Here is a 72,089-nt window from a genome sequence, read left to right as displayed (position 1 = left end):
CAATACAATAATTGTTTGTTCCCAAATATTTTGAAGTTGCACAGTCTACAGATTACATTTTGGGCACATATGTGACTTAAATGGTTGTAAATTCAAGCCCTGGAAATATTACTTAATTACTTGAATTAAAGTAATATCTGGATCGGGATCATTTAGATTGTATATAATATATTTATATATATATATTATGGCAAGCCGTTAAGGAAATTAAATATATATGGAAGTCTGAATAGAAATGAGAAACATTTATAAATACTGTAAATAAGAAAGACTTAGTCTGCTGATCTGAAAAAGAGCCAAAGCTGTCAAAGAGCTGAGGGACCATCTTCAAAATGCAGTGCTGAAACAAATAATGCAAACAATAAAATGTAACTTCCAGGGTTTGAGATTAATGTAGTCCCGTCGTCCCGGGGACGGTAAAAAAAAATGCACGGGACGAAATGAAATGCTCCCCGGGACGATGGCTTTTAACCATTTTTTTTCTTTTTCTTTTTATGTATTTATTCATTTTACATTTTATATTAAATGTCTTGGTTTTTCCACCCTCTGAAAATCCTATGAAATGTTTAACAAGCCATCCTATAATAATGCAACAGCTATTAATGTAACACTACAATAAAACAAATATATTTAATGATGTTGTTTTCATTATTTTAACAATAGGCTAATGTATATTACTTTATATAGATTCTACAAGAAACACAAAACTTAAAAACTAAATTATTTACAATTGCAGACACAAGGTTCTTGTTCTGCAGTGCTGTGTGCTAATGTGCTTCGTACACCTGCAGGACCGCAAGCAAGGTCGCAGAGAAAATGCGGACTGGATTTTGAGTGATGTGGGCATTTTCTGTATGAACAAGTGGATTTTGATTGTTTGATTGAGACTTTTATTAGTAGGTTGCACAGTGAAGTACATATTCCGTACAATTGACCACTAAATGGTAACACCCGAATAAGTTTTTCAACTTGTTAAAGTCGGGGTCCACTTAAATTGATTCATGATACAGATATATACTATCATATATACTATCATCATAATACAGTCATCACACAAGATAATCACATTGAATTATTTACATTATTTACAATCAGGGGTGTGTGTGTGGGGGGGGGGATATGGACATCAAGTAGTGGACATAGAGAGAGAGAGAGAGAGAGAGAGAGAGAGAGAGAGAGAGAGAGAGAGAGAGAGAGAGAGAGAGAGAGAGAGAGAGAGAGAGAGATCAGAAGGCATAAGAAAAAGAAAAAGTATCTGCATTTGATTGTTTACATTTGATTATTAGCAATCCGGGGAGGGTGTTAGTTTAGGGTTGTAGCTGCCTGGAGGTGAACTTTTATTGCGGTTTTGAAGGAGGATAGAGATGCCCTTTCTTTTATACCTGTTGGGAGCGCATTCCACATTGATGTGGCATAGAAAGAGAATGAGTTAAGACCTTTGTTAGTTCGGAATCTGGGTTTAACGTGGTTAGTGGAGCACCCCCTGGTGTTGTGGTTATGGCGGTCATTTACGTTAAGGAAGTAGTTTGACATGTACTTCGGTATCAGGGAGGTGTAGCGGATTTTATAGACTAGGCTCAGTGCAAGTTGTTTAACTCTGTCCTCCACCTTGAGCCAGCCCACTTTAGAGAAGTGGGTAGGAGTGAGGTGGGATCTGGGGTGGAGGTCTAGAAGTAACCTGACTAGCTTGTTCTGAGATGTTTGGAGTTTAGATTTGAGGGTTTTGGAGGTGCTAGGGTACCAGGAGGTGCATGCGTAATCGAAAAAGGGTTGAACGAGAGTTCCCGCCAGAATCCTCAAGGTGCTTTTGTTGACCAGAGAGGAAATTCTGTAGAGAAATCTCGTTCGTTGGTTAACCTTTTTGATTACCTTGGTTGCCATTTTATCACAGGAAAGGTTAGCCTCTAGAATGGAACCTAGGTAGGTGGAATGGATTGGATACCGACGCACTAAAGGGGCTCTCTACCTTACACTATGAAGTGAGGGGAAACTGAGTGAATAATGACAGGTTATATGATTATTTATTTAAACTCATATTCGGGCCACTTTATAATGAATATGTCGGCATATATTTGTAAAAAAAAAAAAAAAGTTTTTTTTTTTTAACACCAAATTATTTAGGGGGGCTTAAGAACATTTTAGGGGGGCTTGAGCCCCCCTAAAATAGGCCTAACAACGCCAATCTCTGACAACTTGTCTTTTGTTAGTAAGTAAGCAAACTGTCACGACGGGGTTTTCGCTTACTACGGGGTCGTTCTCCCAGGAAGGCAAACAGACGACTCCGGACAGGACTTGCAGGTAGGAACATGATTTAATATTAACAAACACTCAACGGGATACAAAACAGAAAACAACCCGAAGGCAAGCGTGCCTATCGCACGCGGAAGCTAAGGCAAAAACTTAGGACATTTCATTTTTATTTATCTCCTTCATTGATGTGCATCTTTGATAGACAATTATACCACAATTATTCAGTTATCCAGTTACACATCAATGCCTGAGAAGAAGCAGGATGAAGAAAAATCTTATATTTTCCTGCCCCCTTCAACCTAATACGTAGTCCAGACCACAGATCATGACACTCGGTAGCTTAAAGCGTTCAAATAAATATTCGCCACTTCGTACATGGTCTTGAAATATGCCTTCCCTCCCCGTCTATATGTCTATATATTGCTCATTTTGCTAAATGTCTGTCTGTCTTATCTATCTATCTATCTATTGTGGATAATGCATATGTTTAAGAGTTATTTCTTTATTCATAATCATGTTTGAATCAGCTCATATTTTTCCATGTATACTCTGTATACCAGTTTGTCTTTGTCTTCAGATTGCCTGTTTAGACAGGGTCGTAAACCATCAGGAATGTGAACACAACCCCCAAGTCTCTCTTCTTATCAGTGTTGAGAGGAGGGGGGGGGGGCTTTCTTTGTGTGAAAAGAGTTGCTTTTTCCTTTGGAATGCCAGATCAACTTGGGCTACGCATTTGTATGTGTTGTTCGAGGCTGGTCTCTATTCTCAAATATTTGACAATAAATTACAAAATACCTATACTGTGCTTGGTGGTACCTTTGAGTTCAGTTTATATGTCATCTAAGGAACTTGGGACTGACCAGCGTTTTACATCCCACTTGGAGGAACATCTGGTCAAACGCAACACTATCTATCTATCTATCTATCTATCTATCTATCTATCTATCTATCTATCTATCTATCTATCTATCTATCTATCTATCTATCTATCTATCTATCTATCTATCTATCTATCTATCTATCTATCTATCTATCTATCTATCTATCTATCTATCTATCTATCTATCTATGATATTAATTTAACATTAAACAATAGAAGTAAGGGAACTTGTCCCACTTAAGAACAAATGCCACAATAAGATTGCTCTGGAGCACTCGTAGATTTTGTTCTTACCTACGAACAAATCCTAGCTAAGAAAACATTGGTGAATACAAAAATCTCCTTAAAAACTTCGTAAGTGGGCCTAAGAGCAACATTTGTTCTTAAGAACGGTTGCTGAATGGGGCCCAATGTTTGGCTACTCTCCGCCTACAGTCCCTTGCCCAGTGCCACTTGGTTACCAATTATTATTGTTAACCAATTCTTTTTTTCCCTGTTTAACTGGTATAAGAAAGGTGAGCAACTTCCCGTATCGCTGAGCGGCTTTAATGTGATTTTTCAGCTCTAATTACATTTAAGTCACTTAGTGCATCGTAATGACGTTTGGCTCGCGGAGCAACAGACGCCGTCCATCAGCCCGATGAAATATTAAACTGACCTACCGCTGGATTGTGTGAGTGTGTGCAGAGCCCCCCCAAGCGCGGCGTGCATCCACACAGCCAAGAGGTACACACACATACAGTAGCTGACCTACATTAGTGTACACAAACAGTGTCAGGAGGGGAAACAATCGTGCATGTGTTTGTGTGTTGGGGGTGAAAAAAATCCGCAGGTGCACTGGGCCGTGAATCTAATGCAAAATTTCTGTTATCTCCCCGGCAAATAATTCATGATGGCGCATCCCAGGATGATCGCGCAACTCCACTTGTCATCCCCGCGGTTGTTGTCACCCTCCCCGATGAATGATATTTTATTTAAAACAGCACATGCAGCAGAAAACTAGTAAATAAAGTGCAACTACAAGTGGCAGCTCGCAGGCGTGATCTCAGTCCCAGCTGACTTCGAGGTCTAATCGGAGCCACTATTTGCCATGCAGGAAAATCTGCAATGATGCTAGCCATGCAACTAACTACTATTTTTATAGTCAATGGATCATTGAGATTCTCTATAATTAGTCAACTGATTGGATTATTAAGCGTGCACACATTTAGTGGCTCTGTTTCAGACATTTATGAAGTGTGCTGCTCATTATGCTGCTACAAAAAAAACTACAGTAGTATCAATCAATCAATGTTTATTTATATAGCCCAAAATCACAAGTGTCTCAAAGGGCTGCACAAGCCACAACGACATACTCGGTTCAGATCCCACATAAGGGCAAGGAAAAACTCACAACCCAGTGGGATGTCAATGTGAATGACTATGAGAAACCTTGGAGAGGACTGCAGCTGTGGGTGAACCCCCCCCCCCCCCTTTAGGGGAGACCAGATGCAATGGACGTCGAGTGGGTCTAGCACAGGGGTCACCAACGCGGTGCCCGCGGGCACCAGGTAGCCCGTAAGGACCAGATGAGTAGCCCGCTGGCCTGTTCTAAAAATAGCTCAAATAGCAGCACTTATCAGTGAGCTGCCTCTATTTTTTAAATTTTATTTATTTACTAGCAAGCTGGTCTCGCTTTGCTCGACATTTTTAATTCTAAGAGAGACAAAACTCAAATAGAATTTGAAAATCCAAGAAAATATTTTAAAGACTTGGTCTTTAAATAAATTAATTAATTTTTTTACTTTGCTTCTTATAACTTTCAGAAAGACAATTTTAGAGAAAAAATACAACCTTAAAAATGATTTTAGGATTTTTAAACACATATACCTTTTTACCTTTTAAATTCCTTCCTCTTCCTTCCTGACAATTTAAATCAATGTTCAAGTACTTTTTTTTTTTTATTGTAAAGAATAATAAATAAATTTTAATTTAATTCTTCATTTTAGCTTCTGTTTTTTCGACGAAGAATATTTGTGAAATATTTCTTCAAACTTATTATAATTAAAATTCAAAAAAATTATTCTGGCAGATCTAGAAAATCTGTAGAATCAAATGTAAATCTTATTTCAAAGTCTTTTGAATTTCTTTTAAAACTTTTGTTCTGGAAAATCTAGAAGAAATAATGATTTGTCTTTGTTAGAAATATAGCTTGGTCCAATTTGTTATATATTCTAACAAAGTGCAGATTGGATTTTAACCTATTTAAAACATGTCATCAAAATTCTAAAATTAATCTAAATCAGGAAAAATTACTAATGATGTTCCATAAATTATTTTTTTAATTTTTTCGAAAAGATTCAAATTAGCTAGTTTTTCTCTTCTTTTTTTCGGTTGAATTTTGAATTTTAAAGAGTCAAAATTGAAGATAAACTATGTTTCAAAATTTAATTGTCATTTTTTTGTGTGTTTTCTCCTCTTTTAAACCGTTCAATTAAGTGTGTATCAAACTGGTAGCCCTTCGCATTAATCAGTACCCAAGAAGTAGCTCTTGGTTTCAAAAAGGTTGGTGACCCCTGGTCTAGCATAATATTGTGAAAGTCCAGTCCATAGTGGATCTAACATAATTGTGAGAGTCCAGTCCATAGTGGGGCCAGCAGGAGACCATCCCGAGCGGAGACGGGTCAGCAGCGCAGAGATGTCCCCAACCGATGCACAGGCGAGAGGTCCACCCCGGGTCCCGACTCTGGGAACCGGGGTGGACCATCATCCATGGTCACCAGACCTGTGCCCCCCCCCTCCACAAGGGAGAGGGGGGCGGAGGAGAAAAGAAAAGAAACGGCAGATCAACTGGTCTAAAAAGGGGGTCTATTTAAAGCAGGGGTGTCCAAACTCTTTCCACTGAGGGCCGCACACGGAAAAATTAAAGCATGTGGGGGCCATTTTGATATTTTTCATTTTCAAACCATAACAAAATATATGGAATTTTTCATTTATTTTACCTTTAGGGGCCCCGGGGACCATAAAGGGTCTCAGTTATTAAAATGTTAAAAATTGGTCAAATTGTTATTATTATTTTTTATTTAACGCTTAGGGTAAATCTCTATATCAACTTTTTAAAAAAAAAGGTTTTCTGGCTTTTTTGTCAAAAACAACTTTGTTTTTTTTTATAGCAAAACTGAAATATGCAGTATTTAGTAATAAGAGCCCTAAAAGATCAATAATGCAGGGCACCATTGATTTTAATTCTTTAATATTTTTGAATAATCACAGTGAAAAGATAAATAAAATACCACTAAAATATATTTGGGATCCAAAAGGTGCTCCACTCATAAAGTGATACATTTTTATTAGTTGTTTTTTGTAATACTTTCAACACTTAAGTTACGAGATCAACTTCAGATATATCTGTCGATTTTACGTTTAAACTATTATTTTGTTTGTGTTGCTCTTTTGTCAAAGAAAACGTTGATGTTTTTATATGGCAACTACACAATATATGCAATATTTACCACATAAAACATTTTAAAGTGAAATATTTGAACTAATTGGAGCTTTGAAAATAATTCATTACAACATGGATTTTTTTGGCTTTTTTTTTTTTTTTGAGCAATGGCAAAAAAAGAAAAAGGAAAAGAGACAAAAGAAAGAAAAAAACAGCCTGCATGGCAGCTTTTGTGTCAACATTGCAACTTTTTCTCGTTATATTTCACCTCATTCCACTTTTTTTAATGTTCTTTTTTATTTTTTGCCAGAATGTTGGACACCCCTGATTTAAAAGCTAGAGTATACAAATGAGTTTTAAGATATGGACTTAAATGCTTCTACTGAGGTAGCATCTCTAACTGTTACCGGGAGGGCATTCCATTATACTGGAGCCCGAATAGAAAACGCTCTATAGCCCGCAGACTTTTTTTGGACTCTTTTTTTGTACCTCAACTTACGAGCTTAATTGGTTCTGTGACAGAGTTTTTTGCGTCAACTAATGCCGAAGATGTTTGTAACTCAAATTTGTACCTGTTACTTAAAGCCGTATATCGTAACAGTAAGCATTTTTGAAAAAAATCATACATCTGCGTGCTTCCTGTGCCTTATATTTGTATTTTTCGGAGTATAAGGCGCTCCGAAGTATAAGTTGCACCGGCCGAAAATGCATAATAAAGAAGGAAAAAAACATATATAAGTCGCACTGTAGTATAAGTCGCATTTTTGGGGGAAATTTGTTTGATAAAACCCAACACCAAGAATAGACATTTGAAAGGCAATTTAAAATAAATAAAGAATAGTGAACAACAGGCTGAATAAGTGTACGTTATATGAGGCATAAATAACCAACTGAGAAGGTGCCTGGTATGTTAACGTAACATATTATGGTAAGAGTCATTCAAATAACTATAACATATAGAACATGCTATACGTTTACCAAACAATCTGTCACTCCTAATCGCTAAATCCCATGAAATCTTATACGTCTAGTCTCTTACGTGAATGAGCTAAATAATATTATTTGATATTTTACGGTAATGTGTTAATAATTTCACACATAAGTCGCTCCTGAGTATAAGTCGCACCCCCGGCCAAACTATGAAAAAAACTGCGACTTATAGTCCGAAAAATACGGTAAATATTTTAGTAAATAAAACCCCGGAAGACAAAGTCATTTGTCTTCGTGGCATATACTGCTAAAAGAAACACAACCTAAAAAGGAAATCAGAGGAAGAAAAGAAAGACGCCGTATGTCTAAATAAACAAAGAAGAGCCAAAACTTGAATAAATATTAGAGATGTCCGATAATATCGGACTGCCGATATTATCGGCCGATAAATGCTTTAAAATGTAATATCGGAAATTATCGGTATCGGTTTCAAAATGATCGGTATCGGTTTCAAAATGTATTACTTTTCAAAACGCAGCTGTGTACACGGACGTAGGGAGAAGTACAGAGCGCCAATAAACCTTAAAGGCACTGCCTTTGCGTGCCGGCCCAGTCACAAAATATCTACGGCTATTCACACACACAAGTGAATGCATGCATAATTGGTCAACTGCCATACAGGTCACACTGAGGGTGTCCGTATAAACTGGTTTAATGCATCCAGCGGGGCATCACAACAAAATTAGGCATAATAATGTGTTAATTCCACGACTGTATATATGGGTATCGGTTGATATCAGAATGGGTAATTAAGAGTTGGACAATATCGGAATATCGGATATCGGCAAAAAAGCCATTATCGGACATCTCTACATAATATGTATCGCACTCAAACGTGGAGTTGGCCACATCGGCCTGTGAAGCCCTGGAGTTCAAACCCTAAGAGGAGCATCCGAGTGCAGTCAACATGCATGCATTCCCAGACCTGACCCTTCTAGTGATTCAGCTGAGAAGCCCTCCACCCCTCCACCCCCCCCACTTTTGCAAACGCACCGCCTGTGAGAAAAACAGACGAAGAGAGGGACACGGGCGAGAGAATAGTGGAGTGAAAACCACAGTGGAACTCGGTCACGGTCAGCCAGGCCCACCACGCCTCAGCCATGTGTTTGTCCAAACCTGTTATTTCTGGCACTGCACCGTCTCAAAGAGATCGGCGTATTCTCACAAAGGAATGCAGCCGCTTTAAATAGCACGCAGACGATGGACGGGGAATCAGAGAATTTGTCTGCAAATTACAGAGCCCGAGTGGAACCCTTCTGTCCGGGTTCATTTTTCATCAACCTCTGTCTCCACCACTGTCTGACCAAGGTAAAAGGTTCAATTTCTCTGTGAGAAACGCACGGCTGGCTGAAAATGTGTCCCGTATTTCTCTCGTGTCTGTATTTTTTCAGACTTTAAAGCAGTCCGTCTCAAATAGTGGGGCTGGCCCCCCTGGGGGGGGGGGGTGCGTATGACCTCTGGAGACCTGCTTTATCAGTATCATGCTTTAATAAAACAAAAAGCTGTGCACTGCAAAACATGCTCATTTTGATTGATTGATTGAAACTTTTATTAGTAGATTGCACAGTACAGTATATATTCCGTACAATTGACCACTAAATGGTAACACCCGAATAAGTTTTTCAACTTGTTTAAGTCGGGGTCCACGTTAATCAATTCATTGTAGCCGTTAATCCTGACTTCCTCATTTGTGTTTATATAAAATTGTTTTATTCATTGTTGTTTTGTAGTTTTAAGTTGGTTCTTAAAGTACCAGTAAAATCAAGGGTTGGAATTGGGGGTTAAATCACCAAAATGATTCCCGAGCGCGGCCATCGCTGCTGCTCACTGCTCCCCTCACCTCCCAGGGGGTGGAACAAGGGGATGGGTCAAATGCAGAGGGTAATTTCATCACACCTAGTGTGTGTGTGTGTGACTATCAGTGGTACTTTACCTTTAACTTCAAAATGGAAAAACAAGTTGCCTCTATATTGAAGTTTTTATCATATACAGCAGGGGTGTCCAAAGTGCGGCCCGGGGGCCATTTGCGGCCCGCAGCTAATTGTTTAGCGGCCCGCTACATGTTCTGGAAATGCTATTGCAAAAATTAAAAATTAACATTAAAAAAAGTGGAATGAGGTGAAATCTAACGAGGAACAGTTGCAATGTTGACACAAAGCTGCCATGCAGGCTTTGTTTTTCTTTTGTCTTTCTTTATTTTGCTTTTTTTGCCATTGCTCAAAAAAAAAAATGTAAAAAAAAAATGTCAATGTTATAATCAATTATTGATCTATTCAAAGCTCCAATTACTTCAAATATTTCACTTTAAAATGTTTTATGTGGAATATATTGCATATATTGTGTGGTTGCCATATAAAAACAATGTTTTCTTTGACATAAGAGCATAAAACAAACAAAATAATAGTCCATCCATCCATCTTCTTCCGCTTATCCGAGGTCGGGTCGCAGGGGCAGCAGCCCAAAATAATAGTTCAAACGTAAAATGGACAGATATATCTGAAGTTGATCTCGTAATTTAAATGTTGAAAGTAAAAAAAAAAAAGATAAAAATGTATCACTTTATGAGTGGGGCACCTTTTGGATCCCAAATAAATTTAATGGGATTTTACTGATCTGTGATTAATAAATTAAATAAATTAAATAAATTAAATAAATTAAATAAATTAAATACATTTAATTAATTAATTAATTAAATTAATTAATTAAATTAATTAATTAAATTAGTAATTAAATTAAATTAATTAATCTGTGATCACTGTGATTAATAAAAAATAATAATAAATTAAAATCAACGGTGTCCTGCATTATTGATCTTTTTAGGGCTCCAATTACTTCACATCAAACATTGCTTTCTGAATGTTTTGGGCGGTGGGGAAAATACTGCATATTTCAGTTTTACTATAAAAAACAAAGTTGTCTTTGACAGAAAAGGCATAAAACCTTTTTTTTTAACGTTATATCAACCTAAAGTTGATATAGAGATTTACTGTAAGCGTTAAATAAAACATAATAATAATAATGTGACTTATTTTTAACATTTTAATGACTGAGACCCTTTATATTTATATATTTTGTTATGATTTGAAAATGAAAAATATCAAAATGGCCCCCGCATGCTTTAATTTATCCATGTGCGGCCCTCAGTGGAAAAAGTTTGGACACCCCTGATATACAGTATATCTGATTTATGACACCAAAAGACTTCCAAAGTTTATGATCAAGATAGCAGCAATATCACGGAGATTCCTGAGCCAATTGATTGATTGATTGAATTTGAGAAGATAATGAGCAAGTCAGCCATGTGATCCGTGACGTAGTGCTAGGAACCACAGATCCCTTCCCCATCAACAACAATGCTAATCAGGCAGGCTTTGTGAGAGCCAACAACGATTACTTTGGGAAACATTATGATCAGAACCTTGTATTTTTGAGCCCGAACACAAGGAGGATGAGCAATAAGTTTTAGACTTAGACTTAGACAAACTTTATTGATCCACAAGGGAAATTGTTCTTTTTAGAACCGTTTAGAACAGGGGTGTCCAAACTTTTTCCACAGAGGGCCGCACACTGAAAAATCAAAGCAAGCGGGGGGTCCATTTTGATATTTTTTTATTTTAAAAACCAATACAACAAATGTATAAAAATATACATTTAGGCATCCACTCAGGCTTGATCCCGGTGACCAAATGGTTTTGGTCAAAAAAAGTATATAGTATAGTATTATTATTATTATTATTATTATTCAAAGTTTAAATCTCTAGATCAACATTACGTCTATCTGTCAATATAAAGTTTTTAAACATTTAAGTTGTGTGCTCTTTTTGTCAAAGAAACCCCTGGTTTTTTTATGGAAAAAACACCAAATATGCAATATTTTCCCCCAATTAAATTTTAAAGTGGAATATTTGAGATTATACAATAATTGGAGCCTTAAAAAGGTCAATAACTCATAACAACATTGATTTTAATTCATTATTATTTTTTGAGCAATGACACACACAAAAAATCCCACTAAAACTAAAAAAATATATTATACATTTTTTATACTGTTTACTTTTAACACAATAATCTCAAGATCAGCTTCAGATCTATCCGTCAATTTTAAGTTGTATTGTTGTTCGTGTTTTTTTGTTTGTTTGTTTTATGCCCTTCTTTAAAAAAAAAAAAAAAACAGCTCAGTTTTTTATATGGCAAACACAAAATATGCAACATTTTCCCCAAAAAAATATCTCAAAGTGGAATATTTAATGTGACGTAATTGGAGCCTTGAATAGGTCAATAATTCATAATGACGTTGATTTTGATTCATTATTATGTTTTAAAGAATGGCAGCTTTGTGTTATTAGAGTAAACATTGCAACATTTTCTTGTTACATTTCACCTGTTTGCTCTTTTGTACCACTTTTTATGTTTTACATTTTTTTAAATCATATTTTTAGAATGTGCCGTAGGGCCGTTAAAAAATGTCTTGCGGGCCGCAAATGGCCCCCGGGCCGCACTTTGGACACCCCTGGTTTAGAAGCATTGCTAGGTGCTAAACATACAAACCAACCATAATAAACGAACACTTACTGTAATGTTTCCACTCTCGCTGGGATGCTGACCGACGGGACACTCACATAATCATAAATGAATGATCAATAACAATCCTCACGAGGGGTTTAAAAAATAGTTTCCGCTACTAGCATCTTTTTGTGTCTTTTTTTGCCGTCTCGGGGGATGTAAAAGGCGACTAGCCTCTGGGTCCATGGCCACAGTTGTCTACTACCAGGTGAGAGATGCATGAATTATAATCTAGAATTAACTTTCAGCACGTTTGAGACAAAGCAGGAGCAGCCGTCGGCTCAGTGTGTCAACAATAGTAGCGTAAGCTGGCATTAGCTCAATGCTAACAATGCGACGCTAAAATAGGCCATCAGCGTTGGCGCTTATAAAAACAATATCACTAATATTAAAGTTTAAGAGGTCACGACATGTATATGGACCCTCAATTGTCGGCTATTTAATTACAATTTCAAATACATGAAAAAGTGTTCTTATCTTACATAAGTATTGTGATTGATAAACAGCAAATTTATTTCCAATGTTTGTATTTTCCAGTATGACTAATCTCATAATATGGTCAGAGTGCAGAAGTAGAAACTCCAGTGACGTCATCTGACCTCGGAAATACGGGAATTGCCAAAAAATTCAAAATGACCGTCTGAAATTGTGGGTTTTTGTGATGTTTAGACCTTATTTTCAAATACTTTGCAGATTATATATGGCGGGGGTCGGTAGCATGGGGCTTTTTAGCGCCGCCCTAGTGGTTCTATGGAGCTTTCTCAAAAATGTATGAAAATGAAAAAAGATGAGGTAAAAAAATATATATTTTTGTTGTAATATGGTTTCTGTAGGTAGACAAACATGAACCAAACCTTCCTAATTATTAGAAATGTATCATGCTTCACTGATGACAGTATTTGGCGAGCGCCGTTTTGTTTTACTAATTATGGGTGGTCTTTGAACTCACCGTAGTTTGTTTACATGTACAACTTTCTCCGACGCTGCCACAGAAACACTTGTTTTATGCCACTCCTTCTTTGTCTCATTTTGTCCACCAAACGTTTTATGCTGTGCGTGAATGCGCAAACGTGAGCTTTGTTGATGTTATTGACTTGTTGGAGTGCTAATCAGGCATATTTGGTCAGTGCATGACTGCAAGCTAATCAATGCTAACATGCTATTTAGGCTAGCTGTACATACATATTGCATCATTATGCCTCGTTTGTAGGTATATTTGAGCTCATTTAGTTTCCTTTACTTATGTCCTCTGTGTATATAATGTATATTTGCATGCGTCATGAGTCATGACACATTATCTGTATGAAATATTGGCTGCATTTCTGATAGTTGTTTGTGTGCCATGTTGTTCCAGATCACAGCAAACATTACCCAGCTTGCAAAGACTGTAATAAATCCATTAGAAGAAGACAGCTTGCCGTTTCCTTTAACTTGGACACACACATATATACCTTTGGCCATTCTAAGACAGTAATTTCCAGGAATTATATCACCCTTTGAGAAGCCTCTGTTTTACTAAAGTTTTCCAATGTTGTAAAAATGTGTAGAATAAATATAACATTTCAACATTTCTGTCAGCGTAGATTTGTGTCAGCCTGTGACACATAGTAATTTTGATAGTAGGCTAATATAGACACTTACATTAAGTGTTGCCTTCATTATAAGACTTATATAAGGCTTTTAATTTTTTGCGGCTCCAGACAGTTTTTTATTATTATTTTTTTTATATTTATGGTTTGATGGATACAGTAAAACACAATAAAGCATATAAAGTAAACTTGTTTTTCCATTCTACTGGTACTTTAACCTTTTTGACCTCGGGGCCCAATTTTTCCACTACAGAGCCTAATCAAATATTAACTTTGAATTAGTAATCTTAATTATATCTAACCTACTTACAGTTTAACAGGGTAAACCTTGTCAAATGATATGAAAGCATTGTTAATCACAAACAATTTGATCAAGGCTTAGGTCAGGCTGATTACAAAAAGCTGTAAATCAAATATACTGTATAAGAAGGGGCAAACTGATGAAAAGTAAATTTACATACAAGTTTGCAGTGCTAAAAAAAATACATTCTATGAAAATTAACAATAATAATATATATGTTTCTTCAATAAACGGTCAATAAAATCAAAGTAATAATAAAAATACAGCTTCACCAATTTAGTCATAATTTTGGCGCTTAAGAAACTTCTCTATGACTTTAGCTCCAGACTTCTTCTGTTTGTTTGACATTGTCAATACTACCACACGTGGTGAGAAAGTGTATAACAACTCATTATGGCTGGAGTCCATACGGACCACAGCTGAAAAAACGGCCATCTAGAGGGCGCTGGCGGCCCAACTATGGGGGCCAGCCCTACAGTTAAAAACACTGGGTTAGTGGTTTATACATTGTCTTCCTAAACTAGGTTGCCAATCAATTTTAATTTATCATCATTTATTTTTATTTTTCAGTAACAAATGGTTCAAGTTTGTCAAAAATATTTACAGGTTTTTTTTTTCAGGAAAATCAAGGCACTTTAAATATTTTCTGTTACACACTTTAAACAATTCAATAAATGGATTATTTGTTATACATTGATCTATATTACCTGCGATGAGGGGGCGACTTGTCCAGGGTGTACCCCGCCTTCCGCCCGAATGCAGCTGAGATAGGCTCCAGCGACCCCCCGCCACCCCAAAAGGGACAAGCGGTAGAAAATGGATGGATGGATGGATGATCTATATTACTTTTGTCTTTTTTGTTTTCTTCAATTTTAATAAGGATACAAATGTTATGCAGAGGTGTACTTATACCAATTTTATAGACAAATGTTTATGATATATAGTATATTTATAGAGTGGGGGGTGTGCAAACTTTTTTTTTTCCTGGGGGGGTGTAACAAAGTAATTGAGAAGCACTGCTTTAAATGAACACATCTGTTAGTGTTTGAGTAGTGTGTGAACAGGTGCAACTTAATCTACAGGGTTAGTGCTTCGAGGGTGCAAGTAGGATTGAAGATTATTATTAATTTTCTGTCATGTGTACAGCCTTTAATTAAAATTTGCAAATAAACTATTATTTTGCCAGTTTACCTTCACATGACACAATAGATTAGGCTGACCATATTCTGAAATCCCAAAAAGAGGACACATACAGTATATGCGTGCCAAGGCGGGCGGCACGCCAAGGCCGGGACTAGGTGAAAATTCGCCAATGATACTTGAACTTGCTTTATAAATAATATATTTATTTGAATAAAGCATGTTTTCTCCTCTGTTTACAGCAGTGTTGGCGATAGGAATTTTCAAAATGGGGTCCCATGGACCCCATCAAGTCATAAAAATGGGGTCCCACAGTAAATTTTTGGAGTCCCACTTTTTTGTAAGCGTTTTGAAAACAAATCATAAACGTATGCATTATCCTGTTATATCTCACATTCTATATTGTGTTTTGAAAAAAGGTTGTCATAAATGTTACTTAATTCATTAAAAAAAATAATACAAAAATAAAACAAATTTGTATACATATGTAAATGTATTCAGTTATAAACATTCATTCATTTTTTTCTTTCCTTCATGGATCTAAACTTTACCGCTGCTGGTAGTTTTTTCTATGTTTTTATTTAATACGTTGTAGGTGTATTTATTTCAGTATAAAAGTGTAAAAAGTGTTTTGCTTCGGTCATGAAATGATGATAATGGTGTGCCAGGGCATACATATATTTTATATTTAGCGCTTAAATCTCTGGAGTCTACATCAACTTCAGATCTATCAATCATTTCAAAATGTTTTAGTTTTTTTTAATGTTGTTTTTTTGTTTGTTTGTTTGTTTGTTTTCCGCCCTTTTTTGTCAAACAAAACTATGTTTTTAATGGCAAACACACAAAATATGCAAAATGTTCCACCAAAAATATTTTTCAAAGTGGAATATTTGATGTGAAGTAATCGGAACCTTGGATAGGTCAATAATTCATAATAACATTGATTTTGATTCAATATTATGTTTTGAGCAATGACCGTTTGAAAGAAAAAAAAAACAGCTTTGTTTTATTAGTCAACATTGCAACTTTTTCTAAATTACATTTCACCTTTAAGCTTTTTTATTTCACTTTTGTTATGTTTTTGTTTATTTTAATAGCATTTTTAGAATGTGCCGTGGGACTTTTGCTATAGATAATAAAAAATTAAATCTGATAAATCTATGGATAAAAAGCAGAGCCTGGTGACGCATGCGCGTTTATCATAACTCTCTCGCTCTCTCTGTCTCTGCCCCTCCCTCACGAATGCTGCTGCTTGCACACACCTTCACAATTTGTTTTGTTTTTAACCCCTTCTTAACCCTGAACGTACAATGGAAATACACGCAACCCTAACTCAAAATTCCGGACATTTGAGGCATTTAAGAAACTCCGCCCTGACAGCTCTGCAAAAGAGGACATGTCTGGGGGAAAGAGGACGTATGGTCAGTCTATAATAGATAAACACACAATAAAGTTGTTTTAATGAATCTTTCTCTCTGGGTTGTATTGTTTTTTTATGTTAGCCCAAATATACATTCATCCATGTTTTATTTACATATTTTTTGTCAAATAATGCAAAAAGTGGCACACTATGTCACAATTCAGGACAGGAAGTATGTGAGGAAGCTTGCGCTCTTATTTTGACATGAATTGGCCACACCATAGTGTTCACACCATTGATATAACGCACAGGCACATGTAATGTGATGTAAAGTAAAATGACGCCCCCGTGTGGCAATTTTGTGTAAATGTCACGTTCCCAAGCAACGCGCGCACACAGGACAGGAGGGAACTATACCTGCCTTTGAATGTTGTTTTGCGTGTTCCTCCGCTTTGTTGTCCGCCTTCACGGTAATTTGATACATGTATGGCGAGTCAATTTAATCACTGGCGACTAATATTGGATGAAACATCTAAAAAATAAATATAAAGGTTAACACACACACATACAAACGCGCACGCACACACATTAGGATTGAAGTGCTGCGGTCGGAAATAGGACGCGAGATTCATGCGCCAACTTCCGTAATGGTTGCAGACTAGGAAAAAAAACTTTGCAAAAGTCGCGAATTAATGTACAGTAATTGATCCAGATTTATTTGTCATATTCATAAACCATACATCAAAACACCAGCTTTGAGGGATTGCAGCCATGGCGGACTACTGCCAAAACGTGAGTTTAAGCGCCACTTCTGTTTTTGTCTTAAGCCACTTGTTAGCATGTATGCTAACTGGTAACACGCTAATTAAAAAAATAATCGTAAAAATATTCTTTTTTTTAAGTTTCCCTTCTAATATGCTGCCTTTTGACTAAAATTTGATTGTGCATTGTTTGTAAAAAAAAAATAAGCAAGCTGCTATCTTTTAACTAAATGTATTAACTGACCTATAAATATCTGGGGGAAAAAATGTATGCAAACCCCGAAAGGGACAAGCGGTAGAAAATGGATGGATGGATGGATGTTGAACATTGGTTGTAAATGTATTAACTAAGTAAATGCTGTTGGATAAGCAACTTAACGGCCTGTTTACGAGGAATGTGTTTAAAGTTAAACCTCAGACTGTCACAAACTCGCATGGCTGCAGTTGTTGTGACCCCAAGATGCAGGAACCAGGAGGACGAAGATCAGGTAAGAGGATTTTAATAGGATAAACAGAGAGGAAGCAGTCTTGCATGTAACAGTTCAAACATAAATCCATCCTTGAGCACTGAGGAGCGGCCGAGACCGGCATAAATAGAAACATGCTGATTGGCAGCCAGTTTGGACCGGCTACCAATCAACAGCAGGTGAGGGGAAAAACACAGCGCTCAGCGGGACAAGCAGGAAATGGAAACAACATAAGAGCACTGATAAGAAGTAAATACAAAACAGAAGCACAAACAGAAATGAAGTGACAGATCGTCACAGGAACCCTTCTTCAGGGACAGATTCCAGATGGCCCCAGGAAACAAAACGGAAAGAGTTCAAAAGTCATGGGAGGGCGAAGGGAGGATTTGGCGGAGGGTCGCCAGGCCAAGTGTCCCTGCAGCCAGCGAGGGAGAGTCACGTGGCGGTAGGGATGATACTCGAAACCGATTTTCCCGGTTGTTCGATAAGAAAAGAACCAAGTCCTCGGACTCGAATCCCTTTTTGAGAACCGGTACCCGTTATCGAGACCACTATAGTAAAGAAAAAGAGTTGGTTCTTTATTCGAATCCCTGGGAACGAATCCCGTCCCGACCAGAAATGCCCTGTGGGACATCACAAGAAATGATGTCACGTAGCTCAGTCATTAGACGCAGATAGGGAAAGCAGGAAAAACAATGGACCAGAAAAAGCGCTCCAAGGTGTAATAAAGTTCAAAACAAAAGGTATAATCCAATGAATAACTTTATTGAGAGATTTGAGCAGGGTACAAACAGATGACGAACACTTTTACGACCAACCGGAAACATAGCAACCAGGCTAGCAACGCACCTCCTTTACGGCAGCTGTCGCAACGTTCTTAAAGCAACCGCAGCACTTACATATATATAAAACACATCTCCCTTTTTTAACTTTTGTTTTTCTTTCCTTGTAAACAAAACAAAATCACACTGTATATGTGTTGTCTGTCTAATTATAAATAATGCAGACGAGGCGTGTTGGCTGAGTTCTTGACGTTTACTTTCACAGCGTGCTCATAACCTCATTCTTAGCTGCCGGGTGGCGACATGCAATAACACTTTTCGGGGCTACCGCGCATGCTCGTCACTCTCGTTGCATGCTGGGTAGTGTAGTTGTTATATTCCCTAGCTCATAACATCACATCTTTCCCCCTATAAAGAAATAATGTTAACTCAATAAAGTGTATTTCTTTTTTTAGCTTTAACTTTTCATTTTTTAGCATTGTAACCACATTTGCAAACAACAATTCTCTTCATAGAATTTTCTTTCAATAAAGAAATAAAGTGCAAAAATGTCAAAGCATCATAACAAACAGTTATGTCAAATAGCAGCAGAAGTGCACTTTTTGGAGAGCTGTATTATTTTCAGTTTTGTGCCCAAGGGACTGATTTTATTTAACACTATATTATTATTTTTACACCTATAGTGATCACAGAGACAGGTTGTTTTTGTGTTACTGTATATATTTGTTTTTCTGAAAAATCCCACTTAATATACTTTGGGTAACAACAGTCAATATTTTATTTGTATTTTTATTTTTTTTAGGGGGGTAACAGTCAATATTTATTTATTTATTAGATTTTATTTTTTTCTTATATAATAAAAGTGAGCTTTTGTTAAACCAAATATTGTGTGTTTTTTTCCATATACAACAACCTATCTGGACTCGATAAGAGAATCGATAAGTAATCGGTTCGATAAGAGGATTCGATAATAGGCTCGAACTCGATAATTTCTTATCAAACATCATCCCTACGTGGCGGCGACGCGTTGAACGCCGCACCTGGCGAGGCGGGCGACCACGGAACGGCCACATTAGTGGCCGAAGAGGAGGAGAAGGTCCGTGTCAAAGCGGGAGGTCGAGAGCCAAGAGGCGGTCAGGGAAGCAGAGGGAACAAGGAAAAGACGAGACACACAGCTCGTTACGCGGGGGGCGGAGGTCTGTGTACAGGACAGGTAGCTACGTTCTGGCACGGAATAGCGGGTTGTGCAGGCTTATGAAGGCGGTCCCCTGATCAGCTTCAGGTGTGCTGATTGCCGGTGATTGATTGCAGCTGCCGGCTGCAGCAGGACTGGAAGTGCGCTCTTGGAGGTGCGCTCATAAGAGAGCACAGATGAGTGCGCATTGACATGCGCCCGGGCCATGACACAGACCCCTTAATTGAACTTAATATTTCTAAAGCCTTGTCATCACATTATTCACAATGATCAGTTGTTATATTAATATTATATCATTTCCTCTGCTTCAGTTGTCAGGTTCAGCTCCAGGTATCAGTGAGACCCAGGTACCCAGCCAGGACAACTTACCGGAGGGTATTGTCATCCCAAACCGGATTTTTATCGCAGGATTTGACAACAATGTGAGAATACAGAAACTCACACATTCAAGTCGCAGGAAACATTTGCAACACAAACACAGTTTTACATGTAATACTATAGAGCCAATACACACCATTCATTCATTTCCCCCTTGTGAATGTTTACAGGTGCACGTTTTAAAATGCATCTCACATTTGTAATTGAACACATTTCAGCAAACTTTTTATCATATGCTATAAATATGACACTTGGATATACTTTAGAGTATTCAGTGTACAGCTTGGAAAGTAGTGTAACTCAACATTCAGCCATTATTGCCTCGATTACTTTATATCTGCTTTTTATCTAACACTGCCTGAACCCACTGGGACATGGCATTCAGCAGAGTTGCACATGTTGTTACTGGAATCCTCCTCCATGATAATAATAATAATAATTAGCTTTATTGTTTCCGAGGAGAAATTTGTCTTGGACATCAAGACACAGCGTTTTGCATACATACATACAGTTCCCCTCAATTCCCCCCAAAAACGGATTAACTTGATGGAATATAAAGACAATATAACATACTTTGCATATGCAAAAGAGCAATATATTATCTGTACTGTAATCTATTTATCTATATCTGCACCTTATTGCTCTTTTCTACAACGAGTTAATGCAACAACATGTTGTTCTTATCTGTACTGTAAAGTTCAAATTTGAATGACAAAAAAAGGAAGTCTAAGTCTAAAAAACAGTTAATCCGACAATACAATGACGACAGTGAACAGTGCGCAGGTATATCAGTTAGTTATGATATCACACATTACACTCCCCCCGTATTGCACACGTCCCGTATTGCACTATCCCAATATTGCACTCCTTATTATTGCATGCGGTTATTACAGTAGTTTTCTGTTGTTAAGTGCTTTGATTGCCAGTGGGACAAAGGAAAATGTATACCTGTTGAGTTTGTATTTTAAGACCCTGCTTCCATACGGTCTTGTCGAATATTTCTTGAAGGGAACAGTGATGACATCACTGGTGGACGTTACAAGACCTGGACATCTCTAACTTCCGCTTGAGGATGCCCTTTAATTGGGTTCCGGTCTGGAACCAAACTTAATCACTCGATCACCCGCGCCTTCCTCAGCAAGGCACATTTGGAGGCGTGTTTGGGGTTGTTACTTCTGAAGCGAGGGGATGATGCTGTGCTTCACACACTACATATGGAATCGTAGCTCCTCAGTGCATGCATCCCCAGAACCTGATTCTACAGCACTCGTGCTTTACACTCGGCAAGACACAATCATCTTGATACCCGTGTGTTGCCAACTATTTAGTCAGTAATGGCTGTGTTGAGTCACTTAGAAACTGTACCCTGACTACGCTAATGGAGTCTGTTTTCTCTCGCCCTGAGTTTTGTCATTTTGACGTGAAATTGCACTTAGCAAACTAGTCCATTTGCCCTCATACCACTCAATCAAGTGCCAAAGCACAGAATCCCACGTTTTGGTGACTCGACTATGTGCTTTTTTAAATGAATACGACTGCAATATAAGCCATCATGGGGCCTAAGGAAGATGTGATAAAAAAAGGTGAGATACACTTTTTAATTCAAGACAGAACTTGCAACAAAGTATGAACAAGAAAAAAGGGATTCAGTCAAGATCTCATTCATCATTTAAATGTATCTCACATTGTTTTCTGCATATATAACTATAATCGGTTTCATAATACACCTCACGGTGCAACCTGGACACATCATCAGTGATTCTCCCGGGGTCATAGGGTGTTTCGGGTCTTAATCAAACACCCTCTCCCGGGCGACCCAGCCGAGGGTGACTTGTGTCCAGGTAGCGCTCCACGCCACGCGTCCCCCCTCCGACGGTCTGCCCTGGGGTTGCGCCGGTGGTGCTTGGAGGTTCCAGGCACTGTGGGGAGTGTCCGGGCCTGGGTCCTCCTCCGTCTCATCAGGTGCCGTACGAGTTACTGGCCCTGTGCGTTGCACCACGGGTTTCCTCAGGCAGCCTATCTTGGTCTTATGTGTCTTCAGGGTTTTTCGCAGCGTTATATGGGTGCTCCCTTGCGAGAGCTGCAGCTTGGGATGCTACACCTCCCTGCCCCGGTTGCCGTCTTTCCGAGCTTATTCTCTATCGAATGTGTTTTGTGTTATTGTGTTGGCCTTGCGATGAGGGCGAGACTTGTCCAGGGTGTACCCCGCCTTCCACCCGAATGCAGCTGGGCTAGGCTCCAGCCACCCCGAGAGGGACAAGTTTTAGAAAATGGAAAGATGGATGTTTTGTTTTTTAAATTAGATTTCTATTATTTCTTATGAGCCAAATTGCTTTGGTTTTTGTACCTTTCGGTCTTCATCTGGTCTTTTGGAACAGATTACTAACAAAAACCGTGAAACTGAATCTTTGGGCACCACATGATTCGATGAAATTCTTGGGGGTAACGATCGATTCAGAATCTATTCTCAATTCAAAATCTATACCTTTTTAATAACATTAGATGCCAGTTCTATGATTAACTATGTTTCTCCTTAAAAATAGATTAACAGTTTTAAACAATATCTATATTACTTAAAAGAAAAGTGGTTTTGTTTAACAAAATGCTTCCCAAACATTTAATAAAGTCAAATACAAATAAGGCAACAGGAGAAGTATTCAACACTTCACGGGCATCTACATTAATATGATTTGCCTGAGTGGCTAGACAGGACAGATTGAAAAAAAAACAGATTTTTTATATTTTTGAATCGGTAAAGAATCGTTACAAATAAGAATCCTTTTTTTTTTTTTGACACCCCTAAAAACCGAGGCAGAGTACAACTGTTTATCATTGACATTGTCTTGTCGCTTGAGAGTATATGGTGTAACACAAGGAGTTGTACTTACTTAAATGAGACACAATATGTTTGGTATTTAAACAGTAACAATACATTACCTGAAGCAAATCAATTTAAAGCCAATCCTGTGTGTGTGAAGGTGAGTGCGGAGGACCTCCAACGCGTCTTCTCCCAGCATGGCACTGTAACAGAGGTGAAATTCAAAGTAGATTTTACAGGACTGTCAAGGGGGTGAGTTTCTTTGCAATGAACGGATTGTTCCCCTTAGTATGTCCGTTCTTCAATCTTTTGAGCTCTTTGCACAGGTATGGCTTTGTTACATTTGAGCACAAAGAAGAAGCTGTGAAGGCCCTTCATGATGTAAGTGTGCGTCTCTTTTTTAACACGTTGCTGGCCAGCTGTTGGATGAGTCTTCTCTTTAGGAGAACGGAATCAACGTGAACGACAAAAAGCTCACCATTGCGCCAGCTGTTCTCAAATACGGTAAGTGACACTCTCTTTATGTTGGGGGCTGTAAAATGTTTACAGTTTTGTTCTTCTGTCAGCGTGTTCTACTAAACTCAAGCGACAAAGCGTGATCTGCCCAAGAAACCTCCACAAGAACTACAACAGTGTGGCCTACCTCCAACCTCACCCATGTCAGGTCCGTTCTTATAGCAGGTTCACTTCAGCCATTTCTACACCAGAGGTGATCATAGGGACTACATTTTATATATATTTTAGGGGTGTCCTGATCTGATATTTATATTGGATATAGGCTCCGTATCAGCAAAATAAATAAGTATCAAATGGTATCGTTTGCATTGTTATCCCATTGGGTTGAGTTTTTTCTTGCCCTAATGTGGGATCTGAGCCGAGGATGTCGTTGTGGCTTGTGGAGCCCTTTGAGACACTCGTGATTTAGGGCTATATAAGTAAACATTGATTGATTGATCATTTAAAGTACCAGTAGAGTGGAAAAACAATTTGACTTTATATGCTTAACTGTGTTTCATCGTATCCATTAAACCATGTTCGATTGTATTTACAATCCGCAAAGTTTGTGAAAATAGCCTCTTAACATCCCAAAATGTCACAATATAAGTCTGCCATTTTTGAATATTGTGCTTCGAGAATCTTCAACAATTTCCGTAGATTCTACTACACCGTAGTAACGCTTCTGCACTCTGACAATGTTATCAGATCAGTCATTCTGGAAATAGGCAAACATTCTATCATTCACAATCCTTATTTAAGACAATAAGACATACGCTTGGCTTTTTTTAATGCATTCGAAGTCGTAAACAAATAGCTAACAATTGAGTCACCAGATCAAGGGTCCTCCAATGCCATACTTGCCAACCTTGAGACCTCCGAATTTGGGAGGTAGGGGGGGTTGTTGAGGTGGGCGGGGTTAAGGGGGAGGAGTATATTTATAGCTAGAATTCACTGAAATTCAAGTATTTCTTTTATATATATATATATTTATATATAAATAAAAGAAATACTTGACTTTCAGTGAATTCTAGCTATATAATGTATATATATATATATATATATATATATATATATATATATATATATATATTTTATTATATATATATATACAGTATATATATATATATATATATATATATATATATATATATATATATATATATATATATATATATATATATATATATATATATATATATATATATATATAAAGAAATACTTGACTTTCAGTGAATTGTTGCTATATATATATATATATATATATATATATATATATATATATATATATATATATATATATATATATATATATATATATATATATATATATATATATATATATATATATGTATGTGTGGGAAAAAAATCACAAGACTATTTCATCTCTACAGGCCTGTTTCATGAGGGATTTCCTCAATCCTCAGGAGAAAAATCTCCTGAGGATTGAGGAAATCCCTCATGAAACAGGCCTGTAGAGATGAAATAGTCTTGTGATTTTTTTCCCACACATACATATTACGCTCTACCACGGTATCGAGCACTATTTTTTGGATAATCTAATTAAGACATATATATATATATATATATATATATATATATATATATATATATATATATATATATATATATATATATATATATATATATATATATATATATATTACAAACCCTGTTTCCATATGAGTTGGGAAATTGTGTTAGATGTAAATATAAATGGAATACAATGATTTGCAAATCATTTTCAACCCATATTCAGTTAAATATGCTACAAAGACAACATATTTGATGTTCCAAACTGATAAAACATTTTTTTTTTTGCAAATAATCATTAACTTTAGAATTTGATGCCAGCAACACGTGACAAAGAAGTTGGGAAAGGTGGCAATAAATACTGATAAAGTTGAGGAATGCTCATCAAACACTTATTTGGAACATCCCACAGGTGAACAGGCAAATTGGGAACAGGTGGGTGCCATGATTGGGTATAAAAGTAGATTCCATGAAATGCTCAGTCATTCACAAACAAGGATGGGGCGAGGGTCACCACTTTGTCAACAAATGCGTGAGCAAATTGTTGAACAGTTTAAGAAAAACCTTTCTCAACCAGCTATTGCAAGGAATTTAGGGATTTCACCATCTACGGTCCGTAATATCATCAAAGGGTTCAGAGAATCTGAAGAAATCACTGCACGTAAGCAGCTAAGCCCGTGACCTTTGATCCCTGAGGCTGTACTGCATCAACAAGCGACATCAGTGTGTAAAGAATATCACCACATGGGCTGAGGAACACTTCAGAAACCCACTGTCAGTAACTACAGTTGGTCGCTACATCTGTAAGTGCAAGTTAAAACTCTCCTATGCAAGGCGAAAACCGTTTATCAACAACACCCAGAAACGCCGTCAACTTCGCTGGGCCTGAGCTCATCTAAGATGGACTGATACAAAGTAGAAAAGTGTTCTGTGGTCTGACAAGTCCACATTTCAAATTGTTTTTGGAAACTGTGGACCTCGTGTCCTCCGGACCAAAGAGGAAAAGAACCATCCGGATTGTTATAGGCGCAAAGTTGAAAAGCCAGCATCTGTGATGGTATGGGGGTGTATTAGTGCCCAAGACATGGGTAACTTACACATCTGTGAAGGCGCTATTAATGCTGAAAGGTACATACAGGTTTTGGAGCAACATATGTTGCCATCCAAGCAACGTTACCATGGACGCCCCTGCTTATTTCAGCAAGACAATGCCAAGCCACGTGTTACATCAACGTGGCTTCATAGTAAAAGAGTGCGGGTGCTAGACTGGCCTGCCTGTAGTCCAGACCTGTCTCCCATTGAAAATGTGTGGCGCATTATGAAGCCTAAAATACCACAACGGAGACCCCCGGACTGTTGAACAACTTAAGCTGTACATCAAGCAAGAATGGGAAAGAATTACACCTGAGAAGCTTAAAAAATGGTTGTTAAAAGGAAAGGCCATGTAACACAGTGGTGAACATGCCCCTTCCCAACTACTTTGGCACGTGTTTCAGCCATGAAATTCTAAGTTAATTATTATTTGCAAAAAAAAACAAAGTTTATGAGTTTGAACATCAAATATCTTGTCTTTGTAGTGCATTCAATTGAATATGGGTTGAAAAGGATTTGCAAATCATTGTATTCCGTTTATATTTACATCTAACACAATTTCCCAACTCATATGGAAACGGGGTTTGTATGACTATTCCATAGTAAATACACATGTAGTGTCTGTAGTGTGATTGGATTGATTTTTTGGACAGTTAATGTTAAACTGGCAGCTGTCATTCTTCAACAAACACAAACACATAAATCACTGTGTAAGCCTCTGTGAAGTATTTTTACTAGACAGAACTCTTAACATCACAAATAACACCGGGGTGGTTATAATAAAGTGTATCAGGCCCGCGAACAGGTTGAATCCGGCCCGCGAGAGGAGTCTGCTAAGTGTAAAATTGAGCTGCATTTTTAAATGAAAGAAACTGCTGTTTTAAATGTGTCCACTCAATGTCCCAATAGCAATTTTGTTATATAGTTTATATCGGGGCGAGCAAGAATACCAAGCAAGAGGTACACAGTAAAGCGGGGCTGCAACTTCTCCCCCTCCACCCAATGTGAAACAAACAGGAGTAAAATAAACAATTGTTAACCCTACTTAAAATCCAGCATGAGACACTCCACATTGATATAGTTCTGTGAAAATGTATGTCTTCTGTGCAAATTTAAAGAAAGTGAACAATGGAAATGACAAACGAGGTAATAGAAGCGTTTTTATTTATGCTTTATGATATTGATAAATGTACATTTAAGATTACTTTTACCTTTATTAAAGACAATGAGGGGAATACTTTGTACTTTGCTGTGAGTTCTTCCTTGAATTCAGTCAAAGTGCATGTTTTTGCATGCAAACTTGCATGTTTTTTGGCCCCATGATGTATTATTTTCCAGCAGAACTCAATACAATGCTCAAAGTCTGAGTCACTAATGCGAGGGATTCTTTGGGAACTCAAGGAATGATATGCGGGCAGACGGACTACTTTGTAACAATAACAGACTTATGTCAAAAATGTGTGTTGAAAATGGAGTCCTACGAAAACTTGTGTAAGAAAACTGATATACTTAGGGTCATTCTGGCCCCCATTGAGACTTTAAATGTCATCAAAATTGTTAAACTGCTTGGTGAAAATGTGGACAATTCAAAGAGCATATCTTTTCTTGCAGCCTCCCCCAATGATGATGCCTACGTCGTGTGATTGCTGTGGTTACTATCACCGTTACCCTTACCACTACATGGTCAGTTCATTCATCTTTTCTCCGAGTGTAGCACATGTTTTAACATTGCCTCACATTCTCAGCCGCCTCTTAAACACATAGATTCCATACAATTGCAGTGAGGGAGGGGACTGTTGCCGTTTAACCGCCAGAACACAGCCAAGCGGGGTCGTGTGCACTTTCTCACAATAAGATAATGCGATGTGTGACATAAGCCCATCGGCTGGTGTGGCTTATGAAATACTTTGACGTGACCCAACACAACAAGAGAGATGGTTAGAGAAGTGAACCTTGGGTGACAAACTTTCCCTTTCACACCTGCTTCTGAGTCTACCTACAAAGGCAAAATATTTCCAAGACAACTTGGATCCCACATTAGATATCAGTGCTCACCGTAACACCTTCTATTGAGCAGTGTTCATTTTATGGACTAAACTTTTCGTTACCGCTATCGTCAACAACCTATTTTCCCTTGACAAAATAATGGTTTGTGGTTTAAGTTGATTTCAAACATGCATACAATTACAACATGATACATCACAAGTTACCGTAGAAGTACAAGTTGACAAAACATAATAATATAAATTAATATAGTGCATGATTGCCCAGTTTTGCCTGAAAGGGAGTGGGAAGAAGATAATTTATTTAATCCCACCCCCAGTTCTCCATTCAGTGATTATTCACATGAGTTTCACTCTTACTTTGTTCAAGGATTATAATACAGATGTTGTATCATAGTGGCATTACCACCGGTAACAATAATTATTACACTGTAACAATAATTTGTATCAACAATGTAGGAATAATGAATATACCAACAATGGTAATAGACAACATAGCAATAATGGTAATAGACAACATAGCAATAATGGTAATAGACAACATAGCAATAATGGTAATAGACAACATAGCAATAATGGTAAGGAAACATTGAGCACATGTTAACACTTTGAGACAGAGTATAGCAGCAGGTCAAATTAAAGACCCTCATCTCTATATTTGAACCAGACCCCATGTTTGTATAATAGTTTAAATCGATTAATAGTTTGGCATTGCTTGTGTTGTAAGTCCAGTTTGTTCCATAGTTTTACTCCGCATACAGACACACAAAAACGTTTACGAGTGGTTTGAGCTCTCGGCAATAAGAAACATCCAAAGCCTCTCAAGTTATGAGTCTGCACTCGTTTTATAAAAAAACGTTGTAGATTAGGCGGCAATAATTTGTTAAATGCTTTATATAAAATTATTAATGTATTATATTAAACAAGGTCATCAAATTTGAGCAACTTTGATTGCATAAACAGATTATGAGTATTTTCTAAATAACCAACGTTGTGAATGATCCGCACTGCTCTTTTCTGTAATATGATCAGAGGATGAATTGTGTTTTGGTAAGTATTCCCCCATACTTCAACACAGTATGTAAGGTGTGGCAGTACCAAGGTGCAGTATAGAGTACGGAGTGCATTTTCATTGAGGTATAGTTTTGCTTTGTTTATAATTGAGAGGCTTTTGGAGATTTTTGTTTTAATATGTCTGACATGAGGTTTCCATGATAGTTTACTATCAATTATTACTCCCAAAAATGTATTCTCATTTACGATTTCAATTTGGGTAACATAAATACTTATTTTCTGTTTAGACGTTATGTTGCGATTTCCAAACATCACTATCTTATTTTTTTTATATTCAAAGATAATTTATTTGTGTCCATCCATTGTTTTACTATGTTTAGTTCTGTGTTTACTGTATTTATGGGCTCATTATAGTCATCACTACTGTAGAATATATTTGTGTCGTCTGCAAATAGTATAAATATCAGTATTTTGGATGTATTAAACATATCATTAATATATACATTAAACAGTTTTGGCCCCAACACGGACCCTTGGGGGACACCACAAGCAATGCCAAGAGTATCAGATAAAAATTTAGTATTACTAGTTTAGTTTAGTTTATTATTTTTTCGGTCAGTGATCAACAAAATAAACAAACAGTTGTACATTCATAAATTGAAAATGTTGCAGACCGAAAGAGTTTAGGCTGAAGTTGAACACTTATTGCGCCTAACCCTATAAACAATGTCAAATACAAGATGAGCTCCCAAAAATTATTTAAATATATATATATATATATATATATATATATATATATATATATATATATATATATATATATATATATATATATATATATATATATATATATATATATATATATATATATATATATATATATATATATATACCGGTATATATATATATATATATATATATATATATATATATATATATATATATATATATATATATATATATATATATATATATACCGGTATATATATATATATATATATATATATATATATATATATATATATATATATATATATATATATATATATATATATATATATATATATATATATATATATATATACTTCAGTTATATAACACTGGTTGCTGTATTTACACGGGACATTTGTTTCTTCATATTACCATAAACATGCACACATATTTTTAATGCACTGTACACTGGCGTTGCGAGTGTTCTTTTTTTAACAAACTAAAGATCCGTGATATAATTGAGTGTTCTTTTTTTAACAAACTAAAGATCCGTGATATAATTGTCTAAATAAGTGGTAGATCTGCATGATAAAATGTACAAATTACATTTTAATGATGCAACAGAAAATACTTACGATGTTCATAATAGTTAGAATATGATTTCACTCCAAATTGCCAACAGTTCATGTATACAACTATGTGTATGTAAATCATGTAACACTGTACTATAGCAGTTCTCATTACATTCTTAATGTTAAGATTTGAGCTTTAAAAAAATGTCTATGTTCCGTTTCCATTATTTCCTGTTAAATAAATACAATTATTTTAATACAAATGTGCATAATTTCCTCATACACTCCGCTTCGAGCAAGTTGCACCCCACTATGCACCTCGCTCTACCCAGCTCGTTTGCTTAAATAAATGGCGGACTATCTGTTTCGTTGGATAGTACACTCTATTGAATGCACGTTCGGAAATTAACTGAAAAACATTCTGAGGCTTTAATGAGTTTCTTAGTCTTAGTTCTTATTCAGATTTATTCAAATGCATCTGCATATGCTAAGTTATGCAGTGTTGATTTATTATATCGTACAGTAATTGTAATAACATTAATAAAAGTGGTATCAAGACAACTTAAAAGATGCGTTACCCTTTATACTTTATATATTAGTCGACAGAATTTACTGTGATTTTAGTCGGCTAAATGTTGAGCAATTTAGTCGACTAAAACGAGACTAAAATTAAAATACTCTTTCGTCAGAAGACTATGACTAAAACTAAATTAGAAACGGCTGTCACGATGAACACTGCTATTGAGGTAGCTGAACTATTAACTGCTCCACAGGTGCCTTCGCCTCTGTCTACTCCCATGCAGACTTCTGTGAATCTGTCTCATGCCACTGATTGCGGCCTGGTCCATAACTTCATGAAGGAGGTATCGCCCCTTTTCCACTACACAGTGTATATACTCTTTGCCAGGGCTGTGCTCGCTATTGACACATTTCCATAATCAAATCCATGTACTACCCATTAGATTTGGTACTACCTGGTTATTTGGGGTTCCGAGCCAAGCTGGTCGCTCGTCAAGCAAATTCAATAATGGCCGCATACGCATAAGGGTAACATTAACGCAGATAAAAATTACAATAAACACACAAACTGTAAATAGCTTACCCCGTCTGCTTTAGTGTTGTAACGATACCACAATTTTGGTACCGGTACCGGTACTAAAATTATTTTGGTGCTTTTCTAAATAAAGGGGACCTATGTATTGTTGCATTTGAACAATTGTATTGTTGATAATAAAGGTAAAGTACTGGTATTGTTTATTATCAATAGCACTATTTCTATTGGTATTCATATTGCTCCATTTTTAGTGTAATAATGCTCATTGTCATTTCTGTATTTTTTTTTTTTTTTAATTTTCGCTAACTGCTTATTTGCTATTACTTTTACCATCATATTTGTACATGTCGTATTTGCTGATGTTGCTCTGTTGTTGTTGTTGTTGTGTTTGCTGTTGTTGTTTTTGTCTCTCTGTCTAATCCCCCTCTTGTCCCCACAATTCCCCCCTCTGTCTTCCTTTTTCTCTCTTTCTATCCCCTCCTGCTCCGGCCCGGCTGCACCAAATGATAATATAAATACATTTAATAAAGTCAAAATACAAGTAAGGCAACAAGAGAAGTATCCTACACTTCTCTTTTGTAAAGTAAATCTGAACAGCCGAAATGGGCATCTACATCTGCTATATGATTTGCCCGAGAAGCTGGGCAGGGCATTAAAAAAAAAAAAAAAAATAAATAAATAAAAAATAATAATAAAAAAATAATAATAAAGGGGACCACAAAAAAATTGCATTATTGGCTTTATTTTAACAAAAAATCTTAGGGTACATTAAACATATGTTTCTTATTGCAGTTAAGTCCTTAAATAAAATAGTGAACATACTACACAACTTGTCTTTTATTAGTAAGTAAACAAACAAAGGCTCCTAATTAGTTTGCTGACGTATGCAGAAACATATTGTATTTATCATTATGTTATTTTGTCAACATTATTAAGGACAAGTGGTAGAAAATGTTTTAATAATCTACTTGGTCATTTACTGTTAATATCTGCTTACTTCCTGTTTCAACATGTTCTATCTACACATCTGTTAAAATGTAATAATCACTTATTCTTCTGTTGTTTGATACTTTACATTAGTTTTGGATGATATCACAAATTTGGGTATCAATCCGATACCAAGTAGTTACAGGATCATACATTGGTCATATTCAAAGTCCTCATGTGTCCAGGGACATATTTCCTGAGTTTATAAACATAATATACATTTTAAAAAAACAAAAGAAGATGTTGTGATGCCAAAATACAAACCCCGTTTCCATATGAGTTGGGAAATTGTGTTAGATGTAAATATAAACGGAATACAATGATTTGCAAATCATTTTCAACCCATATTCAGTTGAATATGCTACAAAGACAACATATTTGATGTTCAAACTGATAAACATTTTTTTTCTTCCAAATAATCATTAATTTTAGAATTTGATGCCAGTACCACGTGACAAAGAAGTTGGGAAAGGTGGCAATAAATACTGATAAAGTTGAGGAATGCTCATCAAACCCTTATTTGGAACATCCCACAGGTGTGCAGGCTAATTGGGAACAAGTGGGTGCCATGATTGGGTATAAAAACAGCTTCCCAAAAAATGCTCAGTCTTTCACAAGAAAGGATGGGGCGAGATACACCCCTTTGTCCACAACTGTGTGAGCAAATAGTCAAACCGTTTAAGAACAACGTTTCTCAAAGTGCAATTGCAAGAAATGTAGGGATTTCAACATCTACGCTCCATAATATCATCAAAAGTTTCAGAGAATCTGGAGAAATCACTCCACGTAAGCGGCATGGCCGGAAACCAACATTGAATGACCGTGACCTTCGATCCCTTAGACGGCACTGTATCAAAAACCGACATCAATCTCTAAAGGATATCACCACATGGGCTCAGGAACACTTCAGAAAACCACTGTCACTAAATACAGTTTGTCGCTACATCTGTAAGTGCAAGTTAAAGCTCTACTATGCAAAGCAAAAGTCCATTTATCAACAACACCCAGAAACGCCGCCGGCTTCTCTGGGCTCGAGATCATCTAAGATGGACTCATGCAAAGTGGAAAAGTGTCCTGTGGTCTGACGAGTCCACATTTCAAATTGTTTTTGGAAATATTGGACATCGTGTCATCCGGACCAAAGGGGAAGCGAACCATCCAGACTGTTATCAACGCAAAGTTGAAAAGCCAGCATCTGTGATGGTATGGGGGTGCATTAGTGCCCAAGGCATGGGTAACTTACACATCCGTGAAGGCACCATTAATGCTGAAAGGTACATACAGGTTTTGGAACAACATATGCTGCCATCTAAGCGCCGTCTTTTTCATGGACGCCCCTGCTTATTTCAGCAAGACAATGCCAAGCCACATTCAGCACGTGTTACAACAGCGTGGCTTCGTAAAAAAAGAGTGCGGGTACTTTCCTGGCCCGCCTGCAGTCCAGACCTGTCTCCCATCGAAAATGTGTGGCGCATTATGAAGCGTAAAATACGACAGCGGAGACCCCGGACTGTTGAACGACTGAAGCTCTACATAAAACAAGAATGGGAAAGAATTCCACTTTCAAAGCTTCAACAATTAGTTTCCTCAGTTCCCAATCGTTTATTGAGTGTTGTTAAAAGAAAAGGTGATGTAACACAGTGGTGAACATGCCCTTTCCCAACTACTTTGGCACGTGTTGCAGCCATGAAATTCAAAGTTAATTATTATTTGCAAAAAGTTTATGAGTTTGAACATCAAATATCTTGTCTTTGTAGTGCATCCAATTGAATATGGGTTGAAAATGATTTGCAAATCATTGTATTCCGTTTATATTTACATCTAACACAATTTCCCAACTCATAAGGAAACAGGGTTTGTATATCGACGTAATCATAGTAAAAAAGGAAGTTATCCTTAACACAGAAACAGAAGCCCCGCTTTGTGAATATCTATTGTTTGTCAGCACAACTTAATGATAGAAGATAAGACATGTAATGTACCGCAATTCATATGACCAAAAAGTAAGACTTAATTTAGCCCCAAATTCGCAAAAGTTGCTCCTAAAAGCCTCATTTAAAGTGCAACATGGCGAGGGATGTCTGTAGTCTGTCCTGTGTCAGTATCGCCATACTCTCAAGTGGGGATGTGGTAAATGTGCTGCGTTTTTCCCGTAACATCATTCAGAAGGGCTAAGATTCTGCTTTGTGTCATTTACTGTATGTACAGTTTGCAGACCCTACAGTGCCACACGTTTGTGCTGCATATCCACCAAGTCCTGCAGGAGTGCCACCCGGTTTCCAACAACATAACCCTTAAGAGGCAGTAGTCACCCATCAGTCGCATCGACAAGCATTAAAAACTAAACTACTTCCTGCCAGATGTTCCAAGTCATTATAAAAATGTCCTCACATGCTAATTGTGTGTATTTGGAGGACATTGTTGACTGAGATTATGTTGAGTTGCAATGGATTAGTTAAATTAGCAAGTGTTCAATTTTTGCAATGTAAGATTCCTTACATTGGTTGCTCAACATCATGTTTGTTTTTATGTCGGTGCAGTTCTTTGGTACCTGAAGCTACGTTTTACTCCATTTTGTTACTCTGCTGAAGTAAGATTTTAGTAGAATGTGTGTTGTACTTAATAATTAGAAAAGTTCAATTGAGTAGAACTAATTTGTTGCTTACTCAAATCAAGTGTAAAACTCTCATTCCTTTAGGAACAAAATAAATAATTACAGCACAGCACAAGTCTACTGTCAACAACACTGCACATCCATCCATCAAATAACATAAATTAATAATAACTACATGAGGCAATTCCTGAAGGAATTGCGTGTGAATGCTCCAATGCTGAAGTCGAACTGAAATCCTGGATTATTTTTTTTAGAATTGTTGAAGTAGAGCACACAATTCCCAAACAGGCGGAATATTTTGAAGTTGGAACGGTTGAATCGGATGAAAAATGTGGAACTTTTAAGAATGTCCCATTGATTTAAATGGGAATTTCCCAAAAATGTGGGAATTTCGGGAAAAGCAGGAATTTTTTTTTAAATGGTAAAAAAAAAACTCGGATGGTCTGAATGAGTTAAAATGGTTGGTGTTGGAATTTTAAAAATCGGTCGAGAAATGTTGAAGAAGTAACATTTGAATTTCCTGGAATTTAGGAAAAACCGGGAATTTTTCCTGTTCAAAAAACAAATTCATTTTTTTTCCTAATTAAGAGGAATGTTTTGACGGTGGAACAGTTGAAGTGGGTTAAAAAATGTGGGAGGAGTAGTCGCCAGAAAAAAAGGTGGAAATAGGGCTTTGGAAAACCCGGAATTCTAGAAAATCTTGGAATTTTTTTTTAACTTGGAAAAAGGGTAGTTTGAATTTCCAGAATGGTAGAATGTGTTGAAGGTGGAATGGTTTGAATTGGTTGAAAAATGTGGAAATGGTGGAAGTTTGAAAAATGGCCAATTCATTTTGAATTGGAAAAATATCCCGGAAAACTTGGAATTCTGGGAAATCTGGGAATTTTTCGGAATTTGTCAAGGGAAAGCCCGCGATTCCCGAATAGGCTGAACAGTTTGAAGTTGGGACGGTTTGAATCGGATGAAAAATTTGAAAAGTAGAGCACGCCAAAACTGGAGAAGAAGAAGAAAGAAAACCATATGTGTGAATGCTTTGGAGCATTCACACTATTAAGTAATTAATGTGCCACGTTAAGTATTCGGACACACAGGTTTTAGACTTGCCTCACCGAACATGCCGGCGTACCCTAAAAATTGGTGCATTTTATTGTGTGTTGGCTGTAACAAGCAAAAACATTGAATTGTTGTGTGTGTGCATGCTTGTTTTCATGCTTAATAATGAACCCCTGAATGCCATGCTAATTCGGCAGTATAAAGGTGTTTTCTTAAATCATTAAGTATTCTGATAGTTGATTACTGCATATAGTTGATTTTTCTCTCGTGCTTTGCACGAGAGAAAAATCAACTGAAAGTTGTATTTTAAGTGGAAATAATTTGCAGCTTCAAATTTCAACAAAAATATTTTTTTAACAATTTGTTGTCGAGTAATATTTTCATATTATGTGTACACAAAGGTTGTAATGGCCCACTGACTGAGAAAACAGACATTGTGGAGCTGGGATATCATGAGTGGCCACAGAGTGGTGCCATCCAGTCAACAATTTGTGTACATGCTGAGTTGTACCGACTTTCAAGAGAAACCATATTATGCCATACCATTCATTCCTGATAGCTTGTAGCAGTATATTTTGTTGCATATTTTGGTTTGGATTTGATGCCAAGTAAATACAGGACCAGTTTTTGCTGATGCCAATGTCACAATAGCGCATGGTAGATGATGACATGACTGCAGGATGCAGGGATGTGACGTGCAAGTAAAAATAAATTTTAATGAATAGGTGAGTACTTAAAACTCTCAAAATGAACATCATGCCTGGATGTTTTCAACTTCAAATCTGGCTAAAACACATATTGAACAAGTTAAAATGTATATTGGCCTATCTCAGGAAATCCTTTTTATTTTTGTAAAAGGATCCTAAGATGAAGATGACTCATTCGAGTAACAGGATTGAAAATAAGAGAAATCCTGAATCCTGGAGGTTTTGTTACGGATGGGTTGCAGCTTACAAACGGACGACTCCGGACAGGACTTGCAGGTAGGAACATGATTGAATCTTGAAAAACTCAAAGAGGCACAAAGACAGAAAACAACCCGACGGGACAAGGTGTCGATCGCACTTGAAGCTAAGTACTTAGCATGGGCTAGGAGGCAAGCAAAACTTACGTAACAGTAGCGTGAAGCAAACAAAGAAGCCAGACCGACTGACTGGCAAAGGCAGGCTTAAATAATGTCTGTAATTAGGAACAGGTGAGCGTCCCGAACACAAGAGGCAGGGGAAAATAATACGTAGCCATGGTAACAAACTCAGAGGTGCACAAACAGGAACTAAAGGAGTCCAAAACTAACAGAAAACACAAAACATGATCCAGACCACGGATCCTGGAGGTTTTTGCAATCCAAGCATAGGTAAGGGTCAATAAAACCATTCTACTGGCAGCTGAATCTCTTCTTGCTCTGACACGATGGATCACAATATCTTCCTCCAGCATTTACAGTTCAAGTTTGTAGTGGTACTGCTCAAAAATGATTCTGTATATCTTGCCGGCGTTACCTTTTGCGTACATTTTGCTGAATCCTCCTCTTCTACTCTGACCTGGGGTGCCTCAAGGCTCCGTTTTAGGTCCAATGTTTTCCTGCTTTATTAACCTCCTCTAAGTTGTATATGACATATAAAGTAGAAGGATGCTTTTACAGTGTTTTATATAGTGTTTCTTTGTCTAGTGACTCAAAGCGCATTACACTGAGAGCTAGGGATGGGTATTTTTAGGTACCGGTTCCTAATTGAGTCGGTCGAAACGGACAGTAACAATTCTAGACTACTGATGCTGTTATCGGTACTTTTTTTATCCAGCTAACCGCTTGTAGATATGACACCCGCGCTGAAACATTCATTCAGGTGCCGCTGAAAAGCATAGAAAAAGACAGGGCGGAACAGCCAATCAGGGTCGACCTCTTACCCTCCCACTTCCGGGTACACGGACATAAACAGAATCATTGATTTACGTGTCTACGGAATTGCAGTTGGATTCAATATTTGCTAAATATATAATCTAAATGTGGAAAGTGGCGGAAATGGCCAAAATGTGACTGGGAAGATATCATTGAGAGAAAAAGTGGAAATCATGCTGTCAGGTTCAAACACCGATTACATCTATTAAACAAGACAAGAAGCAAGGAATTAAACAGAGACAGAATAAAATTTGGCTCAATTGAGGAGAGACCTCTAGACCTGTACCCTTTTACAGTGTCTCACCACGCTCTGACGTAAGATTGTACGCCTCCTCTTTTATTTGGACTTTCCCTGATTACATGGCAACAGCTGTTTCTAAGGGAGGGGGGTCGTAAACAGCCATCGCATTTGATTACAAACAGTTCAAAGAAAAGGTTGGTTCAAAGAAAAGGTCGTAAAACATTTCCGGTCCTGCTTCCTCTCCACTTTGTAGATCTCGGGTCAAGACAATATCTTTCTGTGGATTACAATACATCAGAGAAACAGAACACCTTCATGTTGCTTCCCATCCTACACAGTGGAGTTTTACAAGCCTTCTTCTTGGTAGGATCAAAGACAGATTTTGTCTTCTCGCCAGGAACTCATGGCAACACAAAGTTTTGTGATAACTTAGATACAATTATTCTAACACATGCATTTTTAAAATCTTTATTCACACCAAATACATATATTACCAATAGCAGTACCGATAAACACCGGTATCGATAAGGGTATCGTATCAATAAAATCCTAACGACATACATCCATACTGAGAACCCATCATTCATTCACTTCACAACCACACTCTATGGTGGTAAGCTACATTTGTAGCCACAGCTGCCCTGGGGTAGACCGACGGGAACGTGGCTGCCAATTTGGGCCAACGGCCTCTTGACAACCACCAAACATTCATTTACGTGCAAAGTGGATGAAGTGTCCTGCCCAAGGACACAACGGCAGTAATTAGGATAGCGGAAGCTGGATTCATACCAGTACCCCTCAAGTGTCTACCATGTGAGCAGGGTTTGTATGTCTGCATGATCGTAAAACTTTGTTTGGACCCATTGGCCTTCTTCCTCAGGAATAATTATTGTTAGAAATTTTCTGTAACCAATAGGTGGATCTAATCCCAATTTAATTCAATTGACCTCACTAAGGTAAAAAAAACGCTTTATCCTTCTCAACCAATGAGATACTGTAGTATCTACTGTAGTATGAAATAACATGTTTTTTTCCAGATTGTGTAGGTCTATACATTCCTGGGAGCCAGCAAACAGCCAGTTCTGGTAAACAGTGGTTGAACATTGTGGACAGGTGATGAAGTATGGCCATTAAGCGTGACATGCCCGTGTATGATAACATATGATGACCCATAAATCTGTCGTTGGTATGCAGGAATAGAACCAGGTCCCCAGGAGGGCCAGGTACCATGTTTAGATACGCCAACGGTTAGTTATGGCCTAAACCCAAGGCTTGAGGAACCCTTAGTTTCTGAAATGCATACACGATCAAGCCTTTGCATGGTCATGATGGAGTCAACTTCTGGACCATGAACCTAACGAACTGAGATGACATCATAACGGTCTATAAGAACTGGTTGCCTGGCTTCCCGGGAAAGAGCGATACCATTTGGACCAGTGGTTCTTAACCTTGTTGGAGGTACCGAACCCCACCAGTTTCATATGCGCAATCACCAAACCCTTCTTTAGTGAAAAATAAAATGTTTTTTTTTTCAAATTCAAGACAAAGTTATATGTTTTTGGTAACACTTTAGTATGGGGAACATATTCTAAGTAACAAAGACTTAATTTAGAGTTTTTTGGTTAGGGTTAGGGTTAGAGGGTTAGGGCCAGGGTTAAAGGGTTAGAGTTATAATAAGGCCATGTCGAATAAGACATTAATAAGTACTTAATAATGACTAGTTTAGAGCCAATATGTTACTAATTTGCATGTTAATAAGCAACTAATTAATGGTGAGTATGTTCCCCATACTAAAGTGTTACCATGTTTTTTTACTGGTACAAAAAATGAACCATGCATGAACATCACCTTGTTCAAACAACAAAACCAACACAGTGCATAAACTCACAACAAATTACACACCTGCAAATCAGTCTGACTTCTGCTGTTGCCGTATCCGTAATACGCCGATAGGGAGAAGTTTTTATTTACACGATGAGTCGGGTGTGTCTTGACCTCCGCCGAACCCCTGAGCCACACTCACCGAACCCCTAGGGTTCGATCGAACCCAGGTTAAGAACCACTGATTTGGACAGATTCTCCCCAAAAGTATACGTATTGCTGGACCTGTTGTGGTGCCTTAGACTTAGACTTAGACTTAGAAAATCTTTATTGTCCCCGAGGGGCAATTTGGTTTGCAGCAGTAGTCATGAAAAACAAGATTCAACAGTAAAACGAGGTACAACAGTAAAAAACAAGGTACAACGGTAAAAACGAGGTACAACAGTAAAAACAAGGTACAAATACATAAAATACATACAACATACAAACCATCATGAAGGCATTGAGCTAAAAACTAGAAACATTTGTAAAACAATAAAAACTAATCATCACACGTCGCTTCCCACTAAAGTGACTGCATAGCAGCTAAGCTTGTTTAAGAAGCTCATTTATAAAGGCAACAGCTGCGGGAACAAAGGATCTTATGTATCTGTTGTTTTTGGCCTTTCTATTAGTAGGGGCGTACCTGCATCCTGAGGGCAAGAGTCTGAACTCTGAGAAGAGAGGGGGCTGAGGGTTGACCAGAATGGCCTTTGCCTTCTGGATGACTCTGGCCTGATAGATCTGGTTCAGGGGGTTCAAGGTAGTGCCTATGGTCTTTTGGCACACCTTGATTATACCACCCAATCTATTTTTATTGGCCACACTGAGGTTACCAAACCAGGAAGTGATGGAATAAGTTCAAATAGACTCAATACAAGATGAATAGAACATCCTCATCAGTGTCCTATCAACCTTGAACGCCTCTCAGTCTCCTCAAGAAAAACAGCCTCTGATTGGCCTTCTTACAAATACGGTCAGTGTTGGCATCAAAGGTCAATTTATTGTCTAAAATTGTGCCTAGATACTTGTAATCACGGACTAGCTCAACAGCAGAGCCATTAAAGAGAATGGGTGCTTTGGCAGGGGGATCACGGCGAAAGTCAATGTACATCTCCTTCGTTTTATCGCCATTAAGCTCCAGGTTCGAATCATCGCACCATTTTACGAGTGCCCGCTTGTCAAAGTAAGCTTTGTTCAACGATCATTACCTGCGTCTTCCTTGATCTTTTCACACACCCACGCCAGAAGGTGGTAAGGCCAGAGACAAACAATAGTATTTAACATGTTATCAAAAAGAAAAGATGTTTACGTTAGTGGCTTAACCTGCAAAGTGGATTAAAAATACTTTATTAGCTTAACCGACGATAAAGGTCTTTTTCACGTTCGCTAGCAGTATTTGGGATCTTTGTGAATGAAAAGGCAGGGCATAAAGGCCGCTGTTGTTTTGCTGATACTGGGAGCGCTGCCCCGCACTCTGCTGTTTTGATCAATAGTGATGAACATGTCAAAACGGGACAACAATAAAGTGACCATCACACTTGGGTGATAAAACCAATTTGTATGACAATACATTGTGCTGTGCCATCATACAGCTAGTTAATATAAAAGGACAACACAAACCAAGAGCTCCCACTGAGCATCAGTCGGCCCCCACCAAGAGAACAATGGGAAAGGTAAGTTCAGTACGCGCTTGCGAACCGAACCGTTGGACATGTGTGAGCTGTGCGTGTCCCGACATTTTGCAGATCATTTTCTATGAGGACAGAAACTTCCAAGGTCGGCACCATGAGTGCATGAGCGACTGCGCCAACCTGCACCCCTACTTCAACCGCTGCAACTCCGTCCGGGTGGAGAGCGGCTGCTTCATGGTGTACGAGAGGCCCCACTACCTGGGCCACCAGTACTTCCTCCGCAGAGGGGAGTACTCGGACAACCAGCGTATGATCGGCATTAACGACTGCATCCGCTCATGCCGCATGATTCCGGTGGTAAGTGTGGCGGGGGGTCTGAGCAGAAGTTGGGTCGTAGGGATGCAGCCATAAACGGCATTAAATAACGAGCGTGGTAAAACTAGTGATTGATAACTGCACTTCGGTAGAGTCACGGACTGACTGGCGCCAGCTTGCGGGCTTAAATGCTAACATGAAAACGAGACATTACCATCTTTCCCCATTAAGAAACAACATTTCCCAATCTAAACATTATAGAAAGTCACTGCTCTCTAAGCAACTATGCTTTCCCACAAGGCACAAGACATTGATACAACCAACATTGATTATTAGACTTAGACCTCCTTTTTATTGTCTTTCAAATTTGAACTTTACAGTACAGATAAGAACGTAATTTAATTTCATTAGCTCATGGTAGTGCAGGATAAAAAAGCAATGAGGTGCATATATAAATAAATAAATAGGTTACTGTACAGATAAATATATTACACTTTTCCACATGCGTCCACGTTTATGGATGTATGTTATATTGTCTTTTTTATTCCAGCGAGTTAATCCATTTTGGGGGGAGTTGAGGGGATTTTTATGATGCGTTCAAGAGTCTTACGGCCTGAGGGAAGAAGCTGCAACAGAATTTGGAGGTTCTGCTTCGCAGGCTGCGGAACCTCTTTCTAGAGTCCAGCAGTGAAAACAGTCCTTGGTGGGGGTGGGAGGAGTCTTTGCAGATTTTCTGAGCCCTGGTCAGGCAGCGGCTTTTTGCGATCTCCTGGATAGGAGGAAGAGTTGCATCTGTAAATCGAGATGTCTAACGTTGGATCCACGTTGTTGGTTGAGATGTGATCCAGATTTCAATGGTCAAATCAATGTTGCCAGAAAACATGTTGTTTCAACGTTGTATTTGTGTTGTAAAATGTTGGTTGCGAAATGACCAAAACTTCAATGGTCAAATCAACGTCAGAACCCGACATTGATTGAACGTCGTGAAAAAGTATGCTTTTCCAACGTTATGTTTGAGTTGCTCAACGTTAGGACCTGATTCAACTGGTTCTCAACGTTGTTTTAATGTCTTGTGCCTGCTGGGATTCAACTTTGCACATTGAACCAACAAGCAGAGCTCTCTTAAAGGGAAACTGCACTTTTTTTTAAATTTTTGCCTATCGTTCACAATCGTTATGAAAGACATGACGACGGATGGATTTTTTACAATGCATTTTAAATATTAAATTAACGTAAAGCCAACGGGAGCTCCACTATTTCGCCCATAAAATCCAATAAATAACCATTCAAAAAGCGCCATTAATTCTCCATTTACATTTTGGGATTTTATTATTGACCAAGTATTAGTGATAATGTTATTATAAGCACTAACAGATAAACTGCCGTATTTTTCGGACTATAAGTCGCATTTTTTTTCATGGGGGTGCGACTTATAGTCAGGAGCGACTTATGTGTGAAATTATTAACACATTACCGTAAAATATCAAATATCGTATTTTTCGGAGTATAAGTCGCACCTGCAGAAAATGCATAATAAAGAAGGAAAAAAACATATATAAGTCACATTTTTTGGGGACATTTATTTGATAAAACCCAACACCAAGAATAGACATTTTAAAGGCTATTTAAAATAAATAAATAATAGTGAACAACAGGCTGAATAAGTGTACGTTATATGACGTATAAATAACCAACTGAGAACGTGCCTGGTATGTTACCGTAACATATTATGGTAAGAGTCATTCAAATAACTATAACATAGAACATGCTATACGTTTACCAAACAATCTGTCACTCCTAATCGCTAAATCCCATGAAATCTTATACGTCTAGTCTCTTACGTGAATGAGCTGAATAATATTTTTTGATATTTTACGGTAATGTGTTAATAATTTCACACATAAGTCGCTCCTGAGTATAAGTCGCACCCCCGGCCAAACTACGAAAAAAAACTGCGACTTATAGTCCGAAAAAAATCAAATAATATTATTTAGCTCATTCACGTAAGAGACTAGATGTATAAGATTTCATGGGATTTAGCGATTAGGAGTGACAGATTGTTTGGTAAACGTATAGCATGTTCTATATGTTATAGTTATTTGAATGACTCTTACCATAATATGTTACGTTAAAACATACCAGGCACGTTCTCAGTTGGTTATTTATGCCTCATATAACGTACACTTATTCAGCCTGTTGTTCACTATTCTTTATTTATTTTGAATTGCCTTTCAAATGTCTATTCTTGGTGTGGGGTTTTATCAAATACATTTCCCCCAAAAATGCGACTTATACAGTATATGTTTTTTTCCTTCTTTGTTATGCATTTTTGGCCGATGCGACTTATACTCCGGAGAGACTTATACTCCGAAAAATACGATATTTATAGCGGCACCGTAATCACTACTAGTCCCTATCTTTACATCATCAATTGATCTGCTGCTTTCTCGCTTCCTTGCGCCCTGTAAGTTTATTGTAGATCATAAATCATGCATCTCACCTGGACAGAAGGTGGCTGTTTATATAATCTGACAAGTTGGGACTCTTTGACAGCCACTTAGGACCTGGAACTGGCGAAAAGCTTGCCTCCCAAACCCTGTTTCGTTGCGAGGATTATGAGACATTTTTCATCTAAATGGGAATATATGAACTTTCTGAGCACGTTCAACACCCTCCGCTATATTTTTGGTAATGATATCCTTGATATGGATTTTTCATATCATCACATTTGGGTTCGAGTTTCTTCGTTTTGTCCAGAAACTTTTTGTTGACAAAAAAGTGTTATTTCGCTCACTCCCTTCACTGCAAAAACTGAAATCTAAGTAAGATTGAATATCTCAAATTAGGGTTATATTTGCTTATTTTCTGTCTGATAAGATCATTCTTCTCACTAAGCAGATTTTATGTTAGAGTGTTTTACTTGTTTTAAGGGTTTTGGTCCTAAATGATCTCAGTAAGACATTACAGCTTGTTGCTGAGATTTTATGACCTATATTGAGTAAAACATGCTTGAAACGAGAATATCAACTGTTGCAAAGCTGTGTCATCAACACTCACAAGTATAAAACTACTTTTTCAAAGTAATAATTTCTTATTTCAAGCATGAAAAAAAAAAACATTTAACATGTGACATTTCAAACAATTTTGAACAGAAATAGTTCATGCACATTCAGATAAATTCTTCAAAACTACAATTAAAAAAAATTTGGCCGGGGGCCGGGCTGTATATATGCGCACTAATTGACTGAAAGAGCACGCACTTGGCGCTATGATGTCATGTTATCGATGGAAAAATGCATTTTTAGAGCATATGATTTGCCTGAGCGGCTAGGAGACCCCGAGAGTAACAAGCGGTTGCCTTGTTGCCTTTCCATTAAGAACAATAAATTAGTTTTTAGTGTAAGCTTGCTGGTTTCAAGAAATGTAATGCCGAGCTCATATCATTATGTCAAGATAATGGCACTAGAATTTACTTCATTTAAGAATATTTTTCAACATATTGAGCAAAAAGGTCTAATTTTTTTCTTGCAAGAAAAGTGCACTTGTTATTAGTGAGAATATACTTATTTTAAGGTATTTGTGGGTTCATTGAGGTTAGCTAATTTTACTTGTTTTGGAAAGTCTTGACAAGCCAAATGTTCTTGTTCTATTGGCAGATCATTTTGCTTAGTTCATATAAAATACCCCTCATTTTTGTTTGTTTTTTTCTTGTTTTTGAACACTGACTTTTTGCAGTGTTGGCTGCTGAGTATTCAAAGAGTTTTGTTTCTTCTCCAGCACCGCGGCTCCTTCAAAATCCGCTTGTACGAGCGGCCGGACATGACCGGCCAGATGCAGGAGGTGAGCGACGACTGCCCGAGCGTCCAGGACCGCCTGCGTATGTCTGACATTAACTCGTGCAACGTGGTCGATGGCCACTGGCTGCTGTACGAGCAGCCCAACTACAAAGGCCGGACCTACTACCTGAGACCCGGCGAGTACCGCAGATTCAGCGACTGGGGCGGCGCCAGTCCCAGGATCGCCTCCCTCAGGCGGATCGTTGATTCCATCTAGGACCTTCTTCCTCTCTCTCTGTTCACAATAAAGATGCTTGGCTTAATAAAGGGTGTGTTTTCCTTTTTAAGTATAAGACATGAAAGATCTTTCAGCACAAACAAAACACTCATAGGTCGGTTTTGAGGGCGTTTATTAACAGTCACGTGAAGACATTTTTCTTACAAAGTGATCCTTTTGATGGAACCCACCCTTGGACTCAAGCTCCCCCACTGGTTAAAAAGCCCGTATTTCCCAGGGCGCACCAGATACTGGCGACCTCTGTAGTGGGGATGCTCGAAGATTATCCATTGACCCTCAATGGCGTTGCAGGAGTGGATGTCATTGAGACGGAAGCGTTCATACAGAGAAGGGCAGTCGTCACTGAGCTCCATTGTCTGGCCTCTGAACTCAGGGCGCTCGTAGATGACAAGTCTGTGAGAACCTTGAAGCTGAGGAAGGAGGTCATGTGTTAGGACTAGTGAGGGATGAGGACAAGACACAGATCACGAGATCTACCTTAGGGATCATGCGGCAGGACCGCACGCAGTCGTTAAATCCCATCCAGCGTTGGTAGTCGGGATAATCGCCTTTCCTCAGGAAGTACTGGTACCCGGAAAATTCCGGCTTCTCGTAGACCATCCATTCCCCGCTGTCCACCCTGATGGAGTTGCAGCGGCTGAAGTGCGAATGCAGGTCAGGGCATTCGCCGCTGCACTCGTAGGCGCGACCCTGGAAGTTTTTGTCCTCGTAAAAGACGATCTAGAAGCAGAGAAGTCGGGGAGAGTTAGGGTGAAGTCCAGAATGAGGTTCCAGACTAGATGGTATTGCATTGACTGGTGGGTGACCCACAGAGACGGGACATGTGGTCTCACCTTGCCCATTGTGTTAGCTAACCCTGGTCACGCTGCTTGCAGGCGCTTCTGGCCTTTATAACCCGCAAATGACCCGAGGCTTTGTAGGACAGAACAATGAGCCCAACGGTCAGCACTTTTTCTCCAACAATGCATATTTTTTCGGTTTTGTGAGGCTGTAGATTTGGTTTGGTTTTCCTGTCAGCAAAGCACTGACCGTATACCTCAACGTATACAGTACATACTTTATTTGACTTAGTATGGATTACAATTTTCATGTCTATACCAAGGATGGTGGGTTTTTTTTACAAACAATGTACAACAATTATGTGAAATTCTTTGTAACAAAAGAACAGCAGATAAAAATACAGTTGAGCCTTTTTGCATTACATGTACACTACCGTTCAAAAGTTTGGGGTCACATTGAAATGTCCTTATTTTTGAAGGAAAAGCACTGTACTTTTCAATGAAGATAACTTTAAACTAGTCTTAACTTGAAAGAAATACACTCTATACATTGCTAATGTGGTAAATGACTATTCTAGCTGCAAATGTCTGGTTTTTGGTGCAATATCTACATAGGTGTATAGAGGCCCATTTCCAGCAACTATCACTCCAGTGTTCTAATGGTACAATGTGTTTGCTCATTGGCTCAGAAGGCTAATTGATGATTAGAAAACCCTTGTGCAATCATGTTCACACATCTGAAAACAGTTTAGCTCGTTACAGAAGCTACAAAACTGACCTTCCTTTGAGCAGATTGAGTTTCTGGAGCATCACATTTGTGGGGTCAATTAAACGCTCAAAATGGCCAGAAAAAGAGAACTTTCATCTGAAACTCGACAGTCTATTCACGTTCTTAGAAATGAAGGCTATTCCACAAAATTGTTTGGGTGACCCCAAACTTTTGAACGGTAGTGTACAACAATATAATATACCTACAGTACAGGCCAAAAGTTTGGACACACCTTTATTTTCATGACTATTTACATTGTAGATTGTCACTGAAGGCATCATAACTATATGACACCTGTGAAGTGAAAACCCTTTCAGGTGACTACCTCTTGGAGCTCATCGAGAGAATGCCAAGAGTGTGCAAAAAAGTAATCAGAGCAAAGGGTGGCTATTTTGAAGGAGATAGAATATAAAACATGTTTTTAGTTATTTCACCTTTTTTGTGTTAAGTACATAACTCCACATGTGTTCATTCATAGGTGTAATGCCTTCAGTGACAATCTACAATGTAAATAGTCATGAAAATAAAGAAAACGCATTGAATGAGAAGGTGTGTCCAAACTTTTGTACATGCATGTCAACACAAACAAAAGCTACGTACTACACTTTTTATTTGCACTGTCATGGGTATACCTTTAACATTTGAAACAAAAAACTACCAATTCCCAATACTTGCAAATCGATTGAACTCAACTGTACCATTTTTTGGTGCTTCCGTGTGTGTTCATGTGGTAATAAATCTTGATGCGTTTAATAATACGATCTCTTTTTAATAATTTGACATTTCGCACTGATCTGATAATGACAACTGTGCTGTCCATCTTGTTGTCTTACACTTCTGAGTCTCATTTGCAAGTATGCCTTCATTTCAGTTTGTCAACGCTGCGGTCAGGGAGTAGTCTTTGCCAGTAAGTTGACGTTAGGAAGTGAAGTCCTACAAAGTGTTGATACTGCAAGTGTATTCCAGCTGTTTAATTGCATCTTAGTTGTTGTTTACATTGCCAAATTTGGAGGTGGAGCTCGTCATGTAAACTCGCTAATACTGACGAAAAGCATGTATATAGCATATCCAATATACTGTAAATTAGCATCAAGCTAGCACATTCTGTCACACAGGTCATGCCTTGTTTTGGTTCTGTCCAGCGCTCCTATTTACTCGGTTCTAGGGCTGTCTATCTTTGGGCACCAGACGATTTAATTCGGTTTTTGGGGGTAACGATTCAATTCAGAACCGATTCTGGATTTAAATTCAATACTTTTTGAATACTATTTGGTGCCAGTTCTATGATTAACTACATTCCTCCATAAAATAGATAACAGCTCTGATACATTTTGTTAGAATAATTGTATCTAAGTTATCACAAAAACTTTGTGTTGAAATGAGTTCCCCGCGAGAAGACCAGAAGCTGTCTTTGAACCCACCAAGAAGAAGGCTTGTAAAACTCCACTGTGTAAGGGGAAAGCAACATGAAGGGGTTTCTGTTTCTTTCATGTATTGTAATCAACAGAAAGATATTGTCTGACCCAAGAACTACAAAGCGGAGAGGAAGCAGGACCAGACTCCCCTCCAGGCACCGCTTTTTTGAACTCTTTTACGACCCTCTTTTCGAACTCTTTTACAAACCTCTTTTTGAACTATTTTACGAACCTCTTTTTTAAACTCTTTTAGGACCTCTTTTTTGAACCGACCTTTTCTTTCGAACTGTTTTGTAATCAAAGGCGATGGCTGTTTACGACCCCGTCCCTTTGGAAGCAGCTGTTGCCATGTGGTCAGGGAAAGTCCAAATAAAAGAAGGAGGGCGTACAATCTTTTGGCAGAGCCTGCTGAGACACTGCACAAGGGTACAGTGTCCAGGCGTCTCTCCTCACTGAGCCAAATTGAATTCTGTCTCTGTTTTAATTCTTTGCTTCTTGTCTTGTTTAATAGATGTCATCAGTGTTTGAACCTGGCACATTTCTATATTACTTAAAAGAAAACTGGTTTTGTTTAATAAAGTTCTACCCAAACATTTAATAAAGTAAAATACAAACAAATCAAATCTGTACAGCAGATATAATTATCTACATCAACAATAAGATTTTTCTGAGGATAGATAAAAAAAATAAAATAAACAAATAATATATATAAATTTTTTAATCGATTAAGAACCATTACAAGTAAGGATCGCGATATATTCGAAAATTTATTTTTTGACACCCGCTTCCTGTTACATTTGTTATGCAGCCCCTTTACTTTGCCTGCCAGCGCACCTGTTCTTCGTTTGTAATCTTGTCTATTCCGGTTCAGCTCTTGCTTTTGAAAGCTTACTCTGTTGATGATGTGTAAACTGTTGCTGTCTTCCAGCATTCTGTTAAGTTTACTCTGACTTTGTAATTTTTTTGATATTTGTATTGCATAGCGTTCACTCTGCTTCGAGTGCACTCCCAGCTGCACATGCCTTTTTTTTTCTTTCTTATATTAAATACCTTTTACCTTGCATGCTTTTTGCATACTGGGATCACGATAAACCACCGCTAATATACGACCACATCGTCACAATTTTAAATAGTGATGCCTTACTTATGAGTGTTTTCTATCAGGCATGCTTGCTTTGTTGGTGTAGAAAACTGCAACAACCTCTAGAACACGCCTGTTTATAATTAAGTCGTTGTCGAGTTTGCAACCGCATTTTATGTGAATCGGTACTTGTTACTGACTGAATGTGGTCGATACCTATAATAGTACTGAATTTTGTACCTTTCCCAATGCACTGCAGATTCATACATTAAATTGCCAAAAGTATTTGGCCAACCATCCAAAGGATGAGAATCAGGTGTCCTAATCACTTGGCCCGAAACGTCTCTGGCAAGGCATTGAGGGCAGTTGTAGCGTAGCGCGTGCACAAAAAGTCTGTTGATGTGATCAGCAACCCGTGGCTCTAGAGCCGCATGCCCTAGTGGCTCCCTGGACCTCTTTCAGAGATGTGTGAAAACGGAAAAAGATTGTTTTAATATATTTTCTGTAGGAGAACAAACATGACACAAACCTTCCTAATTGTTAGAAATCCCACTGTTTGTATTAAACATGCTTCAGTGATGAGAGTATTTCGCGAGCGCCGTTTTGTCCTACTAATTTCAGCAATCTTTGAACTCATCAGTCTGTTTTCATGTACAACTTTCTCCGATGCTGCCACAGAAAGACGTGTTTTATGCCACTCCTTCTTTGTCTCACTTTGTCCACCAAACTTTTTATGCTGTGCGTGAATGCACAAAGGTGAAATTTGTTGATGTTATTGACTTGTTGGAGGGCTAATCAGGCATATTTGGTCAGTGCATGACAGCAAGCTAATCGATGCTAACGTGCTATTTAGGCTAGCTGTATGTACATATTGCATCATCATGCCTCGTTTGTAGGTATATTTGAGCTCATTTAATTTTCTTTACTTATGTCCTCTGTGTATTTAATTTATATCTGCATGTCTTATGACACATTTTCTGTATGTAATGTTGGCTGCATTTCTCATAGGTGTTTGTGTGCCATGTTGTTCCAGACCACAGCAAATGTTACCCAGCTTGCAAAGATTGTAATAAATCCATTAGAAGAAGACAGCCTGATGTTTCCTTTAACTTGGACACACACATCTATACCTTTGGCCATTCTGAGCCAGTAATTTCCATTTTACTAATGATTTCCAATGTTGCAAAAATGTGTAGAATAAAAATTAAAATACAAAATTTTTGTCAACGAACATTTGCGTCAGCCTTTGATAGTAGGCTAATATAGCTAATATAGATACTTACATCATGTGTTGCCTTCATTATAAGACTTATATAAGACTTTGAATTTTTTGGGGTTACAGACAGATTTTTTGTGTTTTTAGTATTTTCGGTCCAATATGACTCTTTCAACATTTTGGGTCGCCGACCCCTGCGGTAGTGCAAATAAAACAAATAAAACATGACCGAATAGTCGACCAACCTAACCTTTTATGCACACTCTGCAGTAAGGAGTGTTCTTTTAACTCTAACATTTTTAACTTTAGTTGAGTCGTAAAGTAGACAAATGTGAATTATTCAGATGATGTTGTCCCTCCCTGCACATGTGTGCAAACCCCCACTCTGCCTTGTATAAGTCACTGGTGTCAAACTCAAGGCCCGGGGGCCAGTTCTGGCCCGCCACATCATTCTATGTGGCCCGCAAAAGCCTGGAAAAAATGGGTTTCAAGAAAATCCTTTTTTTTCTTCTTTTTTTTTTACTAAATTCTTTCTCCTTCTTTTTTTCTTTCAATTTTGACAGAAAACTACGGAGCCCCTCAAGGGACATGGGGGAAATTTTTATTTTTCAAATTTTTATTTTTTTAAATTTTTTTTAGAGAGAAACTATCTCGTGCACACAAGAAACTTTCTCGTGCGCACGAGAAACTTTTTATAAAGTTATAAAAAAATTAAAATAAATAAATAAATAAATTATTTTTTTATTTTTTTTTAGACATGTATCTCGTGCGCACGAGAAACTTTTCCGTGCGCAAGAGATACATGTGTAAAAAAAATAATAATCATAATTTTTAAATTTTTTATAACTTTAGAAAAAGTGTCTTGTGCGCACGAGATAGTTTATCGTGCGCACGAGATACATGTCTAAAAAAAATAAAATAAATACAAATTATTTTTTTTTTAAATTCCCCCATGTCCCTTTAGGGGCTCCGTAGAAAACAATTCAAAATATAAAAAAAATATTATGCGATCATGCCAATTATATTATCATATACTGCATACTTGCCAACCCTCCCGTTTTTAGCGGGAGAATCCCGGTATTCAGCGCCTCTCCCGACAACCTCCCGGCAGAGATTTTCTCCCGACAAACTCCCGGTATTCAGCCGGAGCTGGAGGCCACGCCCCCTCCAGCTCAATGCGGACCTGAGACTGAGTGGGGACAGCCTGTTCTCACGTCCGCTTTCCCACAATAAGCTTGCCTGCCCAATGAACGGAGAAGTTAAATAGGACAATACTGCCATCTAAAGGATAGCCAACGAAAAAAACACAGAAATTCAAGTATTTTTTTTTTTCTATGTAAATAACATAAATATATATATATATATATATATATATATATATATATATATATATATATATATATATATATATATATATATATATATATATATATAGCTATAATTCACTGAAAGTCAAGTATTTCATACATATATATATATATATATATATATATATATATATATATATATATATATATATATATATATATATATATATATATATATATATATATATATATATATATATATATATATATATATATATATATATATATATATATATATATATATATATATATATATATATATGAAATATATATGAAATACTCGAGTTGGTGAATTCTAGCTGTAAATAACCACGCCCCCAACCACGCCCCCGACCACCCCCCCACCCCCGACCAAGCCCCCCCCCCCCTCACCCCCTACCCCCCACCTCCCGATATTGGAGGTCTCAAGGTTGGCAAGTATGTATACTGTATTGCAAAACTATTTTTGTGAGACAAAAACAAAGAGTTAAAAATCTGCTCGTCACCTTTATTTATGATTTAATTGCATCTTAGTTGTTAGCATGTTAGCTTGCTAACATGCTAACTTTATCGTGCTAACTTTTTGAGCTAGTTTTGAAAAGAAAATATTAAAAAGAAATCTAACAATCAAATGCATTTCGATTATCATGATTAATCACAGGTTATTACCCGCATGCATAATGTAAATAAACATTTTTAAAACGGCCCTCTGAAGGCAGCCATTATGTGTGATGCTAGCATGCTAAGATTAACGTGCAAGCTTTTTGAGCTAATTTTGCAACCGTTTACCCTACAGTCATATAACTTGGTATGTGACACTTGTTAACTGTCCGCGTGCTAACGTTAGCATGCTAACATTAAAGTGCTAACTTTTTTAGCAATTTTTACACTTTTTACATGTTAGCATACAAACTATAACCTGCTAAAAAAGAATGTACAACAATTCTTCTCAACTAAAAAGGAGAAATATAACCTTGGAGGAAAAAATAATTTAAAACATTTGTATGCATGTACAACACTTAGAACCTTTATCATATCGGTATGTGGAATTCAATTATGGAATGGATTAAGTAATGAAGTTAAACATTGTACTGATATGATCCAGTTTAAGAGGTTGTTCAAAATAATAGTGCTTACAAAGTACAAAGGAGAAGAATTATGAGAAATACTTTCAACCTTATTGAAAATAAGATATTCTTCATCTCAGTATGTTAATAATGACTGAATTAATTAATTACATATTACAAAACTGTTGTGTATACTAATTCACAGATGTTATTTTATTATATAAAAAGGTCAGTAAATGATTTTATATATTTGTAAACGCTCTCAGTAGGAAAGGGGTAGGATTAAATAAGCTTTGCTTCTTCCTACTCCTTTTCAGACATGATGTAAAGTGAAATGATATGAAACTGTGTGATGTATTATACTGTAAGTGTGTTCATGTTCGAAATAAACTAAAGAAAGAAAGAAAGAATTCCCCAGCCATACACCTTAGAGCCATATAACTTGGTATGTGACACAAGCTAACTGTTAGCATGTTAACCTTAGCTTGCTAACATGCTAACTTTAGCATGCTAACTTTTTTGAGATAGTTTTGCAACCATTTACACCAGAGTCATATAACTTGGTACGTTACATTTTTTTACCTGTTAGCATGCAAACGATAGCATGCTAGCAAGCTAACTTAAACTTGTTCATCTAATTTTGCACTTTCTTTTCTATTTCCGCAGCCATACACCTTTGAGTCATATAACTTGGTATTCAACAGATGCTCACTATATGCATGTTTACGCTAGCATGCTAGGCCATCATTTCTAGCCCGCTAACAGTAAAGTGCTAACTTTTTTTTGCGATTTTTACGCTTTTTTGTCTAAGTACGCAGCCATACATCTTACAGTCATATAACTTGCTATTTACAACATGCTAACTGTATGCATGTTTACGTTAGCATGCTAGCATGCTAACATTAACTTACTATCTTTTTGAGCTAATTTTGCAAACGTTTACCTACAGTCATATAACATGGTATGTGACACTTGTTAACTGTTAGCGTGCTAACGTTATCATGTTAACATTAAACTTTTTTTTTAGCTATTTTTACACTTTTTACTTTAATTCCCCAGCCATACACCTTAGAGTCATATAACTTGGTATGTGACACAAGCTAACTGTTAGCATGCTAACCTTAGCTTGCTAACATGCTAACTTTTTGAGCTAGTTTTGCAACTATATATATAACTCATATAACATTTTTTCTACCTGTTAGCATGCAAACGATAGCATGCTAGCAAGCTAACTTAAACTTGTTCATCTAATTTTACACTTTCTTTTCTATTTCCGCAGCCATACACCTTTGAGTCATATAACTTGGTATTCAACACATGTTCACTATATGCATGTTTACGCTAGCATGCTAGGCCATCATTTCTAGCCCGCTAACAGTAAAGTGCTAACTTTTTTTTGCGATTTTTACGCTTTTTTGTCTAAGTACGCAGCCATACATCTTACAGTCATATAACTTGCTATTTACAACATGCTAACTGTATGCATGTTTACGTTAGCATGCTAGCATGCTAACATTAACTTACTATCTTTTTGAGCTAATTTTGCAAACGTTTACCTACAGTCATATAACATGGTATGTGACACTTGTTAACTGTTAGCGTGCTAACGTTATCATGTTAACATTAAACTTTTTTTTTAAGCTATTTTTACACTTTTTACTTTAATTCCCCAGCTATACACCTTAGAGTCATATAACTTGGTATGTGACACAAGCTAACTGCTAGCATGCTAACCTTAGCTTGCTAACATGCTAACTTTTTGAGCTAGTTTTGCAACTATATATATAACTCATATAACATTTTTGTTACCTGTTAGCATGCAAACGATAGCATGCTAGCAAGCTAACTTAAGCTTGTTAAACTTTTTAAAGGCCTACTGAAACCCACTACTACCGACCACGCAGTCTGATAGTTTGTATATCAATGATGAAATCTTAACATTGCAACACATGCCAATACAGCCGGGTTAACTTATAAAGTGCAATTTTAAAATTCCCGCCACACTTCCGGTTGAAAAACTCCTTTGGATATGATTTATGCGCGTGACGTCACAAAAGCAACGGAAGTGGTTGGACCCCATCGGACCCGATAGAAAAGCCTCTTGTTTTCTTTGACAAAATTCCACAGTATTCTGAATCTTTTGCAATTTGTTTAATGAACAATGGAGACTGCAAAGAAGAACGTTGTAGGTGGGATCGATCGGTGTCTTAGCGGCTAAGTACAATACTGTTAATATCCGTGATATTTGCATTAGTGTACTGTCTTTAAGGGTTTGGGGAACGCGCATGCGCGAGTGAGTTGGCGGAGAACTTGAGTGTGTGTGATCGTGACTTTTGGCTAACAGCAGCTCGTGTATGTGTGTGCGTTACTTTTTGAACTACAACCAGTTACCGCTTGTTAATAAAGCGATTGAGCAATTTGTTTAATGGACAATGGAGACTGCAAATAAGAAAGTTGGAGCCGGTGGAGCAGCGGACTACAGCAACACCAACACCAGGAGGTTGTGTTGTGTTTTGAGCAGGATAGCAGACGCACTACGGTGAGTACAGCTTTGGCTTCCAAACATTTGATCGATTGCCCGTACGTGCGTGTCGATATGTGCATGTGACGTACGTAACTTTGGGGAAATATATGTTTCTTGCCGACTCTGATGGCGGCCGGGGTGTCGTCAAAAGCGTACAACGCCCGCCGCCGCATCTAAGTTAGCTACGCAGCTAGGTTAGCTTCTGTTTTTTTAGCTTCGCCAAGCTGAATATTATTAATCGTGTATTTACATGTTCATGGTTTAATAGTATTATTGATCTTCTGTCTATCCATCCAGTCAGGGTTTTTTTTTATTTAGTTTCTATCTGCATTTGAGACTGGCGCTATCGCGTTGGCTACGTAGCTAGGTTAGCTTCTGTTTTTTTTAGCTTCGCCAAGCGGAATATTATTAATCGTGTATTTACATGTTCATGGTTTAATAGTATTATTGATCTTCTGTCTATCCATCCAGTCAGGGTTTTTTTTAAATTTAGTTTCTATCTGCATTTGAGACTGCTGCTATCAAGTTGGCTACGTAGCTAGGTTAGCTTCTATTTTTTTAGCTTCGCAAAGCTGAATTATTAATCGTGTATTTACATGTTCATGGTTTAATAGTCTTATTGGTCTTCTGACTATCCATCCAGTCAGGGTTTTTTTTAATTTAGTTTCTATCTGCATTTGAGACTGATGCTATCAAGTTGGCTACGTAGCTAGGTTAGCTTCTATTTTTTTTAGCTTCGCAAAGCTGAATTATTAATCGTGTATTTACATGTTCAGTCACTGTGAATGTCCATTTCGCGTTCTCGACTCTCATTTTCAAGAGGATATAGTATCTAAAATGGTTTAAAATACAAATCTGTGATCCACAATAGAAAAAGGAGAGAGTGTGGAATCCAATGAGCCAGCTTGTACCTAAGTTACGGTCAGAGCGAAAAAAGATACGTCCATCACTGCCTTTCAAGTCCTTCACTGTAACGTTCCTCATCTACGAATCTTTCATCCTCGCTCAAATTAATGGTGTAATCGTCACTTTCTCGGTCCGAATCTCTCTCACTCCATTGTAAACAACGGGAATTGTGAGCAGCACTACCGCTTGTGACGTCACGCTACTTCCGGTACAGGCAAGGCTTTTTTTTATCAGCGAGCAAAAGTTGCGACCTTTATCGTCGATTTTCTCTACTAAATCCTTTCAGCAAAAATATGGCAATATCGCGAAATGATCAAGTATGACACATAGAATGGATCTGCTATTCCCGTTTAAATAAAAAAAATCATTTCAGTAGGCCTTTAATATAATTTTTACACTTTCTTTTCTATTTCCGCAGCCATACACATTTGAGTCATATAACTTTGTATATATATCTTGCGGACTGTTATCGTGCTATCGTTAGCACATATGCTAAGTGTTAACATTTTTATGTAAACATGCTACTGTTTTAGGCTAGCTCTGTGGCTCATTTTGTACAGTTACACCTAAAACTCACGTATTCAGACACTCGGCACCATCTAATACGTACGGCGGCTTCCGGCGACCCCCGGCCAGAGGTCCAGGGCCCAGATAGCAGGCCCATAAAATGTTCTAGTTTGAGATACTAATGAATTAAAAAGGACAGTGGGCTGTGTATGGCCCATGGGCCCTAGTTTGCAGACCCTTTGCCCCAGAGACACAATGGCCCTGCCAGTCGCTTCTCCACTCTCCATGCACCAGGAAGCAGCCGAGAACAAACTGACTTTTGTTACCAGTTCAACCGAGAGACATTTCCGTACCGTACTCTACTTCGCACAACCTTGTTCGGTTTGTGACGCTTTGTTGCCTTTTTTTTTGAAGGAAGCAAGAATCCTGCCCAACCGAAGCAGCGGTTTTCATACGCGGCGCCGTTCTGTTATCTGTGTCAGCACGACGCCGCTCGATTCATACTTCCTTTTGTTCGCCGTCAATCCCCCATTGTGACCGTCACTGTGAGCTGCGCTCCGCTCGCGCAACACAGAGTGATGACGGCGTCACTTCTCGGCAGCACACAAACATGTTCACCTGGAAAGACTTTTTAGAGAGAGGAATGGACAAAATGGAGCCTAACATAGAAGTAGTGCAACTTTCCAATACTTTAGTCAATACTTTGACTCTAATTTATAATGTTGATTTTTATGAGAGGAAACCGTTTCCACTGGTAAATGTGCAACTTTTTTTTTTTTAAACGTGTGTGACTAATATGTCAATTTAAATCAAAGCCAGACATAATAATGACTAATATCTAAAGCAGTGGTTCTGGCTTCCTACGCTAAAGAAATATTGAAACACAGTGTTACTGTTCAAACTGTGTGGCCAAAGTGTTAAATAACGGTTGTATTAAATGAATACTTGGGCTTATTACACTACTGTGTTTTAATGTTGGGCATTATGGTGTTTTCTGAGGTGGTACCTGGTGAACCAAAGTGTGGGAGCCACTGCTCTGAAGTAAAAACCAAGAATGATTGTTATCGTTTACTTTATTTTGATTGACAGTTTATGACACCACTGGTAATCAGCACACGTCCATGATGCGTTTGATGGAGCTGATCCTCATGATGTTGCTCATGCCGCTCTCCCGCAGGCTCCTGTGCTCCCCCGGCCTCACGTAGATCATGCGGCCTCGGAAGTTGGGCTGCTCGAACATCAGCCAGTGGCCCTCCATCACGTTGCAGGACTGGCAGTCGGACATGTACAGGCGGTCCTGCAGCGACTCGCAGTCCTCCAGCAGCTCCTGCGTCTGACCCGTGAAGTTCTCCAGCTCGTAGATCTTCATCCGGAACTGCCCCCGGTGCTGCGGGGCCGACAAAGATACAGGTCGGCGCCGCGCCTCAGATGGAAAAAAAAACCCCCCACCGAAAGGTCTTACCATGGGGATGAGGCGGCAAGAGCCTACAGTGTCCAGCATCACCGCCCCCATGCCCACGGTGCTCCCGATGCGCATCAGGTCGGAGTACTCGCCCCGTTTCAGGAAGACCTGGTTGCCCATGAAGTTGGAGCGGTCGTACAGCATGAAGCAGCCATTCTCCACCCTGCAGGAGTTGCAGCGGTTCAGGTGCTGGTGGACGTCGGAGCAGTCGCTGCTGCACTCGTAGGTGCGGCCCTGGAAGTTCTTCTCCTCGAAGAAAACGATCTGCGGAAAAGACACAAACTTGAAGCGTTTTTTTTTTTTTTTTTTGCCAGGCTGGTTAGCAGTCAATGCCGGTGTGTTACCCTGCCCATGGTCATGCTTGTAGTTCTTGCAACATTGCCAACAACCGAGCCCCTTTTATACCGACCCTCGGCCTCAGACACCCTTGCACACCTTTGTGTGAACATCATGACTCATCACAAGTGCACATAGGCCTGCATTCTTTTGCTCTTTTTTTCTTTCTTTCTTTTTTTTTTTTTTTTTACAGCAGACCTCTATAGCCGTTATTGTAGGCTGAATGCATTTAGGAGAGGCAGTGCAACGTCATCACAGAAGCAACGCGTTCCTCAGATGACCGCTTATTAATTGCGCGTGTATTCAATGGAGGTGCTTCCAGCTAGTTTAAGGCCTTTTGTGTCTGCTCACCACGTAGATCTGGTGATTTTTGCAGCATTAAACATCCAGTGGTGACAAAGGCGTACATTCTGACGTACAGTGTCCGCCTATAGTGATGACTCCAGGGCTTTGACTCCAGCATTACGACGGCGCAATGTATAAAATGGGCCCCGGCTTGATGTCGAAGCCGTGCATCTGCAGCTATCTCACAAATACCATGACCATGGGGAGGGTAAGTGCGAAGTGCGCGCTTGCGCAACCGGCGCCAAAGGCCGAGCGCTCACACAAGTTGTTCTCCCGCAGATCATCTTCTACGAGGACCGCAACTTCCAGGGGCGCTCCTACGAGACCAGCAGCGACTGCCCCGAGCTGACCACCTACCTGAGCAGGTGCAACTCCTGCCGGGTGGAGAGCGGCCTCTTCATGGTCTACGAGAAGCCCAACTTCAAGGGACACCAGGTGCTGGCGCGCAGGGGCGAGTACCCGGACAGCCAGCGTTTGATGGGGATCAACATGAACGACTGCATCAAGTCCTCCCGTATGATTCCTCTGGTAGGTGCACGCTCTACTTCAGTGCTTCTCCAACTTCTTTCAACAAGGACCACCTCAGAAAAAAGTCCAGGTGCCACCTTTATGACCAACATTAAAATACAGTAGCGTGGTAGGCCTAAGTATTCAATAATAAGGTTTTAATTAACAAGTGTATTTAATTTTTTGGGCCACTTTAACTTTGCACACAGTTTGAACAGTAACACTGTGTTTGAATATTTAATTAAGTGATTTTTTTCAACAAGGACCACCTCAGAAAAAACTCCAAGTGTCACCATAATGACCAACATTAAAATACAGTAGCATGGTAGGCCTAAGTATTCATTAAGTAGGTTTTAATTAACAAGTGTATTGAATTTTTTGGGCCACTTTAACTTTGCACACAGTTTGAACAGTAACACTGTGTTTGAATATTTAATTAGGTGATTTCTTTCAACAAGGACCACCTCAAAAAAAACCTCCAAGTGCCACCATAATGACCAACATTAAAATACAGTAGCGTGGTAGGCCTAAGTATTCATTAATTAGTTTTTTTTTAACAAAGGTATTTAATTTTTTGGGCCACTTTAAGTTTGAATATTTAATTAAGTGATTTCTTTCAACAAGGACCACCTCAGAAAAAACTCCAAGTGCCACCATAATGACCAACATTAAAATACAGTAGCATAGTAGGCCTAAGTATTCAATAATTAGGTTTTATTTTAAAAGTATAATTCATTTTTACTGGCCACTTTAACATTACACACAGTTTGAACAGTAACACTGTGTTCGAATACTTAATTAGGTGATTTCTTTCAACAAGGACCACCTCAGAAAAAACTCCAAGTGCCACCATAATGACCAACATTAAAATACAGTAGCGTGGTAGGCCTAAGTATTCATTAATTAGTTTTTTTTTAACAAAGGTATTTAATTTTTTGGGCCACTTTAAGTTTGAATATTTAATTAAGTGATTTCTTTCAACAAGGACCACCTCAGAAAAAACTCCAAGTGCCACCATAATGACCAACATTAAAATACAGTAGCATAGTAGGCCTAAGTATTCAATAATTAGGTTTTATTTAAAAAGTATAATTCATTTTTACTGGCCACTTTAACATTACACACAGTTTGAACAGTAACACTGTGTTTGAATATTTAATTAAGTGATTTCTTTCAACAAGGACCACCTCAAAAAAAACCTCCAAGTGCCACCATAATGACCAACATTAAAATACAGTAGCATGGTAGACCTAAGTATTCATTAATTAGGTTTTATTTAACAAGTATATTGCATTTTTTCAGCCACTTTAACATTACACACAGTTTGAACAGTAACACTGTGTTTGAATATTTAATTAAGTGATTTTTTTCAACAAGTACCACCTCAAAAAAAAACTCCAAGTGCCACCATAATGACCAACATTAAAATACGGTAGCGTGGTAGGCCTAAGTATTCATTAATTAGTTTTTTTTTAACAAAGGTATTTAATTTTTTTGGCCACTTTAAGTTTGAATATTTAATTAAGTGATTTCTTTCAACAAGGACCACCTCAGAAAAAACTCCAAGTGCCACCATAATGACCAACATTAAAATACAGTAGCGTGGTAGGCCTAAGTATTCATTAATTAGGTTTTATTTAACAAGTATATTCCATTTTTTGGCCACTTTAACATTACACACAGTTTGAACAGTAACACTGTGTTCGAATATTTAATTAGGTGATTTCTTTCAACAAGGACCACCTCAGAAAAAACTCCAAGTGCCACCATAATGACCAACATTAAAATACAGTAGCGTGGTAGGCCTAAGTATTCATTAATTAGTCTTTTTTTTAACAAAGGTATTTAATTTTTTGGGCCACTTTAAGTTTGAATATTTAATTAAGTGATTTCTTTCAACAAGGACCACCTCAGAAAAAACTCCAAGTGCCACCATAATGACCAACATTAAAATACAGTAGCATAGTAGGCCTAAGTATTCAATAATTAGGTTTTATTTAAAAAGTATATTTCATTTTTACTGGCCACTTTAACATTACACACAGTTTGAACAGTAACACTGTGTTCGAATACTTAATTAGGTGATTTCTTTCAACAAGGACCACCTCAGAAAAAACTCCAAGTGCCACCATAATGACCAACATTAAAATACAGTAGCGTGGTAGGCCTAAGTATTCATTAATTAGGTTTATTTTAACAAAGGTATTTAATTTTTTGGGCCACTTTAAGTTTGAATATTTAATTAAGTGATTTCTTTCAACAAGGACCACCTCAGAAAAACCTCCAAGTGCCACCATAATGACCAACATTAAAATACAGTAGCATGGTAGGCCTAAGTATTCATTAATTAGGTTTTATTTAACAAGTATATTCCATTTTTTGGCCACTTTAACATTACACACAGTTTGAAAAGTAACACTGTGTTTGAATATTTAATTAAGTGATTTCTTTCAACAAGTACCACCTCAAAAAAAACCTCCAAGTGCCACCATAATGACCAACATTAAAATACAGTAGCATGGTAGACCTAAGTATTCATTAATTAGGTTTTATTTAACAAGTATATTCCATTTTTTGGCCACTTTAACATTACACACAGTTTGAACAGTAACACTGTGTTTGAATATTTAATTACGTGATTTCTTTCAACAAGTACCACCTCAGAAAAAACTCCAAGTGCCACCATAATGACCAACATTAAAATACAGTAGCGTGGTAGGCCTAAGTATTCATTAATTAGTTTTTTTTTAACAAAGGTATTTAATTTTTTGGGCCACTTTAAGTTTGAATATTTAATTAAGTGATTTCTTTCAACAAGGACCACCTCAGAAAAAACTCCAAGTGCCACCATAATGACCAACATTAAATTACAGTAGCATAGTAGGCCTAAGTATTCAATAATTAGGTTTTATTTAAAAAGTATATTTCATTTTTACTGGCCACTTTAACATTACACACAGTTTGAACAGTAACACTGTGTTCGAATATTTAATTAAGTGATTTCTTTCAACAAGTACCACCTCAGAAAAAACTCCAAGTGCCACCATAATGACCGACATTAAAATACAGTAGCGTGGTAGGCCTAAGTATTCATTAATTAGGTTTTAATTAACAAGTGTATTTAATTTTTTGGGCCACTTTAACTTTGCACACAGTTTGAACAGTAACACTGTGTTCGAATACTTAATTAGGTGATTTCTTTCAACAAGGACCACCTCAGAAAAAACTCCAAGTGCCACCATAATGACCAACATTAAAATACAGTAGCGTGGTAGACCTAAGTATTCATTAATTAGGTTTTATTTAACAAGTATATTACATTTTTTCAGCCACTTTAACATTACACACAGTTTGAACAGTAACACTGTGTTCGAATATTTAATTAAGTGATTTCTTTCAACAAGTACCACCTCAAAAAAAACCTCCAAGTGCCACCATAATGACCAACATTAAAATACGGTAGCGTGGTAGGCCTAAGTATTCATTAATTAGTTTTTTTTTAACAAAGGTATTTAATTTTTTGGGCCACTTTAAGTTTGAATATTTAATTAAGTGATTTCTTTCAACAAGGACCACCTCAAAAAAAACCTCCAAGTGCCACCATAATGACCAACATTAAAATACAGTAGCATGGTAGGCCTAAGTATTCATTAATTAGGTTTTATTTAACAAGTATATTACATTTTTTCAGCCACTTTAACATTACACACAGTTTGAACAGTAACACTGTGTTTGAATATTTAATTAGGTGATTTCTTTCAACAAGGACCACCTCAGAAAAAACTCCAAGTGCCACCATAATGACCAACATTGAAATACAGTAGCGTGGTAGGCCTAAGTATTCATTGATTAGGTTTTAATTAACAAGTGTATTTCATTTTTTGGGCCACTTTAACTTTACACACAGTTTGAACAGTAACACTGTGTTTGAATATTTAATTAAGTGATTTCTTTCAACAAGTACCACCTCAAAAAAAACCTCCAAGTGCCACCATAATGACCAACATTAAAATACAGTAGCGTGGTAGGCCTAAGTATTCATTAATTAGGTTTTATTTAACAAGTATATTCCATTTTTTGGCCACTTTAACATTACACACAGTTTGAACAGTAACACTGTGTTTGAATATTTAATTACGTGATTTCTTTCAACAAGTACCACCTCAGAAAAAACTCCAAGTGCCACCATAATGACCAACATTAAAATACAGTAGCGTGGTTGACCTAAGTATTCATTAATGAGGTTTTATTTAACAAGTATATTAAATTTTTTTGGGCCACTTTAACATTACACACAGTTTGAACAGTAACACTGTGTTTGAATATTTAAGGAAGGGGTCCTTTAGCGTACCACTATAGGAAGCCAGATGTTAGTCATTATTATGTCTGGCTTTGATTTAAATTGACATATTAGTCACCCACGATAAGAAAAAGTTGCACATTTTAAATATGTTTAAGCACCAGTGGAAACATGGTTTCCTCTCATAAAATCGACATTATAAATTTGAGTCAAAAAATTGACTAATGTATTGGAACGTTTTCTTTCAACAAGGACCACCTCAGAAAAAAGTCACCATAATGACCAACATTAAAATAAAGTAGCGTGGTAGGCCTAAGTATTCATTAATTAGGTTTTATTTAACAAGTTTATTTCATTCTGCCACTTTAACATTACACACAGTTTGAACAGTAACACTGTGTGTAAATATTTAATTCAGATTTTTTTTTTTCTTCGTCACATGACTTGTGTCACGTGTCCCTCCGCCCACAGCACAGGGGACCCTTCCGGGTGAGGATCTACGAAAAGGAGAACTTCGGAGGCCAGATGCACGAGCTGACCGACGACTGCGACAACGTGGACCGCCTGCGCATGTCCGACTGCCAGTCGTGCAACGTGATGGAGGGCCACTGGCTGATGTTCGAGCAGCCCAACTTCCGAGGCCGCATGCTGTACCTGAAGCCCGGCGAGCACCGCAACCTCCGCGAGATGGGCGCCAGCAACGTGGTGAGAATGAGCTCCATCAGGCGCATCATGGACTCCTGTTAGCGCCCACGACAATGGTTGAATAAAGCAAGATGAAATTGGGACTACTGACCTCCGATTCTTCTTTTATTGTATTCATTTTTTTACAATGGGGACATTTGATTTAAATGATCTTTCGGGCCAAACGTAAAAGTCCTTACAGTTTAAGGGCGTAAAAACATTTAGGATTTTTTTAAATTATTTTTTTTAACTTTTTTTGCTTAAAATTCTTAGTCCTAAGTAGGGATGTCCGATAATGGCTTTTTGCCGATATCCGATATTCCGATATTGTCCAACTCTTTTATTACCGATACCGATATCAACCGATATATGCAGTCGTGGAATTAACACATTATTATGCCTAATTTGGACAACCATGTATGGTGAAGATAAGGTCCTTTTTAAAAAAAATAATAAAATAAGATAACTAAATTAAAAACATTTTCTTGAATAAAAAAGAAAGTAAAACAATATAAAAACAGTTACATAGAAACTAGTAATTAATGAAAATGAGTAAAATTAACTGTTAAAGGTTAGTACTATTAGTGGACCAGCAGCACGCACAATCATGTGTGCTTACGGACTGTATCCCTTGCAGACTGTGTTGATATATATTGATATATAATGTAGGAACCAGAATATTGATAACAGAAAGAAATGGGGGGAGGGAGGTTTTTTGGGTTGGTGCACTAATTGTAAGTGTATCTTGTGTTTTTTATGTTGATTTAATTTAAAAAAAACAACGATACAGATAATAAAAAAAACGATACCGATAATTTCCGATATTACATTTTAACGCATTATCAAAACACTTCCAAAAGGGTAAAAAAATACATGCTTAGGACTAGGGATGTCCGATAATATCGGCCTGCCGATATTATCGATATTCCGATATTGTCCAACTCTTTAATTATCGATACCGATATCAACCGATACCGATATAAACCGATATATGCAGTCGTGGAATTAACACATTATTATGCCTAATTTGGACAACCATGTATGGTGAAGATAAGGTACTTTTTAAAAAAAATAATAAAATAAGATAACTAAATTAAAAACATTTTCTTGAATAAAAAAGAAAGTAAAACAATATAAAAACAGTTACATAGAAACTAGTAATTAATGAAAATGAGTAAAATTAACTGTTAAAGGTTAGTACTATTAGTGGACCAGCAGCACGCACAATCATGTGTGCTTACGGACTGTATCCCTTGCAGACTGTGTTGATATATATTGATATATAATGTAGGAACCAGAATATTGATAACAGAAAGAAATGGGGGGAGGGAGGTTTTTTGGGTTGGTGCACTAATTGTAAGTGTATCTTGTGTTTTTTATGTTGATTTAATAAAAAACAACAACGATACAGATAATTAAAAAAACCGATACCGATAATTTCCGATATTACATTTTAACGCATTATCAAAACACTTCCAAAAGGGTAAAAAAATACATGCTTAGGACTAGGGATGTCCGATAATATCGGCCTGCCGATATTATCGATATTCCGATATTGTCCAACTCTTTAATTACCGATACCGATATCAACCGATACCGATATCAACCGATATATGCAGTCGTGGAATTAACACATTATTATGCCTAATTTGGACAACCATGTATGGTGAAGATAAGGTCCTTTTTAAAAATAATAATAAAATAAGATAACTAAATTAAAAACATTTTCTTGAATAAAAAAGAAAGTAAAACAATATAAAAACAGTTACATAGAAACTAGTAATTAATGAAAATGAGTAAAATTAACTGTTAAAGGTTAGTACTATTAGTGGACCAGCAGCACGCACAATCATGTGTGCTTACGGACTGTATCCCTTGCAGACTGTGTTGATATATATTGATATATAATGTAGGAACCAGAATATTGATAACAGAAAGAAATGGGGGGAGGGAGGTTTTTTGGGTTGGTGCACTAATTGTAAGTGTATCTTGTGTTTTTTATGTTGATTTAATAAAAAAACAACAACGATACAGATAATAAAAAAAACCGATACCGATAATTTCTGATATTACATTTTAACGCATTATCAAAACACTTCCAAAAGGGTAAAAAAATACATGCTTTTAGGACTAGGGATGTCCGATAATATCGGCCTGCCGATATTATCGATATTCCGATATTGTCCAACTCTTTAATTACCGATACCGATATCAACCGATACCGATATCAACCGATATATGCAGTCGTGGAATTAACACATTATTATGCCTAATTTGGACAACCATTTATGGTGAAGATAAGGTCCTTTTTAAAAAAAATAAAAAAAATAAGATAACTAAATTAAAAACATTTTCTTGAATAAAAAAGAAAGTAAAACAATATAAAAACAGTTACATAGAAACTAGTAATTAATGAAAATGAGTAAAATTAACTGTTAAAGGTTAGTACTATTAGTGGACCAGCAGCATGCACAATCATGTGTGCTTACGGACTGTATCCCTTGCAGACTGTGTTGATATATATTGATATATAATGTAGGAACCAGAATATTGATAACAGAAAGAAATGGGGGGAGGGAGGTTTTTTGGGTTGGTGCACTAATTGTAAGTGTATCTTGTGTTTTTTATGTTGATTTAATAAAAAAAAACAACGATACAGATAATAAAAAAAACGATACCGATAATTTCCGATATTACATTTTAACGCATTATCAAAACACTTCCAAAAGGGTAAAAAAATACATGCTTAGGACTAGGGATGTCCGATAATATCGGCCTGCCGATATTATCGATATTCCGATATTGTCCAACTCTTTAATTACAGATACCGATATCAACCGATACCGATATCAACCGATATATGCAGTCGTGGAATTAACACATTATTATGCCTAATTTGGACAACCATGTATGGTGAAGATAAGGTACTTTTTTTTTAAAAATAATAAAATAAGATAACTAAATTAAAAACATTTTCTTGAATAAAAAAGAAAGTAAAACAATATAAAAACAGTTACATAGAAACTAGTAATTAATGAAAATGAGTAAAATTAACTGTTAAAGGTTAGTACTATTAGTGGACCAGCAGCACGCACAATCATGTGTGCTTACGGACCGTATCCCTTGCAGACTGTGTTGATATATATTGATATATAATGTAGGAACCATAATATTGATAACAGAAAGAAATGGGGGGAGGGAGGTTTTTTGGGTTGGTGCACTAATTGTAAGTGTATCTTGTGTTTTTTATGTTGATTTAATAAAAAACAACAACGATACAGATAATAAAAAAACCGATACCGATCATTTCTGATATTACATTTTAACGCATTATCAAAACACTTCCAAAAGGGTAAAAAAATACATGCTTAGGACTAGGGATGTCCGGTAATATCGGCCTGCCGATATTATCGATATTCCGATATTGTCCAACTCTTTAATTACCGATACCGATATCAACCGATACCGATATCAACCGATATACGCAGTCGTGGAATTAACACATTATTATGCCTAATTTGGACAACCATGTATGGTGAAGATAAGGTACTTTTTTAAAAAAAATAATAAAATAAGATAACTAAATTAAAAACATTTTCTTGAATAAAAAAGAAAGTAAAACAATATAAAAACAGTTACATAGAAACTAGTAATTAATGAAAATGAGTAAAATTAACTGTTAAAGGTTAGTACTATTAGTGGACCAGCAGCACGCACAATCATGTGTGCTTACGGACTGTATCCCTTGCAGACTGTGTTGATATATATTGATATATAATGTAGGAACCAGAATATTGATAACAGAAAGAAATGGGGGGAGGGAGGTTTTTTGGGTTGGTGCACTAATTGTAAGTGTATCTTGTGTTTTTTATGTTGATTTAATTAAAAAAAAACAACGATACAGATAATAAAAAAACCGATACTGATAATTTCCGATATTACATTTTAACGCATTTATCGGCCGATAATATCGGCAGGCCGATATTATCGGACATCCCTAGTCCTAAGCATGTGTTTTTTTACCCTTTTGTAAGTGTTTTGATCAGAATCAGGAATCAGAATCAGAAGTACTTTATTAATCCCCGAGGGGAAATTAAGATTTTCAGCACAATCAATCAATCAATCAATGTTTATTTATATAGCCCTAAATCAAAAGTGTCTCAAAGGGCTGCACAAGCCACGGCGACATCCTCAGTTCAGAGCCCACAAAAGGGCAAGGAAAAACTCACAACCCAGTGGGATGTCAATGTGAGAAACCTTGGAGAGGACCGCAGATGTGGGTAGAGGGGGGTCCAGACTGAGGCCAATGGGAGAGAAAAAAACTCATAGCCATAGCACACATAAACATGTGTGTAAGAGGGAAACATCAAAGAACACAAAGGACATTCATAACTGGGCCCACATGGATGTGGGGGTGCCTTCTTCCGCCAACGCAGCCGTTGTGGTGGTTCTTACATCTACCGTCTTCCGCCTGCTCCGCCGTTGAGGTCTTCACCGTATCCCTGGCTAGGGGGCAGTCAGGTACTAGGCCTTTGCCAAGGGCCACCTGGGGTAACAGTAGTAAAGGGGTTAACCTCCTAGTGCCCCAAGACCCCATAGAGGAGATTCCACTGCCGGATGCACTTTAATGTCATGCCCAGGACAACCAATAATATACATTGCGCACACACGATTGCACCATGCATAGACAAGCAACCATACAAAAACAGCATTTCAACACCCACACACACTGTGGTGGCCTCTGCGGTGTTCCACACCATCGTCTGCTGGGGTGGGGGGGAGCATAGCCAGAGACAGGAGCAGACCCAACAAAGCAACCAAGAGAGTCGACTCCGCCCTCGGCCGCCCACCAACTCTCGGCCAGTGTCCAGTCCGCATGGATGAGCGAGGATGCGTCTAAGGCAGTGGTTCTTAACCTTGTTGGAGGTAGCGAACCCCACCAGTTACATATGCGCATTCATTGAACCCTTCTTTAGTGAAAAATATATTTATATATTTTTTCAAATTCAAGACAAAGTTATATGTTTTTTTACCGGTGCACAACATGAACCATGCATGAACATCACCTTGTTCAAAGAAGAAAACCAACACAGTGCATAAACTCACAACAAATTACACACCTTCAAATCAGTGTGACTTCTGCTGTTGCCGTATCCGTAATACGCCGATAGGGAGAAGTTTTCATTTACACGATGAGTCGGGTGTGTCTCGACCTCCGCCGAACCCCTGAGGCCGACTCACCGAACCCCTTTGGGTTCGATCAAACCCAGGTTAAGAACCACTGGTCTAAGGAGACCGAGGTGTCCGATACCTCAGTCAAGACACTGTGAAGCTTGTCCGTCCCGGTCAGCGCCAGCTCTGCAGCCCTGTCTCTTCATCCGCATCGCTTCCAGTCTCTCCAAACGGACTCTGGTGTGGCAGAGACCCAGCAGCTGGTCCCCACGGCCAAAAGGCTCCCGGGAGGCAGATCCAGAAGCCCACAAAAAAGCACCGCAGAAGTCACAAAAGTGCCACCCTTTGTCGCAGGTTTTATTTAGTTAAAGTTAAAGTACCAATGATTGTCACACACACACAATAGGTGTGGTGAAATGTGTCCTCTGCATTTGACCCATCCCCTTGTTCACCCCCTGGGAGGTGAGGGGAGCAGTGAGCAGCAGCAGCGGTGGCCACGCCCGGGAATCATTTTTGGTGATTCAACCCCCAATTCCGACCCTTGATGCTGAGTGCCAAGCAGGGAGGTAATGGGTCCCATTTTTTTAGTCTTTGGTATGACTCGGCCGGGGTTTAAACTCACAACCTACCGATCTAAGGGCGGACACTGTAACACTAGGCCACTGAGTAGGTGTAGGTGTAGATGTATAGGTGAGTAGCGAGTATATTTAATATTTTTGGCCACTGTAACATTACACAAAGTTTGAACGGTGACACTGTGTTTGAATATTTAATTACCGTATTTTTCGGACTATAAGTCGCAGTTTTTTTCATAGTTGATATCGGAATCGGTAATTAAGAGTTGGACAATATCGGAATATCGGATATTGGTAAAAAAAAAGCCATTATCGGACATCTCTAATAAAAACTGCTACATGAACTAAAAATTGTTACGATCTGTTATGCCAGGTCATTTTTTGTTTACCGTATTTTTCGGACTATAAGTCGCAGTTTTTTCCATAGTTTGGCCGGGGGTGCGACTTATACTCAGGAGCGACTTATGTGTGAAATTATTAACACATTACCGTAAAATATCAAATAATATTATTTAGCTCATTCACGTAAGAGACTCGACGTATAAGATTTCATGGGATTTAGCGATTAGGAGTGACAGATTGTTTGGTAAACGTATAGCATGTTCTATATGTTATAGTTATTTGAATGACTCTTACCATAATATGTTACGTTAACATACCAGGCACGTTCTCAGTTGGTTATTTATGTCTCATATAACGTACACTTATTTAGCCTCTTGTTCACTATTCTTTATTTACTTTAAATTGCCTTTCAAATGTCTATTCTTGGTGTTGGGGTTTATCAAATAAATTTCCCCCAAAAATGCGACTTATACTCCAGTGCGACTTAAGAAAAAGTGTGACACAAAAAAGCACCGCAGAAGTCACAAAAGTGCCACCCTTTGTCGCACAATCTCAAAGGGTCCCGAATCAAAAGGCAAAAAAAAAAAACCCACATGAAAACAAGAGGGAAACACCAATAACACAAAAAGATGACACAGGAGCACAGAGCTCCTGCCACCAGCAGCCACTACAGCAGCGCCATCTTGGGGAGAGAAAAAAAAGATCAGAT

At 37.7% G+C, this 72,089-nt stretch overlaps 5 protein-coding genes across 6 annotated transcripts; 3 read left to right on the top strand and 2 right to left on the bottom strand.

The window, feature by feature from the left end:
* The first annotated feature begins 8,587 nt into the window (after positions 1–8,587).
* LOC133658887 (deleted in azoospermia protein 4-like) lies at positions 8,588–35,095 on the top strand. The gene is made up of 9 exons (XM_062061390.1): positions 8,588–8,852; positions 20,014–20,124; positions 23,059–23,150; positions 23,225–23,279; positions 23,342–23,402; positions 23,465–23,562; positions 27,630–27,701; positions 31,092–31,181; positions 34,568–35,095. Exons 1-9 carry the CDS (start codon positions 8,745–8,747, stop codon positions 34,655–34,657), a joined length of 777 nt encoding a protein of 258 aa, XP_061917374.1. The 5' UTR covers positions 8,588–8,744; the 3' UTR covers positions 34,658–35,095.
* A 6,512-nt stretch (positions 35,096–41,607) lies between these two features.
* LOC133658923 (gamma-crystallin M2-like) lies at positions 41,608–46,076 on the top strand. The gene is made up of 3 exons (XM_062061443.1): positions 41,608–41,700; positions 41,773–42,015; positions 45,751–46,076. The coding sequence occupies exons 1-3, from the start codon at positions 41,692–41,694 to the stop codon at positions 46,024–46,026; spliced, it is 528 nt and encodes a 175-aa protein (XP_061917427.1). The 5' UTR covers positions 41,608–41,691; the 3' UTR covers positions 46,027–46,076.
* A 72-nt stretch (positions 46,077–46,148) lies between these two features.
* LOC133658910 (gamma-crystallin M2-like) lies at positions 46,149–57,819 on the bottom strand. 2 transcript variants are annotated; one of them, XM_062061423.1, is made up of 3 exons: positions 57,728–57,819; positions 46,525–46,767; positions 46,149–46,457 (listed from the first exon to the last, which is right to left on the bottom strand). In XM_062061423.1, exons 1-3 carry the CDS (start codon positions 57,812–57,814, stop codon positions 46,188–46,190), a joined length of 600 nt encoding a protein of 199 aa, XP_061917407.1. In that variant the 5' UTR covers positions 57,815–57,819; the 3' UTR covers positions 46,149–46,187. The 2 variants fall into 2 exon arrangements, with proteins under 2 accessions (XP_061917407.1, XP_061917415.1); XM_062061431.1 differs by lacking the exon at positions 57,728–57,819 and adding an exon at positions 46,881–46,899.
* An 893-nt stretch (positions 57,820–58,712) lies between these two features.
* LOC133658894 (gamma-crystallin M3-like) lies at positions 58,713–59,605 on the bottom strand. Its single transcript, XM_062061399.1, has 3 exons — positions 59,464–59,605; positions 59,120–59,383; positions 58,713–59,044 (listed from the first exon to the last, which is right to left on the bottom strand). The coding sequence occupies exons 1-3, from the start codon at positions 59,569–59,571 to the stop codon at positions 58,766–58,768; spliced, it is 651 nt and encodes a 216-aa protein (XP_061917383.1). The 5' UTR covers positions 59,572–59,605; the 3' UTR covers positions 58,713–58,765.
* A 259-nt stretch (positions 59,606–59,864) lies between these two features.
* Positions 59,865–65,395, top strand: LOC133658906 (gamma-crystallin M3-like). Its single transcript, XM_062061410.1, has 3 exons — positions 59,865–60,008; positions 60,080–60,328; positions 65,079–65,395. Exons 1-3 carry the CDS (start codon positions 59,931–59,933, stop codon positions 65,352–65,354), a joined length of 603 nt encoding a protein of 200 aa, XP_061917394.1. The 5' UTR covers positions 59,865–59,930; the 3' UTR covers positions 65,355–65,395.
* Positions 65,396–72,089: the final 6,694 nt, after the last annotated feature.

This window comes from Entelurus aequoreus, linkage group LG01 (genome assembly GCF_033978785.1).
Source record: "Entelurus aequoreus isolate RoL-2023_Sb linkage group LG01, RoL_Eaeq_v1.1, whole genome shotgun sequence".
Classification (NCBI taxonomy): domain Eukaryota; kingdom Metazoa; phylum Chordata; class Actinopteri; order Syngnathiformes; family Syngnathidae; genus Entelurus; species Entelurus aequoreus.
Note: the sequence above shows the minus strand (reverse complement) of the source record. Positions and strands in the feature narration are given on the sequence as shown.

Excerpts from the sequence above, each read along its gene's own strand:
- LOC133658887 (XM_062061390.1), top strand. The coding sequence starts at position 8,745 with ATGGACGGGGAATCAGAGAATTTGTCTGCAAATTACAGAGCCCGAGTG. Across the intron at positions 23,151-23,224 it reads TTTACAGGACTGTCAAGGGG|GTATGGCTTTGTTACATTTG; the intron begins GTGAGTTTCTTT and ends CTCTTTGCACAG. Across the intron at positions 23,563-27,629 it reads TCCAACCTCACCCATGTCAG|CCTCCCCCAATGATGATGCC; the intron begins GTCCGTTCTTAT and ends CTTTTCTTGCAG.
- LOC133658923 (XM_062061443.1), top strand. Across the intron at positions 42,016-45,750 it reads CATGCCGCATGATTCCGGTG|CACCGCGGCTCCTTCAAAAT; the intron begins GTAAGTGTGGCG and ends TTTCTTCTCCAG.
- LOC133658910 (XM_062061423.1), bottom strand. The coding sequence starts at position 57,814 with ATGGGCCTGCTATCTGGGCCCTGGACCTCTGGCCGGGGGTCGCCGGAA. Across the intron at positions 46,768-57,727 it reads GGTGCCGAGTGTCTGAATAC|ATCGTCTTTTACGAGGACAA; the intron begins GTGAGTTTTAGG and ends CTCTGCTTCTAG. Across the intron at positions 46,458-46,524 it reads CCTGCCGCATGATCCCTAAG|CTTCAAGGTTCTCACAGACT; the intron begins GTAGATCTCGTG and ends CTCCTTCCTCAG.
- LOC133658894 (XM_062061399.1), bottom strand. The coding sequence starts at position 59,571 with ATGATGTTCACACAAAGGTGTGCAAGGGTGTCTGAGGCCGAGGGTCGG. Across the intron at positions 59,384-59,463 it reads CAAGCATGACCATGGGCAGG|ATCGTTTTCTTCGAGGAGAA; the intron begins GTAACACACCGG and ends TCTTTTCCGCAG. Across the intron at positions 59,045-59,119 it reads CTTGCCGCCTCATCCCCATG|CACCGGGGGCAGTTCCGGAT; the intron begins GTAAGACCTTTC and ends TCGGCCCCGCAG.
- LOC133658906 (XM_062061410.1), top strand. The coding sequence starts at position 59,931 with ATGTATAAAATGGGCCCCGGCTTGATGTCGAAGCCGTGCATCTGCAGC. Across the intron at positions 60,009-60,079 it reads ATACCATGACCATGGGGAGG|ATCATCTTCTACGAGGACCG; the intron begins GTAAGTGCGAAG and ends GTTCTCCCGCAG. Across the intron at positions 60,329-65,078 it reads CCTCCCGTATGATTCCTCTG|CACAGGGGACCCTTCCGGGT; the intron begins GTAGGTGCACGC and ends CTCCGCCCACAG.